Source organism: Polypterus senegalus, chromosome 13 (assembly GCF_016835505.1).
Source record: "Polypterus senegalus isolate Bchr_013 chromosome 13, ASM1683550v1, whole genome shotgun sequence".
Classification (NCBI taxonomy): Eukaryota; Metazoa; Chordata; class Cladistia; order Polypteriformes; family Polypteridae; genus Polypterus; species Polypterus senegalus.
In genome coordinates, this window is record NC_053166.1 from 39861658 (window position 1) to 39933746 (window position 72089).

Sequence of the window (72089 nt, forward strand, 5' to 3'; positions counted from 1 at the left end):
CATACATACAGAATAAATAGTGTAAATATTTTTGTAACATGAAACATTTCTTTGATTGTCTTAAAAATAATAAAAAAATGAAAAGAACAACAAACTGTGGACAAGCAAAGTGTGGCTAAATACAATAAAATGTGAAACATGCGCATGATAAGTCACATTAAATGATGCCTTTCTTCATACCCTTTTTATATTTTTACAAATAAATTTTAATAATTCATTTTGGAATTGAAGAATCAGTGTCCAAGTAGCTAATTAAACTGATACAGTGAGTGTGCATTACCCCATTTAGTGCATGCAGGTACACCCCATCATGCCGGACACTCCATACATTTCAATTCCAGTATTCCAGCAGTCCACGCACTATCGTGCCTTTAATGCCTTTAATTTGTCTGTGTCATTTGTAAAAAAAATTATTTAACTTTGAAAGACTTTTATGTTTTCCACCATAGTGGTCAAGTTTGTTGATTTCTTTTTTTTTTTCCTCTGGTAAACATGGATAGTAATGTGACAATATGATCAAAGGAGGAGGAATGCAAATAATCTACGCAAAAATGTGAGAAAACACATAACCCACTAAGGAAATCTAAATTTGTTGTGACATCTCTTAAACATCATTAAACATGCTTTTTCACACTTTTTGCTTCAAAACAAGAACTGCTTATCATTTACATATCATAGTGGTTTCTTCTGTTAGTTGCATTTAAAAGTTTGCAGCAACATGCATCTTAACAGGTATTAGAAACAAACACATTTTAATACTGATTTATCATTGGAAAACATTACTTGTGTCCACAAATAAGGGGTATTTAGATAATAATTACAAGTTAACTATCAGAGTTACTGCAGAATAACGCTGAATGTTACAGACTAATTACTAAATAAAAACATCAGTAAGTTAATTTTTGTGTTTATATTCAATAACTGATTGAGTATGTGTCTCGTCTTTTTCTTCATAAACAGCTTAAGTATCCCATAACACTGTAATAATTACACAAATGTATAAAGTATTGAGTAATTACCATATACCATATATAAGTGTTACAAATATGTTAGCATTTTGTATTCTGCAATTTGTAACTTTATTGCTTTAATGGTTAGTTTTTTTAATGCCTTCCAATAATAGAGGCAACAGGCAGCATTACATGCATACTCTTTTATATATAAGTCTGCTGGAGCCAATCTCAGCGAGCACAGGGCGAAAGGCAGGAACAAATCCCCAGGCAGGGCGCTAGCCCACCGCGAAAAATATCTGTCATTTATTAATATATTATTTTGCCAGAACAGCCTCAAGGTTATGCAGTACTAAAAGTTTTAGTAGTAATATTATCAAGTGTGGGCGGCATGGTGGCGCTGCTGCCTCGTAGTAAGGAGACCAAGGTTCGCTTCCCGGGTTCTCTCTGCGTGGAGTTTGCATGTTCTCCCCGTGTCTGCGTGAGTTTCCTCCCTCAGTCCAAAGACATGCAGGTTAGGTGCATTGGCGATACTAAATTGTCCCTGGTGTGTGTGTGTGTGTGTGTGTGTGTGTGCCCTGCGGTGGGCTGGCGCCCTGCCCGGGGTTTGTTTCCTGCCTTGCGCCCTGGGATTGGCTCCAGCAGACCCCCGTGACCCTCTAGTTAGGATATAGCGGGTTGGATAATGGATGGATGGATTATCAAGTGTTCAAGGTACAGTGAAATTTTTACTTGCATGTCTGAACAACATACAATATATGTTCCACTTTTCATTCATAATAATAATTTGGTGTTTTAATAATGTTGGTGGAAAATAGTTTCTCAGTCATTATGCCAAAATCTCTCATAAATGCTCAGATGGATTTAGATCTGATGAAGTACATGGTGTATAGTTTACATTATTCTTATGGTCTTCAAACCACCCATTCATTGCACATGCTCTGTGTGTGTCTGCAGTGTCCATAAAGAGTTCAATGTTATAGGATTGAAATGCTTCACTACAGAAAGAACATGATGGATTATAATTGCTTCTTTGCATAATAATTTGCTATTTACCTTACCAACTGAAGCAATCAGTGAACCTAAGCAAAGAAAACTCATTCCACACAATCACAGAGCCACCAGAACCCATTACTGTGGGAAACAAGTCCTCACTTCATTTGATGCGCCCCACACATTTATTCATCCACTTGTTGAGAACAAAGTGAAAGATGACTCATCTGACCAGATTACTTTTCCACTGCTCAGTAGACCACCACTTTTATTCTTTGCACCACCTTACCCACAAATCTTCATATTTAGGTGTAGTAAGTAGCTTATGCACTGCAACTCAACCACAGCAACCCCCTCCCACTTGACACATATTTCTTGATGGAATTTCATTTCCCTGTTTTTTCCTTGCATCTTAGACATCATGCTTAAGATGTTTGCTATTTTGCCTGCTGTTGCCCCAGTATGGTGCGATAATTCCCTTCCCCTTCCATATTAACATTAATTTACCATATATTTCTTGTAAAACAGTAGCAAGTTCAGTAGACTTCATCACTGATATACTCACCTTAAAGTACTTTAATCACCGCCTGTTCTGAGATCTTTTCTTAGAATGTTGGTAGCCAGTAGAATAATCAACTGGGTCTACTAACAATTTTTGTATATGACTTTAAATATGTGTATTAATGTAATAAAGTGCTTTTCATTATCTATCTATCTATCTATCTATCTATCTATCTATCTATCTATCTATCTATCTATCTATCTATCTATTATTTTTGACCTACCCTTTAAAAAAGCATGGAATTGGAAAGACAATTGATTTTTAAAATAACATTTTTTTAAATAATTTTTGTATAAGGAATCGCCTGCAGAAAAATCTGAGTTCATAAATAAACAGGATGTTAGCGACCAATATAACAAGGCTTTGTTTCATCATGTTGTGGCAGATAAATCCTTTATTAAATGTGTGTATTCCTGACACATCAACTTATACCTATCATAATTCTGTTTTTGTTTCCTACAAGTTGCAGCAATGCTAGACTGAAGTGGCATAAATAGCAACTAAATGATTTCATCAAACATGTTCTTCATATTTTTATTGAGTAAAACTGCGTGTAACGTATACTGATGTTTTAATATTAGGTCAACTGTGAGCCTGGCAGAGTTGAGTTAAAATGATGACAGTGACATTGTGCCACCTGGTGTTCTCTGTGAAATCTGCAGCACATCACATTATAAAACTGTTGAAGATGACTTATTTACTCTATGATAAAACATGAACTTAACTGGTGCTTTCAAAAAACAACCTGAATGTGTATTTTTTTTTTATTTACATAATGTATAAGTACACAGACCTGCAACAATAACAAATATAGCTGAGAAATATACAAAAATGATTTTTTAAATGCCTGTTTTAAAACAAAGTATCAAGCTGTAATTGACAGTTCTAAATTGGCGTGGTGTGCATATGTCGTGCCCTCTGCAGAGTTGCTTTGTGCCTTGTAGCCAATACTCCCATCCTGTGACCCTGAATTGGTTAAACTGGGTTTGAAAAAATTTGAAAAAAAAAAATGTTTTGTTTTGTCACATGCACTAAGATATGTCAAAGGAAGTTGAGGGGTTTGGCTTTATTTCAGCTGTGTGTTTTACCACATTCTTCCAATTCTTCCAACACAACAAAATATAATAAATAAAACAAATTAAATAGCAGTAAAAGTAAAGAAAAATGTAGGCAAGCCCACAAGAACATTACAATGGTTGCTTCAGTAATGAAAGTTTCAGACATTGAGAAAGTAATTTTAAAAGAAGCAACAAAAACACAAACATTATTCTAATGCTAAACATATGACATATCTTGAGATCTGCCACATAACATTGGCTAAAATAAATTGATACATATTGTACATTTTTATAAAAAAAAAGCAGTGCTCATAATTATATATTTAGGATTCCTTCCCCACCAGGCTAAACAAACATAGAAAATGGATGAGTGTATATTACAGAGTCATTTATAGGATTCAAATGGAGACATCTGACCATTTTAACTGATTTTTAACAACTTGGTGGCTTCCTGAAGAGGTTCCTGGTCATCTTCATAACAAAACCAATGGAACTGCGGTGCAGCTGGGGACTTTGAGTTACATACCTGCAGTTGAGGCAGAGTATATGTGGGCGTCTGCAAGACCACCATCTGATGCTATCTTAACAGCTTATTTGCTTCAGCGGAAGAGCAGCCCAGCACACATCACATCTTACCGACAAAAATGTCATTTGCCAGCTGCATGTGTCAACACATATGTTATCATGACCTCTTACTTTGGAAACAGAGTGTCAAATTTTCCAACAAGTCCACATTTTCAAATGTTCTGTAGCCAAGCGAGACTTCAGTGGGCTGTTGAGACGGTCAAATAAAAAGCTTGGCCCTTTAACTCGCGGGTTGGTTTATATCAATTTGCTCTAAATATAAAGGTGTATGATTTCTATGATTATTTATTGCTATCACTGTTAGCTATATAGTTATAAAAAAAAGAAAAAAATGAGGGCAATTATTACCCAAAATTCTAACGTTTATAGCAAAATGTGAAATGTGCTTACCAGAGAAAAACAAAGGTGAGCAATTTAAAAATCAAAGGGTATTTCATTAAATGGAAGCGTGTGCAAGACTAGAATGGCCACCCTAGCTATGATATTAAAGTAGACTTGTTTAATCATCGAGAAAAGGCTGGGCAAGACCAAACTGCTCTTACCACACAGAAAAAACGGCATGGCCAAGTACAGTATGTAGTTTACTCAGGTTTGTGTTTCTTGTGTTAAATTTGTCTTGTGTAAATGTACCAGTGGGTTAAACTATAAAATGGTTTAATAAAATGCCACTGGCAGGACCAGCTCTACTATTTAGGCAATCGATAGTAGATGGTCACCCATGAAGACAAAATTCAGAGGGGTGGAATTTTTTAAACAATACAGATTCTGACTTACCAATACTCAGGCCTTAATACAACTGCCTGGTTCCTACAACCATTGGTTACACAATAGATTATATTAATGATAATCTGCAGAGTTACATAGCATACAACACACAGACACAGCAAAATAAAATTAAATGATCAAAACAGTAACAGGATTCAGCTCTTGAATGCATTGATAAAGACTGATTTAGTTCAAATTATAACCATCTCCAAAATGAGCTTACATTAAAACTTGTGTTACAACTTGAAAACATTGTTTTTCATTGTTCTATGTCATTCGCTCTTGCCAAGCTAAAAAATCTCTCCATAATTCATTTCTCACTAAAAAAACTTTACGTGGTTGTGCATTGATTGGATGGTTAAACTGCACTGACTATCCATTTAAGAGCAAGAATACAGTAAATTAGAACCATGAAGAAACATTGAAAGATAAGAATGTAAAGTGTAAGAATGTAAAGTATGTGTTTTTGGAGCTACTTTAATAAGAATTTAACTAGATTGTCAACATCATTGTAAATTATCTGAAAGGCTGGTCATTTAAACAGAGAGCTACACAGTATATTTATAGTTTAGGTAATGTTTTGATTAGTTGATAAATAGAGAAATTTCATATGCAAAAAATACATTTTAAAAAGCATGCTAATACAACAAGATTTCTACATGTTTTTTTTGAAATGGCAGCCCTTAGGCGTGACAGTCTTGTACATGTAAAATTGCTATAAGAAGTCAAACATCCCCTTCAACATGCTCAATTTGTAAATTCACTATTGTGTATCTAACCCCTCAGTATTTGACTCTACCAGTCTTAGATCCTATCTTGTGACTCTTGTGGCACAGCTTTGTTTACATCTTTGCCTAGGGCAGCAAAAATATTAGAACCGGCCATTGCCAGTAGCACATTACAGTAAAAATGTATACCTAGTTACAAAACAATATTAGAATTTAAGAAAGTCAAGTTATCCATATTTGCCAGATTATGTACAAGTTTTTTATCTGAGGCTTTGTCACCTCTAGTAGAAAATTACTATGAACATGGATAGGGAGTCAATACTACAGGGGAAAAAAACTATAGACTGACCAATCAATCCCCATTCTGTTAGATAAGTACCTGTGAGCACCTGTAGAGCACAGTCCTCAAGTGTCAGCTCTCCAGGAGGAAAACCCAAATAGTCTGGTTGTACATGATGAAGTATAAAGTAAGTGTTAGTTTATTATACAAGTGCAAAATCTGAAAAAAATAAACCAAGGCAAAAGGATTTTTGCAATCTGTTTATTGGAGTCAGCATGTGACCACACATAAGGGAGGACACGTGTTGGATTTAGTGATTTCAAAAGGATTAAAAGTTAACATGAGGAAGGTTCATGGATGTCGGTAGTTTGGATAATTTTTGCCCATTATTTAAAGTAGAAATACTGATAACTACAACTAATGAGAAGCATATTATTAAAAATGTTGCGTTAATACATCTACAGCTTCAAGGTTTGCTAATATTCTAAACAATCAGTTGGGTTGTAGTGCTTACCATAATAGTGCTAATAATGTAAATATTAAGGTGGAAAATTTGAATGCTAAAGTAAGATCTACAGTTGACATTGTCGCCCCTGAAAAGACCGTTAAAAAACCCTACTGCACTATTATACCATGGAAAATTCAAAGAGTGTCTGATTTAAAGAGGACACACCAGAGAGTTGAGCAGACATTGAGAAAAAACTAAACTGATAGTTTACTATGAAATATTGAATGCAAAAATAACTGAATATAACAACGCAATCCTATCTCTCTAAAATTATAAATGATAACACAGGTAATCCAAGAGTTTTATTTTCAACTACTGATTGTGTTTTAAACCCAGCTCATTCCTTGGAATGCCTCCTTAAAGCTACTAGTGAAACTTGTGAAACGTTTGTCATTTTTTTTAAAGACAGAATAAATATTAGATGATGATATTAGAAATAGCATAGCACAACCCCACAAAAGTTAATCTAAATGAATCCCAGCATACCCTTATAAGTGAGTTAAATTCTTTCAATGGAAAAGATCGAACCAAACTACATTAAGTGATTTCTCAGTTGAAATCTTCCACCTGTGTTCTTAACCCAGTACCAACTTCTTTTTCAAAGAAGTCTTCAGATGTCCTTATTAATAGTGTACTTCACATAGTGAACTCATCATTAGATATGGGGATCTTCCCTGACTGTCTAAAGACTGCAATTGTTAAATCTCTGTCTTTGAGAATTTTAGACCAATTTCTAACTTGCCTTTCTTAAGTAGCATTCTAGAAAAGTCAGCTAATATGAAGTTTGATGGTTACTTCAATAAAAATTCTATTTTTGACAAGTTTCAGTCAGGTTTTAGAATAAATCACAGTACAAAAACTGCATTGGTTAAAGTAGTAAATGACTTGTGGGTTAATGCAGACAGGGGCTCTGTATCTGTTTTTGTTGTCCTAGATTTGGGTGCAGCATCTGACACCAAAGACCACAGTTTTGTTATAAATTGCCTTAGACAATGGGTGGGCCATTCTGGTAGCATCTTAAATTGGTTTCAGTATTACTTAACAGGTAGAAAATTCATTGTGATTGTGGTGATTGTAAGTACTTCGGAGATACATAATACTATATAAGGTGTACCATTAGGATTTATTCTGCATTCGCTGCTCTTTTCTATCTACATGCTTCCATTAGGTTGGATTATCTGAAAGTGCAAAATAAGCTACCAAAACAATAGAGGACAACACACAGCTTCATTTATTGATAGCGCCTAATCTCCATGACACTCTTGGCTTTTGGAAATATCAGCAATATTTCCGATTGGAAGGGTATACACTTTCTCAAACAAAATAAGCTTAAAACAGAAACCTTAATGATTTGCAAAAATTGATAGAGCAAGGATATTAAAAATAAACTTGATCTGTTAGGTTTGAAAATTAAGACAGAATTAAAAAATTTAGGAATTTGTCATCCCCGTGACCCTGTATTCGGATATAGCGGGTTGGATAATGGATGGAGGATTAATCATCGACTTTGACCTAACTTTTAAATCAATTATTAACCAGATTACTAGGAATGCATTCTTTCACTTAAGGAATGTCGCAAAAGTTACACCTTTAATAACTTTACAAAGACCCAGAAAAATTACTTCAAGCTTTTGTTTAAGTTGAGTAGATAACTGTAATGCACTCCTAACAGGGCTGCCTAAGAAAAGCATCAATGAACTACAATTAGTACAGATTGCAGAAGCCAGAATCTTAACTTGATAGAGAAAATTTGACTAGCATTGTTACATTGGTGACCAGGGTCATTCGGAATGGATTTTAAAATACTAGTAATGGTTTATAAAGTCTTAAACAATCTTGCTCTGTACTATATTTTGGAATGCCTATCCCCTAAACTTTATTTGAAGGTCTGCTTATAATTCCAAGCGCCAACCTGGAAAGAAGTGTTGAGGCAGACTTTTGCTATTATGCACCTAAAATCTGGAATACATTACATATAGAAATTTGCCAGGCTAATACTGTGGAGCATTTTAAAAAAACTGTTTAAAAATCATTATTTTAATTTGGCTTTTTCATAGCTACATTTTAGTTGCATTCATGATAGTCTGATTCCTAATATATGGGCATAGAATTATCATATTCTTCAGAGATCTGCAATTTATACTAATTCCCATTATTCTCTGCTTTTTTTTCCATTTCTTCTGTGGTGGCAATCTGTGATGGGTGTCTCAGCTGTTCACGAGATCAGCTTCATCAAATCCTATAATGTGAAATATGAAAACTAAGAGATTTGATTTAGGAACATTTATGTCAGGTAGAATGACCAATGGGGGCTAGGTGGACCTTTAGCCTAGGAACCCCTGCAGATTTTTTTTTTTTTAATCTCCAGTCCAACTGGAGTTGTTTTTTCTGTCCTCCCAGCCATCTGAACTTACCTTGTTTTGTTGTTATTTTTTTCTTTAATTTTTTTGCTTACATTTAAAAATCTTCTGTTCTTTTTGTCATTTTGTAATGTATGAAAATGTGCTATATAAATAAATGTTGTTGTAAGAGTTAGGGATTAAATGCAAAAAGTCACTGGCATAGGTATCCAAAAGTCAGTCAGTCATTTTCCAACCCACAATATCCTAACACAGGGTCACGAGGGTCTGCTGGAGCCAATCCCAGCCAACACAGGGTGTAAGGCAGGAACAAATCCTGGCAGGGTGCCAACCCACTGCAGGGCACACACACACACACACACACACACCAAGCACACACTAGGGACAATTTAGGATCGCCAATGCACCTATCCTGCATGTCTTTGGACTGTGGGAGGAAACTGGAGCACCCGGAGGAAACCCACGCAGACATGGAGAGAACATGCAACTTCCACGCAGGGAGGACTCGGGAAGCAAACCCTATCCAAAAGTACCAGACAAAAAGGAAACAAAAGGAAAGCTCTTAAATCTCAAAAATGGAGAGCACCACCATTAAGGCCAGGGACAGATCTGCCATCAGGGTCCCATGATAGTAAGGGGCCTTTTGAACAGGCCCTCCTCAACCCTCCACCCCCCACATGATGAAACAATGGGGTATGAAATGATCAAGGGGGATCTTTCCCATACTCAATGAAACAAATGAACATCCACGAGTTGAAATGACCAAGAGGGACCCTGTTCCACACCCACTTGATGAAGCGAACAGGTCTTGCACTGAAATCAAAACGGAGAAGTGCTGAGCAGCAGTAAATGACACAGTGTCCGCCTGCTACATGGTTAAAAGCACAAGGAACTTTTTGCTTAGGAGCTAAGTCATCCAGCGGCATGTGGGAGTTTTAATCCGGCCTTCCCTGAGGCCTTCACAAGAGCATGTTGTACATGCTACAGCAAAGACCTCGAGCTAGGCTCACACAATTTTTACATTGCTCCTCCTGTCATGTGACTATGGTATGAACAAACAAACACTGATAGGAGTGGCCTGGAGCAAAACACCAACAAAAAGAAAGGCTTCAGATGGTCCTCCAACCAATTCCTAATACCTTTATCTTAGCTGGACATGAATCTCAAAGATCAAGTCTCTTTTTAAACATATTCCACCTTTCCATTCCAACTCTGTGTCTTGTCAGTAAATTCCATAGGTTTATTTAACAGGTTGCAATGGACTAGTGCCTGTCCTGAGCTGTTTCCTGCCTTGCACCCAATACTGCTGCAATACTCTGAAATGGATTAAGTTGGTTGGAGAATGTATGTTACATTATGTTTAATTTCAATTGACAATTCTCTGCCTTGAATTTGACCTTCCTGTACTTCATCCCATTACTTTTTGTCTGGCCTCCATTTTCAGAAGCAAACAACTTTTAGTAATTTTGCTTTGTTTCTAGAGAAGCATGATGGTGTAATGGTTGGCATCACCACCACACAGTGCGTGAGCCCTAGAATCAGTACCGGGCTGGATGGTGGAAGCAGACTTTCTCTGTGATTTTGTAACATTTCTATGAATGTACTGCCCAGTCAGATGGTGGCTTTACATTATACCAGTATAGCATCCATTTTTTGTTTTTTGTCTTGCACAGATTGCTGCAGATGTAGATCCTGCCTCCAAACAATCATTTACGGGAAGAGGAAGAGGATAACATAACATTCACTAACCTACTCAAACCAATTGTTATATTAGGTAAAACTCAGGAGTCACCCTGAAATAGGTGCTAGTTCAAGACAGGGCAGAAAATCAGATACATTGAACCTTATTTCATGCAAAGAAATTCATCTTATCTAGTCTTTTGGAGAATTTCAACATCTTCATTAGGTCACCAAAGATTCTTTTCTCTAGCCTCTTCTGGGCATTTACCCATTTTAGTTGGGTATCATCTGAATCACACTTATTTAATAATTTCAGTAACTTAAGTATTTCTCTGTAGAATTTATTCTGTCACTTTGAAGAAGGTGACACCTTCTCTGATTTGTACTCCAATGTTCTGGTGATATAACATGGTGTTTAGTCCATCACTAATGTCACTAGTATTAAATAACATAGCACAACATTATGAAATGTTCTTAATCAATTTAGACACACCTGCAATGGGCTGGTGCCCTGCCAGGGGTTTGTTTCCTGCCTTGCACCCTGTGTTGGCTGGGATTGGCTCCAGAAGACCCCCGTGACCCTGTAGTTAGGATATAGCAGGTTGGATAATGGATGGATGAAATTAAGACACACATGGAGTCAGAGCCTATCCTAGCAACAACAAGTACAAGAGAGGAACCAACTTTTGACACAGTGCCAGTCTATCACAGGGCCAACTCATGCACATACCCGATCTACACAGGCACAGGAAGAATGTTCAAACTCCACACAGACAATGATCAGCAGTGAGATTCAAGTCCAGGATGGTGGCTCTGGCAGCACTAACCACATCCCCATTCTGCACCCTGGCCAGTTCCACTTAGTCATTTATTACTTTTCTTTGTAATTGAAAACTGTGCAGTTTGTAACACTGCTTGGTACTTAAGTTTGATTACTAGAATACATATTGAATATTTTTATAGACATCTTTTTGTTTCTTCAGAAAATCAGTACTGTATATATCTGCAACATTTCAAAGGTACTACATACGGCATTTGTTAATCCGTTTTTCTTAGTTAGAAGCTCCATAATCTATATTAACACCATCACAGGTGCAAGAACCCTTGATTTCTGCCTATCAAACTCACTCACACTCACATATTTAAACTATCAGCTTTGTCTTTGCAACAAAGTTGAAGTAACCAATTCAAACTGAACATATACAGAGCATGGAAAATCAAGATAGTTACTACAAATTGAACCCAGGCTACAAAAGCTATAAATGAGCAGCATATATCACAGTGCATCATTATACACTGTCAGCATATAAATTATAATAGTTTACCTAGTATGCACACTGATCAAGGAACAGAAGGTAGTTTTGGATTAACTAATTGCAGAATACTACAAGACATGTCTCCGAATGATCACCTAGTCCTTTTCAACAACAAGCCTAACTACATTGAGACTGCCATTTTGTCTTTCAGCCAGTTAGAAAGCCATCTTCTAATATTCCCCACAATCCCTGCTGCTTCCACTTTAACAAGTAAACTTCGGAGATTTTGTGCCAAATATTTGGAAACTAAACCAAATGATATTCAACCCTGTATTTTTCTCTCACCCCAATCATGACAGAAATCAATCACAACTTACACAACTATAAAGAAACTTAATATTTCATTTAAATTATATTTTATTCATTCTTTTAAACCATTTTTTATTCATTTTCTTCTTGGAATGTATTTATTTTACAAACGGCTTGGTGTTGCAGTGGTTAGCATTACTGCCTTTCAACTTAAGAAACATACAATAGGTTTGATTCCTAGCCAGACTGCTGTTTATGCAGGGTTTTAATTTTCTTCCCATATTTATGTGGCCTCCCAACAGCCCATCCAAAAGACATGTCTAAGTGTATGTGGGTTTGTGAATGAGTATGCCCTGTGATATACCAGTGCTGACTCAAGGGTTCATTGGATGGCAGGCATTAACTCCCCAACAGAATAAATTCAGAAAAAGAATATTTAGAGAAAATACATGTTTTGCTTTATTTCCTCTTCAGCTCTCACGAGTACTGTAACTATATTTAAGATAATGAATTTATCTGTATTATCTACCTGCAGTTTTCAGGTCAGGGTTAATTACCATTTAGTTATTTATTAGAACTGCAGGAGGCCAAAGCATATTCTGGCACTACACAGAGAAAAAACCTGGATGGGATACCACTTAGATAGAATGGGCCAATTTAGAATCACCAGTTAGCCGAAGATATACACTTTTGGAAGCCACAGAGAAAAACGCCATGGACATAGTGACAAATGTGCAGACTTTAAATAGAATGTGACCAGGCTAAGACAGAAGCCCTTGACTCATATCTCTGCCTGCATTGCCCCCTTGAACCACCTGTACAAACTGAGATATTATTTTTAATTTAATTATAAGTCATATTATTATTGTTGACATAATCAGCTTTGATTTTGATAAAGACTACAGGACTAAACCATAACTATGTTACCATAGCAATAACTTTGGACTGTACACCATTAGGTTTTGGGGTGCCTTCCCATCAATGAATCACTATGTCACCCAGAGGAAATTATTAAACTTGGAATTATTAAGAAAGGTTCCTTTTAGATATACAGACATAATGGGGTAAGTGTCAATAACCCAAACCATTTTTACATATACTGTATTTCATGTGAAAGTTACTTTACCCATATTAACCATATTACCACTAAACATCACTATACATTCTTTATAAATGCACCATTTTCCTTATGGGGCTATCATAGTCTCTGTTTTTCACAAAGCATAGCAATAATTCCAAGCGTTGTCACACTCTAAGTTTAAATTTTATATTGTATACAAAAAAAAAAAAAAAAATGCAGGACTTCTAATATGTTCTGAGACTCTACATTACTCATGCTTCTTTGTTTACAAAATAATGAAAAAAAGATATCATAGTCTTTTACTGATGACTTCATTAGAACAATAAAAATAAAACTTGCTACGTAGACAGTTCTTTTGCAAATATGTTGGCATCTATGGCATAGTATATCAGTTGTAAGCGCCACCACCCTGTTAATCCAGTGGCTTTGGTTTGCTAATTTTCCTCCCATACCCCTAAAGATTTGTATTTCATTGCTGATCCCTAATTGGGCGCAGACGCATGTGTGGGGCTGCAATGGACTGGTGGTCAGTTCAGGGTTGGGTTCTACTTTACCCCCTGTGCTCTTGAGGTATGTTTGACAATCCCCGTAAACTCTGAGTAGGATGAAATGGGTTTGAGAATGTATTTATTTTACAATTTTGACATATGAAACTGTTTCAATAGTAATATAAATGGCTGCCAATGGGTCGTAAAGATTCCCCGTGCCAAACCCGTATACAGGACATCTAACATGTACCCATTCCCTGGGCAGGACTGCCTTTCTTGGAATCTGCACGTTCTGTCTGTGTGTTAAAGATGCTCATTTTAGGTTAATTGGCACTCTACAAGTATTTTGTATGGGTGTGTGCTGAAATGGTTATATGGGTTAACGAAATGGGTGAATGTATTGTCTTTACTCGGAAAAAAAAACAAACAACAAAAACAAAAAAACAAGGAGCTCTTTGTTTAAAACTACAGCTCTCGCGCCCACCCACAGGTTTTGGTTTGATCTTCACCACTCTCAGACCACCCTGACTGAGTTAATTGAGAAGCGTGCTGGATCTAAAAGAAGAAATTAAACATTACTTGCATGTGCCATCTCGACTTATAAATGCAATTTGTGGGCTGGATGTAGAATTTCTAGTAAAGTTAATTAAACGTTCTGAGCAACGCTGTGATCTTGTCCTCCACAAAAGGTACTATAGTAAAGGAACTTGTTGTTCATTGTCGGAACATTACTGCGAAACGGAAAACATAAAAATGAAAGTTAAAAATTACAATCTTCGTTTTAAGAGATTACCATAGTCACGCCTCTTATCTAAACTCACCTATCACCGTCTGATCATGTCGTGCGTATGTCCGCCCCGCCCCCTCTTGCCGACCTCTGCTTGACTGACAGTAGCACCGGTAGGATCACTCAACTGAGTTCAAGGTAAGAGAAAAATACTGTGAAAGTTAAACATTTTAAAATCGAAATAAACGGGGATAAGATTGGATGCGATCGTGCGGTTGAAATGCTGAACATTAGTTAGGCGTCTGAAATGGTTGAAACGCATCGTAAAGTGAAGGTGTGTGCAGAAGCAGCGTGCGCTCTGCATCCTTGCTCGTTTGTGCCTGTCAGCATGCAGTAGGCCGCGACAAAGTCCCGTAACATCAGTGATGGTGCGACCTTTCTAGTGTTGTGAAAATGCGTTGTGTTTTCATATAGCGCATTTCCACAAATCAATTGCAAGACAATCAGACTGACAAACAGGTAGGCAGAGACTTTGTAGGATGAGGAGGGATGTCGAGCGTTAGGCGCGCAGCCGGCACTTACACAGCATACCGCACCATTTTATCGTGGTCAGCATGCGTACGCCTACCGTTTACTTCTCTAAAACAAGTCTTACGAACCTAAATCATTTAATGCCTTGTGTAACTACTCTCCAAAATTGTATACTGTAATGGGGGTTTTTATAACTAGCCACCAGACTTATTTACCGTGTAATGCGTTTGTACTCGGGGGAAAACGATCGAACTTGTAAGCCAGCGCAGGCCTTGTAGGTCATTCCTATTTAAAACATAAGTTGTGACCTTGCGAAAAGAAAAGTGAGGACCGTTATTCGAAGAAGCCCCGCATCCTCTCGGAGACCATGGCGCCTAGTGGCAGATTGTGACCTCTAATCGTCATTTAGAGGTTAGGTACCACAAGCATCATTCCTGGGCTTTCCTGTCCCCTCCTGTCCCCTGGAGCAAATTACAGCCGCGTCAGCAAGTGCAGATTTGGAAGCTGCCGTGTCGAGGATCAACAGTGTTCAGTTGTGCTGTAACAATTAATGGTGGTCATTTGGGCAAGTGAAGGCCCACCCGATCCATACTACACTACACAGGATGAAATATTAATAGCAACTGAGCAGACGTAGGAGAGGAAAGCACATGGCTTTAAGTGCACCTTTGCATAATGATTTTTTCTTCATCTTTTTGACCACTTTATTTACAGCTAAGATGGAAGCTAACTAGGGTGCAAGCAAAAGAACCGTTCAGATTAATCACAGGGAACATACTATCAATTTGACTCAAGGCATTACAAAGAATAATGCATCTGGCATTTTTGATTTAGCCCATATTAAAGAATATAACAAAGAAAATAATAGCTGTCTAAACCTAAAACTGAACCTGTTTACTCCATGGCGAAAGGTGCTTATTTATCAACTAATTAGATTGCATCTATATCTGGACTTTTGTTGCCTTCTTCAATTATCATTAGCCTGTATTTTTTCTGGTTCACAGTCGGGGAGGGTTTAGACAAATTGTATGGACATTTTAAGAAGATGACCAGCTCTAACTGTTTTCTTTGTTGTGTCTGAAGCATTTAGTTTTTTTTTTTTCCAGTTTTTTAAATTTTGTTTCTTTAGGAGTGTTCATTAGAACTGTAAGCTGAATAACTCATACTTTGTGTAGATCCACGGGACAGTAGTTAGGAGGACATGGAATGTTCTGCCAATACATTGCCTGTGAATGCACATCGCACTGCATTTGACGGACAGGGCTACTTAAGTGTCACAAGTCACTTACTGATTTACCATGTCTAACAAGCTTCTTCAAGGGCAGCTTTAACACAATGGCACTAGTTTATAATGTATATTTGTTTACATTTTTTGACTTAATTGTATTTATAGTAATATGAGAATTGTATTGTTTGCAGGGTTATTGATTAAATACGGTCATATATTATTTTAAAGGTACTGTTTGCAATCTAGGTTTGGACTGTGATGGCATGGTAGTATTAATAATGCCTTACAGCGCCAAGCATTTGTGTTTGTTTCCTTACCCGGTTCCCTCTCCATGCAAATTCTCTTCATTCCCATTCCCATGTGTCTGCATGTTTTTTTTAACTGATAACTTCAACAAACCAATAAATATGCATGTGGTGGGCTCTGTGATGGATTTCTGTCCCATTTCCAGTTGATTCCGCTTTCTACCTGATGCTGCTGAAGTTCAGTAACTCCTATATGATGTTGTATTATATTAAGTACATTAAGAAAACTGATGAGTTATACATTTATCCTTTCAGTTAGCAGCACAATAAATGTACATAATATTCTAGGGAGATGTCTTTTTAATGACATTAGTCAAATATGGCATATTAATGTAAGAGTAGATTAACAAATCTATATTTTAATAATGTTACTATTGTTCTTCTGTACTTATGGAAGACGTCTGGAAATTTTCTCTTTTCACAGACAATGGAAGTTCCACCAGCATATGTAGATCTTGGCAAGTCAGCCAGAGATGTGTTCACTAAAGGATATGGTAAAATATAACATTTGATTAATTTTGTTACTTGGTTCATCTCTGCCATTTGTTTTCCTTGATTCTGTTTGGGATACAGTGCTTTTTAACAAATGTTAGCTTGCTTGATATGTAGGTAATTATTGTAGGCTTTTATAAATATTAAAATATTTGATAGCATTTCAAAGACTAAAATCTTCCTAATTTGCTTCTAACCTAATATTTGGTAGATTTTCACTACACCCTGATATTTCTGTATTTTTTTTAGATGTAGTCATTTACAGTATCGTATGAGTGACTAGTTTTTCACTAACACTTTTGGGATACCTTAGTAAAGTAATCACTTTCATACTGTTAAAATCTGATTGTATATTTTGTGTCTGATCTATTTTAATCTTTCTCACAGTTTCTAGTGTCTGTTTTTGTTATTTTGTAACTAAATTTTAACTGTGTTGGAAAAACTATGCAGTATGTATTTTTTAAAAGCATGTAATCTGTTTTTACAACTTAGGGTTTCCAAAGCTGTATTGAACATAAATGTTTGAGAATGTATATTTTTTACAATTTTTACATATGAAACAGTGTCAGTAGTAATATAAATGGCTTTCAATGGGTCGTAAAGATTCCCCTTTTAAAAGAAACCCATATACATCTAACATGCACCCATTCACAGTGCAGGACTGCCTGCTTGCAGTCTACACGTTCTTTGTGTTAAAGATGCTTATTTTAGGTTAATTAGTACTCTAAAAGTATTATGTATGGGTGTGTGCTGAAATGGTTATATGGGTAAACGAAATGGGTGAATGTATTGTCTTTACTGAAAAAAAAAAGGATTATTAGGCTTCATCTATTGTAAATGCTGAAGAACCTGCTTTCAGTAAAAAAAAAGGCACGCCTAGTACTGTAGAGAGTAGGTTATTATCCACTACTATCCACTAGAGTAAAATTTTGATTTGTACAGGAGGAAATCACCGAAGCCACATCGATTTTATTGCTGTACAGATTATCTACTTGGGTGTTAATCATAAACACTAAGGAACTATTTGTGTGGTCTTCAGTTTATGCACGAATTATTTTTACAATAATTTTAGTTAACCTGTTTGCTAACTGTTGTCCATTAAGTTACTGCAGTTTCATTTGTTCCTTTCTTTAGGATTTGGACTGATAAAGCTTGATCTCAAGACAAAGTCTGAAAATGGATTGGTAGGTTTTTATAAAATTGTTTTTTTTTATCTTTTTGGATTAATATTGTGAAACAGAAAAGTTACATGCTTCTTTATGTATATTTCAGAAAGGTGCATTTTGTAAATTCAGATTTCTTTTGAGAGTGAAGTAAGTTTTTAATTGAGCTCTCTTCAAGTTTAAATAATTATAAGTTATGTTATTTTAGGAATTTACCAGTTCTGGATCTGCAAATATTGAAACCAGTAAAGTCACTGGAAGTTTGGAAACAAAATATAAATGGGTAGAACATGGCTTAACATTCACTGAAAAATGGAACACAGACAATACTTTGGGGACAGAGATAACCATTGAAGATCAGGTAAGGACACTTTAAAAAACTTTTCAGTAAGTTAATAAACACTTCAGCGTTGTCCTGTTATAGTCAATGTGTTATTTAATATAGCACCATTAACAGCATGCTCCATCGCAAGACGGTTTACAGAGCAAAGAACGTTACAATATAATGCAAATCTAACGTTTTCATTCTTTTTAGCTTGCCAAAGGGCTAAAGCTTACATTTGACTCTTCATTTTCGCCTAACACTGGGTGAGTATAAATTAACGTTCAAAAACAGAAACGGTATAGGTACATTCAGTATAATATATCTTTGTGCTTTTTGTTGATGGGCAAGATTAAATGTGGTTATGACTTACATGTCAGATCTGTGTATAAAGATTAAAGAGTGAAGAATAGTTTTGTCTTATTGGGTGCAATTAAAATTTTTAGGTCTTGGAATGAATCATAGTAATTACTATAGGAAGAGATTTTACTTTCCAATTTCACAATTGTGGTGACATCTCTGGTTTTTCTGTGAAGCTGAACTGACCTTATTTGAATAATAATGGTAAAAAACAGTACATAGAAAATCCAGGTTTATGTATTTCAAAAATCAACCGAAAACATAATCTGATCTGATGTAGAAAAATATTAAAGACATTTTTTCTGTGGTGTAACTTCAGTAGACTGTAGTCTAAAGTTTTTATTTCACTATGATTTTTGTTATGTGTTTTTGCAGAAAAAAGAGTGGTAAGATTAAAACAGGTTATAAAAGGGAACATATCAATATGGGATGTGACGTGGACTTTGACATTGCTGGGCCCTCTGTCCGTGGAGCAGTTGTCTTTGGATATGAAGGTTGGCTTGCTGGATACCAAATGACATTTGAAGCTGGTAAATCCAGGGTGACACAGAGCAATTTTGCTGTTGGATACAAGACTGATGAATTCCAGCTTCACACAAATGTGTAAGTATATTGTTAGAAGTATTAATGAGAAAATTTCCTTTCACACAGCCATATCATCAATATTATATTTGATGAAAAAATATGCAACACATTGTAGTTAATTTTAATCAATAAAGATTAAGTATACTTTTATACAAGTAAAGAAGACTAAAACACTAAAATTCTGTGGTTTTGTAATTAGATATGGAATTATATTATAAATCTAAACTAGAAAGATTCAAACACCTTTGAATTAAGGCCAAACAACTTCTAAAAACATGAAGGACTCATTCATTTATAATAAACATTAAAACACAATTCTGTATTATCAGTGGGTAGTTAAAAAATACACCTTCAGTAATATGTAATAACAAAAACTCACATAATGCACTAATACACCAATATTTAAAGATGATGTATTGGCAAGTCTGTCCTGGAGGGCCTTGGTGGTCATATTACCGTGTTATACATTATTATAGAGTTAGTTTTAGTAGATTAGTTTCTCATCTTAATGCAGTTTTTGTTCAGCAGTTTCTGCATTAAAGATCTGTGATAGCTTCCACCTTCCTAGTTTACAGCTTAACTAAAATACATTATAGGCAATACTGAGTCACATTTGTGACTGCTCACTCATTTCTGCCTGTGATTTACAGTTTTGCTTTGTAGTTCTTGTCTTATTTCTTTCCAGCATGTCTTTTGGCATGTACTCATAAAAGTTAGGATTAAAAAAAAAAAAAATGCAATTTGCCTACAGTTTTTGAGAATTGGTCAAAAACGGACATTATATTTATATTTACAGTTTCAGATCAGTGTGACCTATGTGAAGATTATCACAGAAGCACTTATTTAGACCATTGAGAAATATTTTTGCAGGTGTACCAAATGCGGAACAGAAGATGGCCTATTAAGACATCTAAAATGGCACTTGTTTATCTGGAAGCTTTCACATTGGTAGTTTTATTGATCATCAATTAGGAATGTAGAAATCTCATCCCCTTTATAATTTATTCTTAAGAAGTGCTGCTCACGTTTTAAATCTGACATATCAAAGCACTTAAAACCTTATTCAGTTCTCTTAGCAGAACTATAGTATCAATGATATAGTATCAATGAAAAATAAGCAAATACTGTTTAAAACTGGTCTTGTAGAAATACACTCTATCCTTTTCCCTTTTGAGAACACGAGCATTTTCCTTCCCATAGTGCAGACTTTAGTCATTTAACTAGTGACTGTATCCAAGATACTGCTCTTCAACAAAGTCCATGTTAATACGAGTACATCATTTTGTCTAGCTGTGATTAGACACAGTACATAATGGCAGTGACATACTTTACACTTTTTTATAATTCATCCTTCTTGCTTTTGTTACCTCCTCAAAATGTCCTATGGGGATTTTTTTTCCTCTTTTGGCCATGTAGGTACTAATGTAACAAAAAGCACAAATGAAACACTTTGAACCTGCACATTTACAAGAAAAAAAGACTGTTGTAGGACTTTTAAGTTACACCACTACAACCTGAAAATCATGAAATTAGTATTTTATTAATTATAGATATTATTTAAATTGTCGTTACTATCTTAATGGGAAATATATATATATATATATATATATTTTTATATATTTTTACTTTATTTACCTACAGCTTATTTTCCATTAGTATTAGATTAATTTATTGGGCACACCTTTGAAGTGCTGTATTTATAGCAAACAATTATTTTGCCAAAGAGCATTCATATTAGGTTATACTAATTGTTTTAGTCTTTGGATGCAGAATTTACTCTTACGTTTAAGACCAGGTTTGTTTTCTTTAAGGAATGATGGGACAGAATTTGGAGGCTCAATTTACCAGAAAGTAAACGAGAAGCTGGAAACTGCAGTTAACTTAGCATGGACAGCTGGAAATAGTAATACCCGTTTTGGAATAGCAGCAAAATACCAGATTGACGCAGATGCCTCATTTTCAGTAGGTATTTTTGTAAATTAAAGAGTGAAGCTATTTCATTTTGCGTAAATCAAAATCTACATGGTACAAAATGATTGTTATTTTAATGTAAGTTGAACTGATATCTGTTTAAATTTCAAGTTAACATCTAGAGTGTAACATCTATTCTTGATTTTCATAGTGTGGTTTATAACCATCAATTAAAAAGAAAAACAGTTAAAAAAATTAAGCAAGTACAGTTCAACGAGATAATGTACTTTTAAATATTGCCTTTAAAAGCAATAAAATAAATGGAATGTATATTAAAATTAAACCAAAACATCTTAATTCAGTATACATTGTCTTTTTGATACACGATTATGTGGGTGAATAGATACTTCAATTAATTTTTTTTGTGGTGATATATAATCAATGCACAGAGAAATATTTTTTTTGCATTTTATTGTTACTTGTACTGTAAACAGCATTACTTCTTCAGTATATTCTGTTGTAAAATATGTAAATACTGCATATGTTTAGATATTCCTTCTCTGCTATTTTTCATTTGCTTATTTTTATACAAGACTAAAATTTTACCACCATAATGTAGTGTGTGAGCTGGGTAACATGGCTAAAAAATAAATTGTTAGATGGAAGAACTTAACAGAGAACACTTTTATTTGCTACTCTTGGGTACATTACTGTGTGTACAACATTTAAAAACTTTCATTATCACAAAGCACTTTAAAGCAATATGTACTTGTGAAACTATTTACTACTTTAGAACTATAATTTGCATACCTTTTAACATATCTGGTGTTATTTTAATTTTACTTTTTACTTGTTCCAAAGTCTTAGTATATATTAAGTACACTGTGAAATTTTTGTGATTAAAGGCCAAGGTGAACAATTCAAGCCTCATTGGACTAGGATATACTCAGACTTTAAAGCCAGGTAAGTGCTTGACTGCATTTGGACAGAATTAAATCCTTTGTTGGTTGTTATATATTTTGAAAACAATTTTAGTTGAAGCAGAGCATTTTAGTGCTTTTTGAACCCATGGAATGCAGAATGCCATCCTTTTAAAATAACTAATATTTGAATATTAGCCACATTTGTTATTAAATTATATTATTGTGAAATAGCCTTTGATTAAGTGATGGACAGATACGTGTATTTTATATTAAATAGGATGTAAACAAAAGTAGGTAAATTCTTCTACTGAAATGTTTTCGCCTCTCACCTTTATTAGTTTGAATGTTTACTGGGTTAGTCGGTTACACTTCAAATCTTTTTTCTTCACTCCCTGTGGTACTGGTTAACCTTTGGGGTGAGACTCATTTCTTTCATACCATCAGACACCACCTCCATCTTAGTGTATCACATCAACCAATTTACCTAGTTTCTGGTTCTTTTCCCTTACAATCTCTGAAACACTGATTACCGGCTCCAAAAACTTCATCACTCAATATGACACATACTGTAATCATGTAATGGATCATCCTTTCCTTTGTATACTGGAATGAACACACTTCTTTTTCAGTCTTCAGGAATCTTCTTTTCACACACAGTCATTCTGTTAACCATTCAATTATAGTACCTTCTGCTGCCTTCATTTCCAGCACTACTCCAGCTGCTTTGCCTATCTTCATGATTTTTAGTGTAGTTTTTTCCTACATTTGATTACATCTTGCCTGAAGAAGGAGCTTGAGTTGCCTCGAAAGCTTGCATATTGTAATCTTTCTAGTTAGCCAATAAAAGGTGTCATTTTGCTTAAATTTTCATCACATCCATAATGGCTAACATGGTACAACACCCTTGCAGACAGCTTTAACCTAGAATTGTGTTGCATACAATGCATATTATTGTATTTATTAATTTGTGTGCAATTTTATATATAATATAAACTTGAAATATAATGAACACATTCAGATTTGTTTGTTTACATTGCAAGTGCAGAAGAGTGGGTATCACCCAAGATTTATAAAACACTTTCGTATTAACCTTGTGTTTCTTCAAGGGGGGCATTGTGTGAGTTTGAAAATGTTGCCTTTGCCATCATGGGCCCTATAATTTAAAGTCAGAATGAAAAATATTTTTAATTTAAGCTCCTTAAGTTTCTCTTTTTTTTTTACATTTCCTGCTGATGTATGTGTTGTATTTTGTCACTGCACAGAACAATTTTGAACTTTTGCATTAAATGTATTTTATTTAAGAAAACAAAATCCATACAGTGACATACAGTACAATCACATATACATTCATGTTTGCAACGCAGCAGTTACAACCATTGGGTTCAAAACCAGAAAGAAAAAAATGATTGAGAAAATACATTAAAATAAAAAGAAAAAACAAATCCTTGTTCCCCTACTCACATCAGAGAACTTATGGTAAATGAAAGGCCCAATGTGATACTTTAGATATATTAAAACAACAGCAAACATAAAGCAAACACCTGACAAATATTTATTTAACAGTAACATCAGTAAGAGCAAGAGGTTTGGTTTTACTTTATAAACACATCACTTGTCCCATTATGTTATGAAAAGTGGATTAGGATTTTTCCAATTAAATATGATTAGTCTTTGTGTGAGTAATGCAGTGTAAGATACCACCATAAATTTGTATTTATTTATTTTTTTACAATTTAAATATAACACTTCTATTTCCTCATTTAATTATGAGAGGAGAATTAGGATTGCTCCAGTTAAGCAAGATGTGTCTCTGTGTACAATGTAGTTTTTCCCCATTGATAATGTAATCCTATTTTGTTTTATGTCATATATTGTGTTTAAGTGGAGTGATATAAGACCTGAAGCAGGTAAGAAAGATGTGCAAAACTGTTAATACAATAGAGCCTGAGAGTAGAGCACTCCTAAAACAAATGACATAGTGAGCCAGGCACCTTTTGACATCCATTGGTGTGCAGAATGCCACACTTCCACTGAAGTGTTTTCTCCTCTCATCTTTATTGTTATAAGCACTAGTTTAATGAATATTTACTAAACCATGTGACATAGTGAACCAGACACCATTTGACAGGATTCAACATTCAGATCTCGTCTTAGATATGGTTCTAACACATAATTTTTACCTGAGCTGTTGAGTTTGGTTCTTAATCTGAAATAGAAGGACCATTGTCCTGTTGTACCCATTGATCTTCTGTGGTTGAATTCCTTATTAAAACAATGTCATTATTTTATACTTATTTAAATTTCAATCTACAAAATAATTTCAGTATCTTCTCCCACAAATATAGAATGTCTTTTCAGGGATATGTCTAAGAACAAAGGGCATTGTAAATTCAAGTTAATATAATCATTTTTTTAATGAAAGCTCAAGTGTACATTTTTTTTTTTTCTTTTCTATTCTTGTTTGTTTTATATATTGTAATTCTATATTTTTCAATCATTGCAACTAAATTTTGAAATGGTTATTCAATTAAAATGTATGTGATGGTTAACATGTTGTTGTTATATCTAATAATTTTAGTGCTTTGGTCCACAATGCATGTACTTTGTAAAGGTATAATTGTACATGGATAATATGCAACTTTTATTATAAAAGTTACAAAGTGTTATACTTTTTAGATAGTATATACTGTCCAAATTATTTTTTTAATAAATCCATAAAACTGTTTTTTTTTCCTTTTTTTAGGGATTAAATTAACTTTATCAGCTCTTCTGGATGGTAAAAACGTGAATGCTGGAGGTCATAAACTGGGTCTAGGATTGGAGTTTGAAGCATAGGATTACAACCTGCAAAATCTCAATCTTCCAGTTTTTTTTCTTTTTCGATTAGCTACCTTCACAACCCGAAATGACCTTGTGTTTAATTTATATGTGTACAAAGTGGGATACAAGTTGTATTGTACTGTTATTGTTACTGATGAGCCTCACTATTTTGAAGGACAACTGAACCTGAAATCATCCACTTAATCATGAAATACAATAAATTATTGAAAAGATGATAGACACATTGAATTTATGCCAAACATACAAGAAAAATGGTTTATTTTAAATGGACTTTTTCATTATTCTACATTCTAAGATCATACTGTGTTCTTTCTGTGCCCAAATTATGTTACTGAGATTCAAATCTTATTTGGATATATTATGAAAATGTGTTTTCAAAAAGTGTAATGGCTGTATTTTATCCACTGCGTGGAACAGATGCACATTATTATATTCAGTGTTTATTTTTTGTATGTGCTCAAAAAGTACAGCTGTGTTAGTTCCCTTTCTTCCATGAAGGTATTGTACTACTTTCCACAGTATTGTCAATCCCACCTTGGCAAAACTCTACAGAAGGAATAGGAAACTTAAATTATACACTAAAATAGGTTTAGTTGTCCTTAATATTATGCAACTGTAGTTCTAAAAAGCACTAAATTGTATGCTGTATACATTTAATGCATTACTAGTAATTGTGTGCAATATTTTTGTGTGAATATTGTCAGGTATGAGTTTCTTAAAGCCATCACTGTCATTTAAAGAGAATCATTACTACTTTTCCCTGGGTATTGAAGGAAAATGTTGTCTGAACAATGCAGAGGGAACCTCCTTTGTAAATGGAATCCTTTGATAATCAACCTATTAAAAATTATTAAACAAATTTTAGTCTTCCATTTTTGATGTTTAAATTAGATATAACCCATTGTATTTCACAATACTGCAAAAACCTGAAAAATAAATTAACATTTTGTTTGCCATTTGTTTGTTAGTAAAGTTTTTGCAATAGTGGATTTTTGCGATTTAAATAGGTTTGTAAGTATCTGGTAGGTATAGTTTTAAACATCATTTCATGTATTGGTGACACTTGTGTCATTTTTATATACTGTCACAGTGTGATGAAACCTACATGGTTAGGCCTGACTAGTACACCCTAGATGTGTTTTATTACTTATGACATTTTAAACAAACTACCAGATTTTTATTTTTTTTTACAGTTCTGATTGTTTTGATAATGATTTATATGTTCAAACTTAATTTTATCCTCTCTTCATATTCTGCTACTGACACTCTGTTTCTGACAATCTGCGTAATATTTTTTTCAAGTTACTAGTTTAGAAATGGGAAAGTGTGCATCATATTCACCAACTCAAACTTTATTTTATCCTGCTGGCACACTGGGACTAAAAATCCTAATGTTTTTAGTTAAGTAGTTTAAAATTTAGACTGTAAATTGTATATCATTAATAAATTAATCTTGGTAATGGCTTATAGGTTCAAACTTGATTTTATTCTCTTCTCATATTCTACTATTGACACATTGTTACTGGCATTCTTCCCAATTGTCTTTTTGGTTATAATTTGGTTAAAATGTATACAATTAAACTGCAAGATTTAGCATTAACAATTAATTTTATATTTAACTAGCTGCTACCCAATTTTTACTTTATATTTTCCTCCAACAGTGTGCTGTACATTTTGGAACCTGTGTAATATTTTGGGAGTTACCTTCATCAAGTAAACTTTGGGAAACATTTGTATGTGATGCAGCTTCCTTGCTATAAAAATCCAGCCTTTGCAAGTTTAATGGTGAAAACATTTCATTAAACTGGTATTAGAGACAAACATGCACTTAAGTGATACTTATTGTGAGGAATTTCACAACTGAGATTTGTAATGTAATAGGGATATCAGAGTTCTGGTGCCATCTCAAATTTCATATCAGTGTAAACTCAGATAAAGCATTGTGAGATGCCAAATTGTATTTTATGCAAATACTGCCACTGCATTATGGGTTGATTCACATTTATGAAGTTTGAGATCATTTTGTGGTTATTTTGAGATGTGAAGCCCAAACTGCAAGTTTGGATCAACAAAGGATAGTTCAGGTTTTCTCTGTGCAAGTAGCAGATGGATGAGAATTTGCTTCGAACTGGTTAGTAATTGACACACCATAAATTAGCATTGTGTCTGATTATAATAGGGTACTAATATGTAGTATAATGCAATTTAACTGTTAAGCTATGAGGGGAACATGTATTTTGATTTGTTACACAATTTGTACAATTGAAGTTTCTTTATATGCTAGAATATTTGTGTGTAATTTTTTTCATATTATTAGAAAGATTTTATACCCTTGAAATTCTAACTGGTAGTGTTGCTTTTACAATCACACATTTGTGAGCGCTGGATATTTTTAGTTAATTTGAAACTTTCTTGTAGGGGAGTATTTTTATAATTATTTATAATAAATATTTTTTTTACTCGAACACGTTTTAGGCATCAATATGTAGCGTTGTCGTGAATAGTGCGATTTTTAGACCTGAAGCAGTAATCACAGGCATGCATTTTTTACATTCGAAGTACGGAATGTCCTCTTGCGCTCTCCGCAGATACACAGACTACCGGAAAATTGACGTCATCCGTTAGCCACGCCCCTTCTCCCAGGCTTCCTGCGAATTTGTGCTCGCGCTCTTCCTCATCCCTCTTCGAAAGATGGCCGTTAGAAGCAACATGGGCTTCAGCGCGAGTTTTGTCTGCTATGTTAGCCTTATACTCGTTTCATTGAGCGCTGTGATCAGTGACGGTAATGGTAAGTGTGTTTCTTTTTTACATTACTTGTAGAAGGCTAGTATCAACAGTCACGTTTAGTAGGGAAAAACTTGCATTCGAGTTTTCTTTCCCTGGCTAGATTTCGACGCCAAGGCGACACTGAGCTAGTAAATTCGAGCGATTGTCTTCGTCGTGTCTTGAAGCGGATGGCAGTTGTGCCTATTGCACGTTGATTTCTCCCCAATCTCAGTATGTCATGATACAGTCTCTTGAGAATAAGGACTCCTGTTAGTAAGTGAGGGTAGATAGATAGGTAGGTAGGTGGTGACGTTACACGTGATTGGTCACACTTTTTTAAAAACAGTGTTTACTTTGTTAATTTTATTAACTGTTACTGTTCATTAATTGGTTTACATTAATTAAACACGATGGTTTACCCATTTTTAAACGGTGTTTAGTTAGCTTATCTTTGTCTGTTCCATATTCTTAGTTGTCTGACGTTTTTCGTGTCTGACAGCCCGAAGAGCCTGATGCACGATTCTGTATTGTAATAGTTTCTGGAATTTAGGTGCCGAGTTTTAGGTAGGGTTGTATTTTTCACATGACTAACTCAAAATTTTAAGATTAACATTTTATCGGTTTCCTTTTTTTATTTTTAAACCTATTGTATGCCAATCAAGTTCACTCCAACTTATCACTGTTATAACGAGACCACGGGAATATTATATAGGAGGGAGCCTGGTTTATTTAACGTGATGCTGATTCCCCGCTGTACTTTTTTATATAATTTTTTTTAATTGAATACTATATTACTAACGGTCTCGCTTACTTTGACCTCATGTGTTTAAAGTAGGAAGAAGTACTACTTCTCTTATATCAAAATACTTTTTTTGCAGATAGACCAATCTATTGTGTATTTTGCTTTGCGTGCTTAAGTATTTCCTAATTATCTTATGTAGCAATGGATCAAAAAACAAAGAGTGTCAAATGTGTTTATGTCCAGTCAATATCACTCTCTTTGACAATTGTCATTTACTTTGATGTGGTGGTTCATTTGTTGATGTAAAAGCAGAATCATATTGTGTTTTGTGAATTCCACCAGGTAGAAACGGCAATAATTGCAATCACAAAAGTCTGTGGTTGATTTTTTGGTAGGTAAAGTGTGTTACTGGTGTCTTTAGAGCAGAGGTGTTTTTTTTGTTTGTTTTTGTATTGAGTTCTGATCTTGTTTGCCTTAGTTTCACTTTTGAACCCATAATAGAATAAATTGCCTACTGTATTTCAAAAATTGTATGACATGATTCTAAGGATATGGCACAGTTGCCTCTGTACATGAAACTTTTTGGTGGCTCACAACAATAACCTGTTTAGCTTCTTAATGTGGTGTGGATGTGCAGGTAGCATTCAGCTATACATACCACATTCAGCCTTCATTATTTCTCAATCACATTGAGTTGGATATGTTCTTTATTTCGTCTACTGCTATTGTACGCAATACTTATTTAATGGAATAATATATTTGAGCAATTTATGTGTTTCTGTTTGCATTATAAAGCTTCTTGATGTTTCACAATGATTAGCAGTTTTCTTTTTGCCTGTTTCATTGGTGTTGACTGTCGGGCAGAGTCATTGAACCTACTTACATATGTAAATAAATTTACAATATGTGCTGAAGTGTGAGTTCCTTAGCAGTAGGTAACTTTCAATTATTTTTGTGATGCCATCTGTGATTTCCAATCTTCTCCAAGTGAATTATCATAAATAAAACTTTTTTTTTATTTTAAGTTATTGATTTGACTATTGACGCAATTGCTCTTGTTAATCATTGAGTCATTTACTTATAATAATAAGCCCTCCTTGGATGCCTGCCCATTGTAGTGCACAGCCTCCCTCATATCCAGGGCTTGTGTAAACATATCCTAGGTCTCGGTGGCGGTGTCCATATGCCGTCCTTCTCCTCCCAGAATATGATGTATAACTTTTTTTGTGGGATTGAAGGGTGAACCAGAGGAAGTCCTTAGGAAGTACAAGTTGTTCATGCAGACTCCATACTGAAGACATGCAGAATTACAGAACACATAATGTTTCTGTTTTGAAATGGCCAAGTTGGAGTTCAGACTCAACACAGTTAAGATACTGTCATGTGACCTGAAGAGAACTGTTTATGAAGCAATCCCAGAAATATCAATGACCAAAACAGTTTAGTAAGACTCAATGGCCTACATTCCTTTGAACTGTTGTCCAAGTCTGATCAGCGGCTACAATAAACATTTGGTTGTGGTTACTGTTGCTTAAGGAGGTTCTACCAGTACAAGGGTTCATACTGTGAATGTTTAAACCAAGTTCTCAGTGTTGGCACAAACTCCCAACTGTGTGTGTGTTTTGTGTTATTTTAGTCTAAGCAGACAGTGTTAGTCTATCATTGTGATTTGATTGAGTATTAGATGACATTGTTATCAGTAATTAATGCAGAAGTGCAGTGAGTTTCAAAAGATTCAGACTTTTTATTTCTTGCAACTATGAACTGAAGACTGAAGTCTGGCCCAAGTGTTGTGAAGATGGCACCAATGCACAATGTCAGGATCATAAAGCACTGCCACAAATCTGTTTAATAATTATGCTAAGAGTTAAACATTATGGTAGGGGATAATAGCCCAAAGGCAAATCTGGGCATACCGAACCCCCATTTAACAATTAACTATAATGAAATTCAAAGGTAGTCTACAATTATCAACTCCTATCCTCCCATCCGTTAAATCTAAAGTTGCATCAGATGGAAAAATGCGCAAAAAAAAAAAACTTTAATCATTGCCCAAGTTCCGATTGAACTATTTCTATTTGTTCATCCTTTTTGTGGCAACACATCAGATTGAAATGACCAGAACACCACACGCCTAGTAATGGCTTTCAGACTCGGTTTTGTTTATTAGGCTACATTGATGACTAGTAAAGTCTTCAGTCTTTCAACAGTTTATATTGAAGTTTTTTTTTAATTTTTTTTATTTAATACCTATAATGTTTGAGAGATTGTGTATTATTAGTGGATGCTCTCTTTTACAGTATAGCATCTTTTCACAATAATGTGGTTGGAGTTCAGTGTGTGAACACTGCAGATTCATTAATGGTTAATATTAATTTTGATCGAGAATAAATGTTTACTCCCTCCCTCTCTCTCTTTCTCTCCTCCACCTTCCCCCCTTTCTGGACATTTTTTCTCTCTCTTTTTTTTTTTTTAAAGAATCTATAGATCATCTTGTTGAAAAATGGCATGATTTCGTACAATTAATTTAGAGTCAGATGCCCTCTGATCACTGCCACGGCCCTATTTTTGTACCTTGTAAAGGCTTCTTGCTGAGTTTGGTAGTGGTGCCACATCTTTCTGTCAGGCTACTTATTTTTAACATTACAGTATTACAATTAATGAATAACTGCTGGGTCATTGTAGATTTACTGTTGTATTAAAATTGGTACAGGTTTATTTTTTTTTCTCTTTTTCTACCTTTATGTGGTGTAAGCAAAAAATACTTTGATCACAAAAAATAAAATTAATTCTGTAATTGTCTCACATTATACATGTTAAGCCATTACTTAAGTTGAAATCCAGTTCTGAAAGTATATGAACAATATGACAGTTTGTGTATGTGTCAGATCCTAGTTCTGTTTAATTAAACAAACATTTCCTGATCTTAAATTACAACATAGCATTCTCAGACCAGCTTATTCCAGTTCAGGGTCACAAGGGAGCATGTCCCAGTAGCACTGGTGCATGGTTATAGCAGGCCCCACACTTTCTCATTCTGACTTGCACAAAGCTACTTTCAAATTGCAATTTAAACTAAGATGCATGTCTTTTGGAACAGGGGGCAAAAACCCACACAGGTACAGGGAGAATGTGTAAACTCCACATAGGCTATATATTATAGTTAGGAAAAAAATCTTTAAATCAAATTACAAATCATTCCATTAATTATATTTTAAGCTTTCATAAACTATGTGCCAGATGGAATTTCTTTGTTTTGGTAGTGACAATTTTTAAATGTATTTTACAGAAATTGTGTTTAATGAGTATAAAATTCAGAAATAAACAGCCTGTTTTGTTTTTTTTTTTACCTTTAATCAGTCTATCTTTATTTTATATTGCAACATTAACAGCATATAGCATCGCAAGGCAATACTGTTTCCTAATTTTTAACTTAGTTATTGCAAGTTGACCAAAGCTCGAGTTATATTTGAAGAAAAATATATAATAAATATGGCCTGCATGGTTCATTCAGTTTTCATAAGCCTTTCGCTTGTGAATTCAGTAAAATCAACTTGGGAACAATAAGACCTTTGAGTTTTATTGGAATGCTGCATAACAGGTCTTTTTAAACCCTACAAGAAAATGTTTGTGGCCTACCCACCCTGCAGTTTGCCAGAATGTAGGTAGTGTCTGAATTGCATTCAGCCAGCATCAACCAGTCTGGGTGTGTTTGTCAGTGGTATGCACTGGCTGGGGGAGGTGGTGTCCTTTTTGAGTTTCTTTCCTCTATTAAATGTGAAGGACTTTCTTACTCCTCATGTAGGATTACTGTGTGAAGTGCTAAGTGCTGAACATCATGACTTTGCAGAAGTACTTCTCTGGTCACTCATGTATCTTCTGATTATGTTATCGCATTGAATGATCATCTTGTTTTATATTTTTGAAATGAAAAATGAAAACTGCCTCTGTATTAAATCTGACAACGCCCTGTAATGGACTGGTGCCTAATGCTATCTGTGACTCATTTTTTGGATTAAACTGTTTTGAAAATAAATGGATGTTCAAGAGTCTAAAGTGCAATTAAGTTCTGTTGTTTGATACTGTAAATTATTACTGTCAATAATGATGACCCTATGTATATATTTTAAGACACATAAGTGATAGATACTTTGAAGCTTATGTTTCTATTATATTGCAGGTCTTTATACATTAAAATGTTTAGTTACTTTAACAATTCATTCATAGTAGTTTATAAACAGTTCAGAACTGTTTGTTTGTGTGAGTCAGTCTGTGGCACTGATCACTCACATCATTATATTTACCTTATGTGTATGGATTACAGTTTGAAAGAGTAGTATGTCTGGTGGCTTCCAATAGCAGCAGCATTATTACCTTACTTGCTGCCCCAGAAGCACTCCTTAAACATGAGTTTCAGCTAATGAAAATAATTTGAAGCTGCACTGAATTGCTTTTTCCTTGAGCAGGTAAAAAAACATCATTTTTAATTTAAAAAAGGAATATGCAGTTGGCCTTTCCTGTGGACTGTTAACTGGCTTACTGTCCCTGCATTAGTAGTGTAATTAAGCAATAGTGATCAAAATGTTAAGTTTAAAAATGAGCAGGGTTATATACATGTGTTAAACACTAAAACAACTTGTAGGCTTCACCGATATTCCCTGGACGACCAAAGCTCAGAAAATCAGTTTCATTGTATAATTTACAAACACTTCCCAGCAATTACTGAAATTTTCAGCCCTTAGTCATAGTGCTTTTAGAAAGAGAAAAAAAAAGACTCTGGCTAATAATAATATTAGGTAGGAATAATAAGAACATTTTTAAGATGGAGATTGTTTCTGAAATCAAACACAACATCTGCAGTTTGGAGTCATTTCTGTTTCAAAAGAAAAGATAAAGAATGCTTGAAACTTTAGAGGCTATTTGCTGGCATTACAGTCAAATACAGACAATTTGTTAGCACATTTAAAACACAATTGCTCAATTCTTTGTTATATTGATGCCCTCCATTTCATTGATCACATCAGTGGCCTTAGGTTTCTTAAAATGTCTTATTGTACCTTTTGTTATGGTTCTTTTTTTTAAGAAGTTACAAATTGTAGCCCTTTTAAATATTTGTTAGTAATAGGGTACTGTTCTCAGTGGTGTTTAAATAAAAAAAAAAACATTTTTGATATACAGGTCCTTCTCAAAAAATTAGCATATTGTGATAAAGTTCATTATTTTCTGTAATGTACTGATAAACATTAGACTTTCATATATTTTAGATTCATTACACACAACTGAAGTAGTTCAAGCCTTTTATTGTTTTAATATTGATGATTTTGGCATACAGCTCATGAAAACCCAAAATTCCTATCTCAAAAAATTAGCATATTTCATCCGACCAATAAAAGAAAAGTGTTTTTAATACAAAAAAAGTCAACCTTCAAATTATGTTCAGTTATGCACTCAATACTTGGTCGGGAATCCTTTTGCAGAAATGACTGCTTCGATGCGGCGTGGCATGGGGGCAATCAGCCTGTGGCACTGCTGAGGTGTTATGGAGGCCCAGGATGCTTCGATAGTGGCCTTAAGCTCATCCAGAGTGTTGGGTCTTGTGTCTCTCAACTTTCTCTTCACAATATCCCACATATTCTCTATGGGGTTCAGGTCAGGAGAGTTGGCAGGCCAATTGAGCACAGTAATACCATGGTCAGTAAACCATTTACCTGTGGTTTTGGCACTGTGAGCAGGTGCCAGGTCGTGCTGAAAAATGAAATCTTCATCTCCATAAAGCTTTTCAGCAGATGGAAGCATGAAGTGCTCCAAAATCTCCTGATAGCTAGCTGCATTGACCCTGCCCTTGATAAAACACAGTGGACCAACACCAGCAGCTGACATGGCACCCCAGACCATCACTGACTGTGGGTACTTGACACTGGACTTCAGGCATTTTGGCATTTCCCTCTCCCCAGTCTTCCTCCAGACTCTGGCAACTTGATTTCCGAATGACATGCAAAATGTGCTTTCATCCGAAAAAAGTACTTTGGACCACTGAGCAACAGTCCAGTGCTGCTTCTCTGTAGCCCAGGTCAGGCGCTTCTGCCGCTGTTTCTGGTTCAAAAGTGGCTTGACCTGGGGAATGCGGCACATGTACCCATTTCCTGCACACGCCTGTACACGGTGGCTTTGGATGTTTCTACTCCAGACTCAGTCCACTGCTTCCACAGGTCCCCCAAGGTCTGGAATCGGTCCTTCTCCACAATCTTCCTCAGGGTCAGGTCACCTCTTCTCGTTGTACAGCGTTTTCTGCCACACTTTTTCCTTCCCACAGACTTCCCACTGAGGTACCTTGATACAACACTCTGGGAACAGCCTATTCGTTCAGAAATTTCTTTCTGTGTCTTACCCTCTTGCTTGAGGGTGTCAATGATGGCCTTCTGGACAGCAGTCAGGTCGGCAGTCTTACCCATGATTGCGGTTTTGAGTAATGAACCAGGCTGGGATTTTTTAAAAGCCTCAGGAATATTTTGCAGGTGTTTAGAGTTAATTAGTTGATTCAGATGATTAGGTTAATAGCTCGTTTAGAGAACCTTTTCATGATATGCTAATTTTTTGAGATAGGAATTTTGGGTTTTCATGAGCTATATGCCAAAATCATCAATATTAAAACAATAAAAGGCTTGAACTACTTCAGCTGTGTGTAATGAATCTAAAATATATGAAAGTCTAATGTTTATCAGTACATTACAGAAAATAATGAACTTTATCACAATATGCTAATTTTTTGAGAAGGACCTGTATAACAAAATATTATACTTCTGCATATTCTATAGGCTTCTATTGAAGTAAAAATGGCTCTACTTGTAAATAAAAACATATTTAAACCATTTGTTTAAATGAAAAAAATTGACACTACCTCACTAGCCACACCTGCAGCATCTGTGCTTTTGAGTGATTACTCTGTCAGAAACATTTTTCAAGTCACTTACTGTATTATCTGATAGGCATGACAGCTGTGGAAGAAATGTTTTGTTTAAAAGATTTTAAAAATTGTAAATTGAACCTTACTTCACATTTTACAGCCTTTAGGAAAAAGGATATATATAAAATGTATCCACACATAGATGTGTGTGTTTATTACACCTTATTAGCCAGAGTGTTTTGTTCATAGTTTAAAAAAAGTACATTAAAAAGATTATTCATAAGTCTGAGTATGTTTTGAGATTCCTTTCCTAATTTATTGGCAGTAGTCTGTTATTTATTACTACCCAGTAATGTATCCCTGCATTTGCACTTGAAACTGTCTTAGCCAACATCCTCCATAGCCATCAAAGTTTTTCAAAATAAACAGAGACTCCAACAGTAACAAAATCTATCCTTTTAAAAAGTATTTTCATAAAATACACAGTCTTGATTATTCTAATCAAATGTGAAGACAGGAGCATTTGTTTAAATTTTTATTGTTTCTCTGAAGTTTCTTGGCATTTTTGCCTTCCAATTTTTAGTTCAGAATTGAAGGTATAAGGATATTTAATTACAAACATTGCACATTAGACATAATGAAATAATATTTATATAGTAGTTTATTATGTTATCTCACAATTGGTAGATTCATATTACATATAAAGCAGTGAATTAGGGCGTGTGTGTATATTTTTGTGTGTGTATATATACATACATACAGTGGGTACGGAAAGTATTCAGACCCCCTTCAATTTTTCACTCTTTGTTATATTGCAGCCATTTGCTAAAATCATTTAAATTAATTTTTTCCCTCATTAATGTACACACAGCACCCCATATTGACAGACAAAAAAAATAATTTTTGAAATTGTTGCAGATTTATTAAAAAAGAAAAACTGACATCACATGGTCCTAGTATTCAGACCCTTTGCTCAGTATTTAGTAGTAGCACCCTTTTGAGTTTTCTTGGGAAAGATGCAACAAGTTTTTCACACCTGGATTTGGGGATACTCTGCCATTCCTCTTTGCAGATCCTCTCCAGTTCTGTCAGGTTGGATGGCAAACGTTGGTGGACAGCCATTTTTAGGTCTCTCCAGAGATGCTCAATTGGGTTTAAGTCAGGGCTCTGGCTGGGCCATTCAAGAACAGTCACAGAGTTGTTGTGAAGCTACTCCTTCGTTATTGTAGCTGTGTGCTTGGGGTCATTGTCTTGTTGGAAGGTAAACCTTCGGCCCAGTCTGAGGTCCTTAGCACTCTGGAGAAGGTTTTTGTCCAGAATTCCCTGTACTTGGCTGTATTCATCTTTCCCTCGATTGCAACCAGTTGTCCCGTCCCTGCAGCTGAAAAACACCCCCACGGCATGATCCTGCCACCGCCATGCTTCACTGTGGGGACTGTATTGGACAAGTGATGAGCAGTACCTGGTTGTCTCTACACACTGAGGAGAGGCAAGAGTAATGACAGCCCGCATGGAGTTTGCTAAAAGACACCTGAAGGACTCTGAGATGGTGAGAAATAAGATTCTCTGGTCTGATGAGACCAAGATGGAACTTTTTGGCCTTAATTCTAAGTGGTATGTGTGGAGACAGCCAGGCATCCGGAAAGTATTCACAGCGCATTACAGCCTTATTTCAAAATGGATTAAATTCATTTTTTTCCTCAGAATTCTACACACAACACCCCATAATGACATCGTGAAAAAAGTTTACCTGAGGTTTTTGCAAATTTATTAAAAATAAAAAAAACTGAGAAATCACATGTACATAAGTATTCACAGCCTATGCCACGAAGCTCAAAAGTGAGCTCAGGTGCATCCTGTTTCCCCTGATCATCCTTGATTTTTCTGCAGCTTAATTGGAGTCCACCTGTGGTAAATTCAGTTGGTTGGACATGATTTGGAAAGGCATACACCTGTCTATATAAGGTCCCACAGATGACAGTTCATGTCAGAGCACAAACCAAGCATGAAGTCAAAGGAATTGTCTGTAGACCTCTGAGACAGGATTGTACAGTGAGTACAGGGCCCACTAGAGGACTTTAAGCCCACAGGCCACCCTCATGAAGTCTGTTTCTGATTGTTTGGTCAGAGACATTCACACTCATTTTGTAGGGCTCTGGCAGTGCTCATCCTGTCCCTCCTTGCCCAAAAGAGCAGATACCAGTCCTGCTGATGGGTTAAGGACGTTCTACGTCCCTGTCCAGTATTGATGTGCCATCCTGGAGAAGTTGGACTACCTGTACAACTTCTGTAGGGTCCAGGTATCGCCTCATGCAAAACTAGTGAACAAACAGTCAGAAAGGGTGAGGAGGGAAAAATGTCAGTGGCCTTCACTTGTTAAACCATTCCTGTTTTGGGGGTCGTCTCACTGTTGCCCCTCTAGTGCACCTGTTAATTTCATTAACACCAAAGCAGCTGAAACTGATTGCCCGGGAAACCACTTTTTTCTTAGTTGACTTCATGTCTTCATTATTGATGTAGCACATTTCACAAGGGTAGCCCTTCAGATTGGGGATCAGATGATAGCCACAAGGTGTGGAGATCAGAGTAGTTGTGGCAGCAGTTATGGTCCACAGTTTCTCAGAGTGGCCTTTGCATCTTCTGAATCAGTCATGAAGCAGAATGGCAGACCGCTTCAGTTGCTGCTTTTCATTTATTCATTTGCTTTGACATTTTACTAGTCAACATATAAAGCTGTGTGGGCCAGTTAGGGCTTGTAATCAAAATAGACTATACCCCTCAACAACAAAGATGTGTGATCCTGATTTTGCCTGCGTTTGCTTGGACCTTGAAATTTTTTGCGTTTAGAGATTAGTAATGCTTCTGTTGTATTAGTTGTTATTTTGTGGTGTATCCCAGTTTCAATCCCAGTTATAAAATGTTTCTCAAATTTCTTTTAGTCTGAAGCATTAGCTTCAGATGCATTGATGCTTCGTTTTCAACAGTTAATCATATGCTCCATATAAGCACATACTTTGCTAATGTTTAATTGTTAAAAGGAATGAATTTACATGACTCAAATCTAATGTCTGTAGTGTCTGTTATTTTATGCACAACTACTTTGTGACTTTTTTTCATTATAATTCACTAAACAGTGGCATTTTTTTCTTCAGTCAGTATATGAAGGCTGAGTCCAGAATATTGGGTCATGTTTAGAGCCTTTCTGTCATGACTGAATATTGTAACCCTTCTTCTAACTAGCATATAACCCTTATGCTGAAATTCCCTCTAATTCAGTAAAATCTCCCCAAGCCAATAGAATTTTTTCAGTCTACCTCCATCTGTTGCTAGACTTGTGGACAATCCACCCTTCTGTCACCTAAAATGTTAGCTTTCTATCTCTAAATTGTTGTCTGTAGCTTAATTTTTATGACTTAATTTGTTTCTCCGTATACTTGGTCTGCTCTCCTGGAAATAGTTTTCAGGAAGGGGACTTTATATTCTGGCTGAACATAATTAATTAGTTCTCAAAAAACCCTTACCGTCTACAAAGCACAGGGGTAATATTAACCTTCCTTATTTCTGCAATTATTTTGAATATTTTTCTTTTGCTTGGATTGAATTTTTGGACAGAGATAGTGAGCACTATCTATTAAGTTTGCTTGTGTTCTGTTGTGGGTTCAAGAAGTTTTCAAGGATAATTCAGTCTTTTTTTCAAATTTTGTCATGTCACAGCATCATGCTAACAACATTTAGTCAGTCAATCAGTCATTCTCCAACCCGCTATATCCTACCACAGGGTCACAGGGGTCTACTAGAGCCAATCCCAGCCAGCGCAAGGCAGGAACAAACCCCGGGCAAGGTGCCAGCCCACCACAGGGCACACACACACACCAAGCACACTCTAAGGACAATGTAGGATCGCCAATGCACCTAACTTGCACGTCTTTGGACCATGGGAGGAAACCGGAGCACCTGGAGGAAATCCACACAGTCACAGGGAGAACATGCAAACTCCACACAGGGAGGACCCGGGAAGCAAACCCAGGTTTACTTACTGCGAGGCAGCAGCACTACCACTGCGCCACCGTGCCGCCATAACGACATTTATTTTTTATCCAAATCAAGAATTACTCAATACTACAGAATCACAAAGTGAAAACAGGCTTTTACAAAATTTTGCAAATTTCTGAAAAATAAAAAGCTGAAACATCACATTGACACAGGTATTCAGCCACTTTATTCTTTACTTATTTGAAGCAGTTTTGGCCGCGATACAAGCCTTTCATCTTCTTGGGTCAGACGTGACAAGCTTCGTACGCGTGGAGGTTTCTTTTCTGCAGATCCTCTCAAGCTGTTATCAGGGTGGGTAGAGACCACTGGTGGTCAGGTATTTTCAGGTATTACCTGTATTTCAGGTATTTTCAGGTCTCTCCAGAGATGTTCAATTGTGTTGATATATATATATATAAGTCTGAGTTCTGGCTGTGTCGTGCCGGGACGTCCACAGGGTTGTCCCTAAGCCTCTCCTGTGTTGTCTTTGCTTTATGCTTAGGGTCATTACCCTGTTGAAAGGTAAACCTCTAGGCCAATCTGAGGTCCGGATAGCTTTGGAGCATGTTTACGTTAAGGATATTTCTGTACTTTACTCTATTCAGCTTTCTCTCCACTCTGTCAACCATCCCAGTCCCTTACACAGAAAACAACCCCACATCATGATACTAATACCATTATGTTTCCCCTTTGGAATGTTATTGCACAGTTCATGAGTGATGCCTTTTTCTATGCAGACTAGATGCTAATCTTGGTTTAATCAGTTAAGAAAAGTCCTTTAAGTGCCTTTTTACAAACTTCAAGTGGGCTTCTATGTGTCTTTTACTGATGATAGGCCTCTCTTATAAAGCTCAGAGCAGTATAGTGTTGCGGTGATGGTTGTCCTGCTAGAAGTTTGTACCATTTCCACACAGGTTTTCAGAGTCGCCATTGAGTTCTTGGTTACCTGTCTTACCAAAGTCCTTCTCCCATGATTTCTTAGTTTGGTTATGATGTTTGCTGATGACATTGTGATCTGTAGTGATAGTAGGGAGAAGGTTGAAGAGACCCTGGTGAGGTGGAGATATGCTCTAGAGAGGAGAGGAATGAAGGTCAGTAGGAGTAAGACAGAATACATGTGTGTAAATAAGATGGAGGTCCCTGGAATGGTGAGGATGCAGGGAGTAGAGTTGGCGAAGGTGGAGGAGTTTAAATACTTGGGATCAACAGTACAGAGTAATGGGGATTGTGGTAGAGAGGTGAAAATGGGAGTGCAGGCAAGGTGAAATGGGTGGAGAAGAGTGTCGGGAGTAATTTGTGACAGACGGGTATCAGCAAGAGTGAAAGGGAAGGTCTACAGGACGGTAGTAAGACCAGCTATGTTATATGGGTTGGAGACGGCGGCACTGACCAGAAAGCAGGAGACAGAGCTGTAGGTTTGCAGAGTTAAAGATGCTAAGATTTGCATTGGGTGTGACGAGAATGGATAGGATTAGGAATGAGGACATTAGAGGGTCAGCTCAAGTTGGACGGTTGGGAGACAAAAAGTCAGAGAGGAGAGATTGCGTTGGTTTGGACATGTGCAGAGGAGAGATTCTGGGTATATTGGGAGAAGGATGCTAAGGATAGAGCTGTCAGGGAAGAGGAAAAGAGGAAGGCCTAAGCGAAGGTTTATGGATGTGGTGAGAGAGGACATGCAGGTGATGGATGTAACAGAGCAAGATGCAGAGGACAGAAAAATATGGAAGATGATCCGCTGTGGCAACCCCTAATGGGAGCAGCCGAAAGAAGAAGTTGTCTGGCAGCTCTTGGAAGAGTAGTCATTGTTGCAGAATTCGTCCATTTGAGAATTACAGAGGCCACTGTGCTCTTGGAAACCTTTAGTGCTGTGGGAATTTTTTGTAGCCTACCCAAATGTGTGTACCCCGATACAACCCTTAAAAAGTTCTGCAGGGTATTTCTTCAGCCTTGTGGCTTTGTTTTTGCTTTGTGGAACTTGATATAGACATGTGCTTTTCCCAGTCCTGGGTGGACTCCAAACAAGGTGTAGAATGAGATACACCAGAGTAAAATTTCATGCATTATAGCAAATGTCTGAATACATGTACTTTTTTATTTTTTTAATAAATTAGCAAAACATTTGAAATCCTGTTTTCACTTTTTCATTTTGAGTGTTGCATCCTGTGCAAAAGAAATTAATTAAAATGATTGTAGCACAAAGCTGCAACAGCAAAATGTGGAAAAGTGCAAAAGGCTTGGACACTTCAGATAGTTCTCAAAAATATTATTGATTATTTTACATCTTCTGTATTAGTGTTTTAGGACAAAGTGGACATGGCCCATTTTACTAGACTTCGTAGTGGCACACAAGGCCTGTTAAGATAGCAGATTTAACATAATCCAGCTTCACCTCCAGTCTGAGAATATGGTTTAACTGCAGTTTGGATATTCTTGCCAGCTCTGTACTTCATCTGGTAGCAAAAGGTATAAATCAGTTTTATTGACATCTCTGTACAATGGTATATATACCTTTAGCACATCCCATTAAACGGGCCTTTTATATAATACAATATCATTAACTGTGATCAATGACAGACAATTCTGTTAGGTGAAATAGTGGAACATAAGAACAAGGCAACAGGATATTCCTGTTTGGAAGAACTCCATGCTTCCACAATGTGCTGAATACATTGCAAATAATGCATTATTGTTAAGAAATAGTCTGTCTTACAAAATGCCGCTTCATAAAAATTTCTTGAATGCTAAATCTGGGATTTTCTGAAGTAACTTATGAAAGTGTCAAGGTAACAGTTTAATTTGATCAAAAATACTGTGTCTTTGCTCATTGTTTTTGACACATTGTACAAAAAAAGAAAACTGCAAGAAAATGTGAAATCATAAACCAGCCCTTTCTTAAATGGAAAATATGACATATAACACCAGAACTCAATTTCCTTGCTATTACAGTAACCATATTTATTAATGTGCACATAACGGGAATGAGTATTCATTAAATTGACCTCAGCATTACTGCAGTCCTTCTAGCATTTAGCAGATCTCTTGAGTTAGTGAGATGTTTGTTTTGTACGTGAATAAAAATTTATTAGGCCATTGTGTTTTCTCTTTTAGATAAGAATGAATCTTCCAGTAAGAATATTACAGTCACATCATCATTAGTAAATACAACTTTGACAGACGTCCAAGAAACAAATTCTTCAATATTAACTGAGAAGAGTGGTTCCACAACAGTGATGCCTTCCACATTACCTTCTACTACAGCTGCAGTCACAACTGATACTACTACTGTCACCACCGTCAAAACCACATCTCTGAAAATCACTTCCACCACTGCATCACAAGATATTATTGATGCCGATTTCGTACACGAAAACTTAATACCTACAGATACAGTTGAAGCAGAGCAGACCCCTTCCACAACTTTAATAGACAGTGATGGGTATGAATACTTAGAGCAACAGGATTTTGATGGAGAAAATATTGTTATACCTGAAACTGACGTTAACAGTGACTTCATTGAAGCTATGGATGGAGAAGATTTAGTAACTGCCAACAAGGATGACAGAATTGAAGACATCCCAGATCATTTTAAAAGCAGCTCTTTCAATAGCTCGGAAGATGAAGATACACACTTCTTTTTTCATCTTGTCATCATTGGATTTTTGGTTGCTATTATATATATTACCTATCATAATAAGAGAAAGGTGAGTGTATTTCCCCTTGTTTTGTGCTGGACACACTATAGCTGTATGGTTTCCTACCCAACTGTGCAAACTTTTCATTTTGTTACCTGACAGAAGATATGTTTTAGAAATTGTACGTTTTTTTTTTACCATTTTAAACAGAAAAAGAAGACCTAGTCTAATGGGATCTGGAGAAAATTATAAGCTGTACAGTATGGTTTAGAATTCAATGTAGATTTTTATCTATATTATTATTTATTTTTTATTTTATTTTTCTATGTGAAAACCTAGTGCATAAAATGCAAATTATGTCAAAGGTGTAAAATACATATATACTATTTTAACTTTTAGTGAAGATATATTTCCATATATATGATAGTGGTATATAAAGTAAATGTTAAAACGGGTAAAGGATTTCTACATTGCAATGCACGTTCATTCACCAATATACTAAGAATGAAATAGTGGTAATGGCTTTCCAAAATAGTTTGAATGTGTTTTACATTTTGTTTATTAATAAAAATATTGACCATGCTAAGGCAGCCCCTTCTACAAAATCAGAAATGGTGAAGTGTTGATCACATGAGCCTGATCCATATAGGTACATTGATAAATAGTCTAACAAAAGGTGTAACATGATTACCTTTTTGCGTTCACGATGATATGCGATTAATTGTGCAGCCCTATAAAACATATTAATTTTGACTACAGGTGAAAGCACGTCACTATGCTAATTGTGAAAATAACAAATTACTGCATTCGATTTAGTACTTTGGTTCTCCCAGAGATTGAGCTTTGTCAGTTACACAACAAATATGTGTTATGATCAAGCACAGACACATTCACTATCTGCCAGTGCACTGACAAATCAGAGGTAGCCACATCTTAGGGCTACCACATGTCTGTATACAGCAGCCTATCAAACGCCAAATGGGATAACTGACACTGACAGATAGCATAGTGTTTTATTTTTCAAAAGGCAAGGCTGTGATTGAACTATGTACAACAAAGATTTTAAAAAATTGACACTACTGAGGCTAAAAGAGGCCATTCACTCCTGCAGTTATTCTTGTGAAGTTACATTGTCTTTGCTTCATTCCTTAAGTTGGACAAAAGTCAAAATGGATCTGAAGCAAGGTGGTGCTTTATGCAACCACAGCTGATCTGTGATTGAGTAGTGCTACACAAGCCTTCCTGAACGTAACGGTTCATCATACTACTGATGAGGAGAATACACAAAATCAAATGCTTGCCATGCTGCTTCTTTAAATGAGTGAACCTTTCATTGCAATACTTTCTTCAGAAATGGGGATACCAATTATAAGTGTTATGTACTTAAATTCTGTTTTAAGAAGTTTTAGTATATCAGTGGTTTACTGTATTAAAAACAGTGACATGAATTTTCTAAAAGTGTGCTATATCTGTATTGTAAAAAATAAAGAAACAAGTACTAAATTTTCCATCCATCCATCCATCCATTGTCTAACCCGCTGAATCCGAATAGGGTCACGGGGGTCTGCTGGAGCCAATCCCAGCCAACACAGGGCACAAGGCAGGAACCAATCCTGGGCAGGGAGCCAACCCACCGCAGAGTACTAAATTTTAAATTTTTCAATTAATCTAGCAATTAAGTTTCATGTTAATACATTTTTAAGTATATCCCCGCTTAAAGGAGGTTCAGCTGTACTGTGTAACCAGAATATACTATAAGCAATAATAATAATTATTAATTTTGTCATAATCCTGCACCCCCTTTTTGTTTTATACATACATTTGTTTGTTGATATAATCTTAGTGAATAATATACTTTTATCATCTTGTAAATTTCTGTATGCTGAAGAAGGTAATACATGATGCAGAATGGGAAAAAGAAAGAGTAGTTGTTGCATCTAGAATTTTTTTAAGATGTGGAGGCCCTTTGGGGGGATGCAATTTGCAGAAGTGACAAAGCATGACGTAAACATAAAGTGGTTTAGTGTTTAAGAGGAAAAACAAACTGCTCTTTCTGCTTTCAAAATCCGTGGTTTGTACTAATGCCAAGCATGAGTTTGTATGTCTCCAGTGGCCATTATAGCACATTTTTGTAGCACACCACCTGTCCTGTACACCTCACTATGGCCTTTCGAATTCCTTAGCCAATTTAACTATAATCCTGCTGGATATTTTACAAGTTGTTTCGTGGTTAATCAAGTCCATTTTTGATAGCAGGAGAGGCAGAAGAGAGGTGTCCACCCGCTGAGAAGATGTTGCAGTCAGAATTTTCTGTGCAGTGTTAAAATGTGACATAACTGGAGTGGATCACAGTTTAATAGTTTTACAAAATATTTAACATTTTATATGTTGTATATTTTGTTAACATACTGCAGATTCTTGTTTGTAGAATGCTGCTCACTGGGAGTTCAAAAAGTATGCTAATATGAAAATGCAGCACTGGTATTAAAGCACAAACTTTTTGCTTTCCCTGTGCTTCTTGATACATTTTCCATTCTATACAGCATGCCCATGGGAAGATGGAACATGGGAACCCACTCTTTTAACTGGTAATTAAAACAGTTTCCATGAGATAATATAGGTACAAAGTTAACTTGTTTCACTGAGCAGAAAACAGCTACCCACAAGCCTTTAGCAATTATAAAAAAGATTGTCAAAAATGTTTGTGTGTATATTTATTCTCCAGCAGGTGCGCCTGCCACTGCCTTTGATGGAATAAAAATGCAGGTGCAGTCACTAGTTAAATTTTTAATGGGGAAAATGCTGGCCCCCAACCTAAAATTACGCTTGACTAAACCTACAATGGAGAGCAACTTTGCATACCTGGGCCAAGAATCAGAAACTCTTCCTTGAGGCACTTTCCTGATAAAGTGAAGATGCAGCCTCTAAAGCTGGCATCTCATCACATGAAGTTAAACTTGATGACTGCAGTTTCTTATCTTGTCCCTTGGGATGTCAAATTACACAACTAGGAATTGCAGAGGACGACAAACTACATGACTCCCTGATGACTTTCCAGTACATTATATTCAAAGTTTTGCATGCACACCCATTTTACTGGCAGCCAATAATGTGTTTCCTGACCACGTCTGTGTTGCATGAATGCTTCTCAGGTACGGCGAGTTCAGCTGTAATACTGACTCTTTTATTTTCCGATTTTCTGTTCTCTTGAGTTACATAAAATACTAGATATCAAGCAGACGAGCCTCCCTCCTGTCTGGGAGCTCCAAAACAGTGCTCAACCTATTGCCTTACAGCTGCATTGTGGTATAAGACAAATTCCAACCTATTAGATTTTGTTGGGGAGAGTTGCAGACTGATCAGAGTGAGCGATGTCAGATTTCACGACTGTCCACGACTTAAGATAATGTAAACAAAGTCCAGGGCTGAAAACCAGTGATACATTTTGACGGGGCCTTAAATAATATTTACCAAGGAGACAAATTTCAGAATGAAACATGACTTTTTATATTATACCTTAACTCCATAACTTCAATTGGTGCATCACCTTGCAATTAGCAGAAAAATAACAAACTTGGTGGGAGCTACTACAAGTACTAAGAAGACCTGTGCCAAAAAGAATAAAAAAAAAAAACTTTTTTGTGTCTCCTTGTTTGGGCCACTCACTGTAAGATATGTTTTTCAAGTATTGTGTGATAGGGTCTTACAGTTTACCATCACAAAGGCCCGACCACCATAAAGAATTATTATTATTATAGTTCACAAACTCTTTTTAATTCTGGTTTTTCTGTCTCTGTTAGGTTGATTTGTAACTGACACTTTACCCATGTCTGTTGTTGATTATGTTAACTGCTGAAAGAGAAACTTCATTTTATTTGTTATTATTTGTGTTCCAATAACTCCCATGAAATTTGTGTAGCTAAATTCACAATAAAGGATTTTCCTTTCAGTGGTTTTTCACTGAATGTCTTGACGTTCTTATATAACAAATCAATTGGAAACAGTGGAAATTGTGGTGCAACCTACACAGGTTTTTCACACTTTAGCATTGAGGTAAATGTGTATCTGTACACAGAACTATTTTTAAATTACTCATTAAATTAGTTTTTTTCATTAATTTTACTCCATTATTAGCCTATACTATACTCTACTGATGTTTGCCTTTTCTTGTATTTCTACTAGTTAGAATCTTAATATATAGAGCCTATAATACAGTAGATCCTTTAGCGTCCATTTTAGATTAAATGAAGAAGTTCTTTTTGTGAAATGTTATAGTTAATGGAGCTTTCTGAGCAGTCCATTAAATGGAAAGTTTTTTCTCTTGTGCTTCAATGGTACACTTAGCAATGAGTCTTAACACTCTGCAAATTATACACAGTATTTAAAATAAAATGTGTTACGTACCCTTACTCAGGCTGAAACCATTTTGTTTAAATGTGACAAAACACATCTTTAGACAAAAGAAATATGGTGAAAATGTGAACAGTTCTCAGCTGAAACAGAAAGTTAATCCTGTTTCTGTCCGTATTGTAAAAGATTTTGAGGAATGTTGGTGTCTTAACACTTTGAGGGCTGAATATTTTTTCCAAAAAACATAGTTTCTGAAAAGCAATGGTTTCACACAAAAATCAACATAAAACATCTGTTACTGCATGCTGTGGCTGCCAGTTTGCCAAGAATGTGCGGCAGGCTTGCTGCCTGGCTGTCTTCGCGCGGCATTCGCTTTCATCTCTTACCATTATGTCAGTGCCATTTTTGCCCTTGTTTGCGCCTTACTACTCACACGAGCGCAGGAAATCTCTGTCAAGCCAATGGAGCTAACTTTCCTTCTAGCAACGAGAGTCCAACTAAAACATAACAGTTTTGTTGCAGTTTACAGTTCACTACCATCATCAATTCCTCCTTTTGACAAAAGTCGACATCAGCCCTAAAACAGTTTAACTACAGTTGTCTGTCGGTTCACATCATTTGTCATACGCCCCAGAGTTTCTCTCTGTAAGCATTTTTCTCGACAGCTGTAATTGGCAGTGTGTTTCTGGAAATTATGACACATATATATTTCAGGTACTTCGATGTGGGACGGATTGATTCAGTTTGTAGTATAATATTTTGCTGCTTAATCCATTTTGCAATTGTGGCAGCCTGTACAGTAGCCTATCTCTACAGCATCAGGCACAAGTTAGGAATCCGCAATGACTGGCACAAAGGGCCGACTCGCACACCTGTACTGCCATGGAGCTGATAACACTTTGACTGTTAGGATGAGGGATGCAGGGTGCGCTGAGGTATGCAGACATGTGGAGAGAATGTGAAAACTGAGTATGGAAATTATAAAGTAGTTTCTCTACCTTATTGCTGACCCATCTTAGCTGTAATGAGAGTTTTTCTGAAAAATATTGAATAAGATGTAATAAAACATGAGGATTCTGTACCTTTTGAATTTAGTGAATTGGTTTTGAGAATGTTAATGAAAATTCATTAGAGTATATTAACTCATAATTATTAAAGTTTTGCTTTCTGATCACACACTGGATGGAAGTGTTTAGTTGGAAGTTATTGATGCAAAAGGGTGTCACACCACTTACGGAAAGAAAAGTTTCACATACCTTTTTGTTTTCTTTTTTTATTTTTTCTACACACACGTAACACTTGGTTATTTTTTTTTTCAATAAATAAATGAACAAGCATAATGTTTTTATATAATTTGTTTAATTGAGTTCTCTTTATCTAGTTTTAGAACTTGCTTAAAAAATATAAGGTTTTAGTTCATATTTATGCAGAAATAAATTTGTAAAGGTTTCAAAAACCCAGCACCATTTTATTTGGCATTTCTTCTATTTTATTCCAGAATCTTATGAGTTTATAATTACTTTTCTAATTATTTTAACCCTTTTTGTTTAGTTTTTGGATGTTATATCGACATTTGTCATTTAGTAATTGGTTATTTTTGTTGTTGTCTTAGATTTTACTTTTGGCTCAAAGCAGACGATGGAGAGAAGGTCTCTGTTCCAGAACAGTGGAGTATCATAGACTTGACCAAAATGTTCATGAAGCAATGCCATCACTCAAAATGACCAATGATTATATTTTTTGAATCTGAAATCATTAGGACTCTTTTTTAACATTTAATTCAAGTCTCCTTACTAGTAAGTAATACTGTATAAACTGTGATGTTAAAATATTGTTTTTTCATTTATTTGAAGCAGGGCTCTTCCTCTCCCTCTTTCACTTTTTGTTGAGGTTTTTGTCCTTATATTTTGGGTTGATTTAATGGAGGTATACCTTGTGCATTAAAATAAATGCCTAAAAAATATATCCATAAATATTGAAGAAATGAACCATGGAGTCTCCGGTGGCTTAGCTAGTGCCTCATATTGTCATACAAGGGGAACCTTGGGAAATAAGCTGCTAATCTGCAATATATTATTGTTTCTATTTTTTAAACAATGTTACATTTTAGTTCTGACCCTTGCAGTCCTCAGTGTAGAATATAATTGGTTATTTTAAGAATATATCCTTGAAGATAATCATTTGTAGTAAAAATATTGGATAATCATTGTATTGTACACCAGATATTAGACAAACAAACTTAAGGGAATTGTGTGCTATATATATATATATATATATATATATATATATATATATATATATATATATATATATATATCTATATATATATATAAATAAAAGTGTGTGTATATAAATTGTGTAGTTTTATAAAACAGCATAAAAACCAAGATGGTTTATGGCCATATCAGAAAATGTTTGAAGTGAACAATCTTTATTTTTTTGTAAGCCTTACTAAATTGTTAAAAAAAAAAAAGATACATTAAAGATATGCATTGACATTTTCTGCACTTTTTAAAAATATCTTTGTTGCTTTTATTTAAATATTGAAGCTGTTCAATCAAAATGTAAATAATGCAAATGTAAACCCTGTCACAGAGCAACGGAGATGAGGATCTCTGGATTTTGTAAATACTCTTGAATTGATATATAATGTGAGATGATACACTTTCCAATCGTGTTTTTCAAAAATAGCACAAATGGACTTGAGGGTATTCATTTGTTGTTGTATAATCATGGTTTCTCTTCAATAAATGTTATTAGATGAAAGTGTGACTTGTTCAGTTATGTGTATACCTAGAGCAGTTTTTCTCTGAATATGTGAAGTAGCTTTAAATTTAACTCCTTTAACTTTATTTTCCATTTTTTTACAAACAGTTTCTATGAATTGATGACTCTGCTATTAATCAAGCCTATAATAGACCAGGTAGAGACAGAAACCAACCATACAAAAGGGAAGATAAACTTTTAAGAGGTGTTCTTAGAATAACCATACATACATTTATTTTAGTTGAATAATATATCACACTTGGAATTTATATGCAAAATGTAAGAGTCTGTCTAAATTGATGTACATATTGCATGTTCTGTTTTGAATTATTTATAAATAATACTGTTTATGAATACAGTCAGCCTGTCAATACCGTGTTCAACACTGCAATATTGAAATTGTAACTTTGGCACTTCTTATGGTTGAATGTTTATTCTTATATTCTTCCATTACAACCATTGCCTCTTTTGGTGCTGGTTAGGGTGATTGGTATCCCGGAACTGAGTGGATATTTCTAGAGTTTGTGTTATTAATATATAGTGTGCCAGTAATGCAGTTGGTACCTGCTTTGCTTCTGAAGCCCCAGCATCCATGTATGGAAATAAACTGATTTGGAAAAGGAATAAATGTTTGTAAATATGTACCACACTCCATGCACCACTCGGCTTTTGTTATCAACCTCGATTCTATGGAGTGTGAGCCACAAGGAGAAGCAATTGCAAAAGAGGAGCCATGATAAATAGGTAAGAAATAGATTATTTTATTATCATCCACAAATCAAATAGCTACAAAACACTGGTTAGAAATTGTATCTAATAATAGGGAACAGATGAAAAAGTTAAAACTAAACATTCAACTCGACTAAAGGCTTTGTATGACACTCATAAGGGAAATTTTATTTCCCACTTTCTATTACTCTCCCTCCTGTAATGGGAGATGACCATCAGTACCCAGAATAACACTAAGGAGACATGACTATGTGAAACGGCACATACAGCACATTAGCACATTAGCCACAGGAACAATCACGAATGTGGGCAGTTCCTCACCTGTGCACTCGGTGAGAAACGCCCACACCGCAGAACACCCCGCGGCTTGCTACAACCACTACGCCCCCTTACGAAACCATGAGCCTGGTGATCATTTATTTAAATGGCCTTTGCTAAGCGAGCTGTGGACCCATAACACCACATTCCACCCCCCATAAAACTCCAGTTGCATGGGAAGGCTCCACGCCACTGCCAACCCAATGCAACTGGAGCTCAGGTCCACAGCTCTGCCACTCTACACTGCACTAAAATGATAAAGCACTAAAACAATTTCCACACTTAAACCAACCCAAGCCCCATTCATTAAAAACAGGACATTAAAAGAATAAGAACCCTTTATAAGACAAATAAAACTCAGCAATAAATAAATGTTGCTTCCTCACTCCCTGTAACCTCCGTCCTCTCCTTTCCTTTCTCTCGTTCTTCCGATCTCTCTTTCTTTCCATCTCCTCCTAACCGACTCGCGCTTTTTTAATATTGCGAGGGGCCATAGCAGCTGCAGCACATTAGCCACGGGAACAACCACGGATGTGGTGCACTAGGTTAGAAACGCCCACACCGCACGGCTTGCTACAACCACTACGCTAAAAAATGATCATTTATTTAAATGGCCTTTATTAAGCGAGCTGTGGACCCACAACACCACACTGATACAGTGCATTGCCGCACCCACCACATGACAAACCAACTCAGTATCCAGATTAGGACCGGGGTCCAGCCATGAAACGGGTGATTCCTCAGCACCACACTAGTTCAGATGGAGTGGAACAGTGTGAGGTTTTTTTTTTTATGGCGGAGTGCCAATTCTGCTAGCACCCCCCAAGTTTTTCCTTGCAGGTTGGATGGCCTACATGGAGGGATGATACAGATTAACGTCATACCCAGGATGGAGCAATTGCAGGTTAAGGGCCTTGCTCAAAGGCCCAACAGAGCAGAGTCCCTTTTGGCATGTTACGGGATTTGAACCGGCAACCTTCTGATTGCCAGTGTAGATCCCTAGCCTCAGAGCCACCACTCTGCCCCCGTAGAGAGAATGTGTGAAATCTTGCCTTCATTTTACAAGAAACTGGTATTGAACATCTTTGTCACTGGTGGAGTAGATTTTCCAAATGCCCACTTGAAAGTTACAAAACATCCCCTCTTCAGTCTCATTTTGACTTTCATCCATTCACTCCTGTCTAATTCTAATCCCTGTGGGAAACCTTTCAGTCACACCCAGGTCATGTGCAGTAAACCAAAATTGAAAGTGTTAGTAACACTTGTTTTTGCCATGGGGAAAAGGCAGCTTTGCAATAGCCACGATTTAAGCATGAGACAACCAGTCATTTCTCATATATGCATTAAACTTTGAACGCCTTTACAACGTGAGAGGTAGTATGAAGATTTTATACATTTCCATGCCACTCCGAATCACTAGTCTTCTTACTGGTGTGGCTGACTACACACACAAGTAGAACTGAAGGAGAAAATACTGAAATGCTAATTTGGAAGCAAAGATCTTAAGGCAAAAGTAGTGAAGACAGAGATGAGGGAGCAGGATGTTTGGATGAGCTGAGCGCATGGTGTTTGAATTGTTGGGAGAAGCTCAATCCACTGCATGGCTTATCAGAAATGGTTGCATAACAGATGTAGCAATGCGAAGGGATGTCTGCCATTGATGAGTGTGAGCTTTGCTTAAAGGAGGTGTGCAAGAAGGGAGTGGGTTGTGTGACTGTAGGTGTTGGTAGTTGGGTGGTTTTGGAAACAGAGAAGTGCTTTTAGTTAGGTACAATGTTGAGTATACAGATGGCAGGAGTCCTCCCCAGGGTGAAATTGAGGGAGTGTTTTGCCTTCTAAAGGGACCCCTACTACTAGGGGTAGTACCGTACAGTGCATCACTTTTTCCACATTTTATGTTAGTCTTATCTCAAAATGGATTAAATTCATTTTTTCCCTCAGAATTCTACACACAACACCCCATAATGACAACGTGAAAAAAGTTTGAGGTTTTTGCAAATTTATTAAAAATAAAAAAACCGAGAAATCACATGTACATAAGTATTCACAGCCTTTGCTCAATACTTTGTTGATGCACCTTTGGCAGCAATTACAGCCTCAAGTCTTTTTGAATATGATGCCACAGGCTTGGCACACCTATCCTTGGCTAGTTTTGCCCATTCCTCTTTGCAGCACCTCTCAAGCTCCATCAGGTTGGATGGGAAGCGTCGGTGCACAACCATTTTAAGATCTCTCCAGAGATGTTCAATCGGATTCAAGTCTGGGCTCTGGCTGGGCCACTCAAGGACATTCACAGAGTTGTCCTGAAGCCACTCCTTTGATATCTTGGCTGTGTGCTTAGGGTCGTTGTCCTGCTGAAAGATGAACCGTCGCCCCAGTCTGAGGTCAAGAGCTCTGGAGCAGGTTTTCATCCAGGATGTCTCTGTACATTGCTGCAGTCATCTTTCCCTTTATCCTGACTAGTCTCCCAGTTCCTGCCACTGAAAAACATCCACACAGCATGATGCTGCCACCACCATGCTTCACTGTAGGGATGGTATTGGCCTGGTGATGAGCGGTGCCTGGTTTCCTCCAAATGTGACACCTGGCATTCAAACAAAAGAGTTCAATCTTTGTCTCATCAGACCAGAGAATTTTGTTTCTCATGGTCTGAGAGTCCTTCAGGTCCCTTTTGGCAAACTCCAGGCGGGGTGCCATGTGCCTTTTACTAAGGAGTGGCTTCCGTCTGGCCACTCTACCATACAGGCCTGATTGGTAGATTGCTGCAGAGATGGATGTCTTTCTGGAAGGTTCTTCTCTCTCCACAGAGGACCTCTGGAGCTCTGACAGAGTGACTATCGGGTTCTTGGTCACCTCCCTGACTAAGACCCTTCTCCCACGATCGCTCAGTTTAGATGGCCGGCCAGCTCTGGGAAGAGTCCTGGTGGTTTCGAACTTCTTCCACTTACAGATGATGGAGGCCACTGTACTCATTGGGACCTTCAAAGCTGCAGAAATTTATCTGTAATCTTCCCCAGATTTGTGCCTCGAGACAATCCTGTCTCGGAGGTCAACAGACAATTCCTTTGACTTCATGCTTGGTTTGTGCTCTGACATGAACTGTCAACTGTGGGACCTTATATAGACAGGTGTGTGCCTTTCCAAATCATGTCCAATCAAGTGAATTTACCACAGGTGGACTCCAATTAAGCTGCAGAAACATCTCAAGGATGATCAGGGGAAACAGGATGCACCTGAGCTCAATTTTGAGCTTCATGGCAAAGGCTGTGAATACTTATTTATGTACATGCGCTTCCTCAATTTTTTTATTTTTAATAAATTTGCAAAAATCTCAAGTAAACTTTTTTGACATTGTCGTCATGGGGTGTTGAGTGTAGAATTCTGAGGAAAAAAATGAATTTAATCCATTTTGGAATAAGGCTGTAACATAACAAAATGTGGAAAAAGTGACGCGCTGTGAATACTTTCCGGATGCACTGTATATGAGAGTGTGACATGGTGGATGAAGGTGGAATATGAAGGAAATGTGTGGAGTGTCATGGAGTGAGAGGAAAATGAACGGTGAGTTAAGACTTGGAGTGGAGGCCAAAGGTGTTCAGAAGAAACAAAGAGAGTTTGGGCATGTGAAGTGAAAGGCGGAGTATGCACCAAGATGGAGGACAAAAAGAGGCTGGCTGTAGAAAATGTGGTTGGGAAGGGCAACGGATGATATCACAAGAATAGGTCTCGCTCCAAAGATCACGGAGAGTAAAAGGAAAAAATTAATCTGTGCAGTTTATTAATATTCACAACTGCTGTGCATAATGGTGTGATGCTTTCAGTAATGTATATTGTATTGTTAATTGTATACACTTTGTTATGTGCATAGATTTGAAAATCAAGAGAAATTCCTAGCTACTACGTTTCCTGGCAATGAAGTTGAAGTTCTGTTCAAAAGGTTTGGAGGACAACTGGCTAACCCAGGTAAAACCACTGGTGATGATTGCCTCAGGTGTCAAACAACTCCTTACTGATTTTATTTTATTTGTCTGCATTTGGATTCGGATCTGATATGCTGATTTGCAACAAATAACTAGAAAATATGTATGGAAAATTAAGTAGACCCTTACAACATCCAGTTTAAAGTGCCCGTGAAAAGTATTCACTCCCTTGGAAGCATTCACATGCTATTTATTGTTAAACGCCATTTAATTACTGTGGATTTAATTTGGCTTTTTTTTTTTTTTACAGTGTTTAACAGTTCCAAGTGTCTTTCATTTCAAAGTAAATACAAAGTGGTCTAAGTTAATTATAAATATAAAACAAAATATTTGATCATGTAAATATTCACCCCTTCAAGTCAATATTTAGTAGATGAACCCTTGGTGGCCTTCAGTCTGTGTGCACCGGTCTCTGTCATCTGTTGCACATCTGCACATTGCCATTTTCCCTGTTCTTCCTTGTAAAACTGCTCAAGCTCTGTCAGGTTGCATGGGGTTAGTGAGTCAGTTAGGTCAGGTTGGGGGAGCATAACCTGGAACCGCGCGTTGCTGCGCCCACCACTCGAGCTCAAGATCCTGGTTGGCAACCCCCCCATGTAGACATGCGGTCCAGTGCCACCCTCTGGAAATGATCCTCTATCTGCCACAGCCAGGTGTTATGTGGGCGTCTCATTGGCGTTGTTCAACTACTTGGGTCCTCCACAATGAGAATCCTGTGGTCCGAATCACCCTCTGGGAATTGCGCCACATGGCCTCAGTGCCATAACTGACGCTTCCTCACAATACAGCTAATGTGCCTCTTTCAGGACTCCGTGAGTAACTGCTCATTTGACACAAAGTCAAACCAACGGTACCCATGGATTCTCTGAAGAGACACAGAACCGAAGGAGTCCAGTCTTCGTCTCGACTTCGACTCGGCCACGCCAAGTCATTACTGTTGTTGTTTTGACGCCATTGCTTTCTGTCATTGTGTTGCTAGAAAACAGATCTCCCACTGTGCAGGTTTTGCTGTGCACTACATCAAGCTTTCCTCCAGGATTTCCTTCTATTTTGCTGAATCAATTTACCCGTAACAAGCCTTCCAGAGCCTGCTGCAGGGAAACCTGTCCACCACATGAGGCTGCCCCTACCAGACTTCACCGTGTTTGTGATAATGTGCTGTGTTCAAACATGGCATTTGGCCTGATGGCCATTAAGCTCAATCTTGGTCTCATCAGACCATAAAATCTTCTTCCAGCTGACCTCAGAGTCTGCTGTGTGCATTGTGGCAGACACAAGCTCAGATGTCGTGGTGTTTTTTTTAGCAGTGGCTTTCTCTTTTCAAACCCTCCCATGAAGCACCTGGGCAGCAGTTATTGTCTGCACAGTCTCTCCAATCTGAGCTGCTGTATCTTCTAATTCCTTCATAGTTCTCGTAGATCTCTTGATAGTCTCCCTCATTCATCATCTTCTTTTACCATCCCTCAGGTTTTGCAGACTGCGTGCTCTAGGCAGATTTTCAGCTGTGCCATAGGCCTTTTGTTCCTTAATGATTGGTTTAGCTGGACTACGAATAGGATATTCATTGACTTGGATATTTTCTTGTCTCCATCCCTTGACTTTTCAGTCACCTGAAAGATGTAAGATACTTTTATTATCACTGTACAATACAATGAAATATAATTTGAAGCAAGCCTATAGATGCCTATGATAAAGTATATAAGAGTAGACAATAAACTAAGCATTAAACTGTGAGAAGCACAGTTATTAACATTTCCAAATATACACAGAGTAAAAGTAAAGTTAAATATGTAATAATTAATAGATAAAAAATGAAGTCACAAAAATATGAAATCACAGTGAAAGTTACAGTCGGTGTAATGGTCATGAGTTCATGTATAAGTAATAATAATTAGTTTTACTTATACACTCAAGGACACTTTACAATTCAATAAACACATTAACAAAACAATAGAAATCACATACAAGAAAATAAATAATACTCATTGAAATGAATAATAGATTTTTCCTCGCGAAGGCTAAGAGGAAGAGCAAATTTTAGGGGCTATCACACTGAAACCTCTGCCACCCATAGTTACTAACCTGTATCTAGGTATAGTGAGTACGTTAGCGTCCGATGATCTTAAAGCACAAGCAGGAGTGAAAGGAAGCAGCAGCTCAGACAGATAATGAGGGGCTAAACCTTGAAGGGCTTTAATGGTGAGAAGAATAATTTTATATTTGATTCTTGAAGAAACTAGGTGAGACAAGGTGTGGTTGATGCAGATATTCAGTTCAATCTGTGGTTTCTGTTACAGGAGGGGGCAGTAATCGCTGTGCATTTATCAGGCTGATTACTTTACCATAAAAACAGCTACTGCAGACATATAGAGCTCTGAAGTGCCTACCAGAGGGCAAAGGAGTAAAAATGCTATGGCCAGGGTTGGTTGTTCTCTACAAATGTTCTTTGCTTTTCTGCTGCAGCGTATAGTAAGATATCTTCCAGTGATGATAGCGGAGTGCCATTAATTCTCTTGATGATTCATACGTACGCTGGAGGGTCTTCCTGTTCTTAGAGGTGCTGCCGGAGTACCACGCCGTAATCCAGGAATGTGATGGCAGACTCTGTGGTGCACCTCTAGAAGTTAACCATGGCAGTTATGCTTTCTTCTGACTCCTCAAAAAGTGAAGCTTCTGAAGACCTTTCTTGGTCATTGCTGTCGTGTTTGTTGTCAATGACAGATCCTGGCTGATGTGGACTCCCAAGAACCTGAAACTCTGGGCTGTCTCTGACCTCTCGCCATTAATGCTTATGGTTTGGTGACCACTGTGTTCAGTCTCCTAAAAATCCAGAATCAATTCCTTTGTTCTCTTGGAATTGAGTGTAAGGTTATTGTTCTGGCTCCAACTCTCTAGGTTCCTGCCCTCTTCTCTGTAGGTTGTTTCATTATTGGAGATCAGGCCTGTCACTGTGGTGTTGTCTGCCAATGTTAAATGATGTTAGTATCATGGGTAGGTTTTCAGTCATTTGTAAAGAGAGAGTAAAAGAGAGGGCTCAGTACACAGCCCTGCGGTACCCCAGTGTTCAGTGTTACTGATGAACAGAGGTGCTTACCCATGAGCACAGTTTGTGATCTGGTAGTGAGAAAATCTTAAAATCCAGTTACACATGTATGAGTTGAGACCCAAGCCAGTTGTTGTTGGGGGTTGCTGGTATTGAAGGCATATCTGTAGTTCTTAGAGCTCTGTTAAAATGTTTTGTGGATCTGAGCAGATCATGACATCTTCATCTTTCTTTTTTTCAGATATTGTATGATGGACACAGTTTGCTGGTCTTGTTTTGGCTCCTTTTGTATCTCATTATTTTTTGGCTGCTAATTAAGAAAAAAGAAACAATCAAGGGGTCAGAGTCTTCAAGACCACGTCAATTAAAATTAATTCAAAAGAAGTTAATCGGCAGCAAAAACAGGTCTGCAGTTAAGAAAAGGGTTAAAATGAAAACCTACACATAGCCCAACATACCATAATCACCATTTAACTTAACCAGCACATGTTTGGGGCTGTGGGAGGAAATCCCACTCAGACACAGGGAGAATGTGCAAGCAGTACAAAGACATTACTTAGCAATAATATTAATAATTTCTTACATTTGTGTTCCAGTAGTAACAGCCAGCTAAACATTTCAAGTTGTCTTTTGAAGATGCCCTTTTTCAATAAATACATTGGAACTGCTTAGCGTCTCTTCTACATGATGGCTGCTGCCGTACAGACAAAACGTTTAGTTTATGGTGATGATTTTTTAGTGCAGTTGCATATTTTATTATGCAGTAGTGGTATTACTCCATCTTTTTTCCTGTGGTTTTGATGCTTGCACCTTCTAATCATTCTTGTATATAATTATAAATTGCTTTTTAAGGTGACTTGGATAAGAACTCTGCTAAATAAATTAATAATAGTAATAATATTATACAATTTCAATTGGTCAATGAAGTCAGCTGACAAAATGTTGGTCTTCTTATTACAAAGCAGCAGGCAAAAACCTGCAAGTTCTTTTTGTGCCTCCATTAAAAGAAATAAAACCACATAGCCCCCATTTACACAGTAAACTTCACTTCATGCAAAGGACTAAAAATTCAAAACATTGCCACTTGAGGGCAGTGTAAACCTTCCAAAGAGTTACAAAGCCCTATCTAAAAAATTCAGATCTCCCGGAATCAACCACAAGATGGCACCAAAGCAACACCTTCCATGCTGATACAATCCAACATTCTGCTTTATTTATTGACTTGTAGTTATATGATGTTTATTTAGTTTTATATTTCTTCATATCCATTTTTTCATATCTGCCCAATTTCATGCTTTTCAGCAATATCTACAAAGAAGCAATATGGTGTTACCATAAAAGAATTGTGAAAGACAGGGTAAGGGCCAGGCTTCCCACAATGCCACAGTCGTAAGAAAGGGGCAGCATTGGAGTGGTGTAGGCCCCTATATACTGTAGGTAGTGAGCACTGTGAAGGTAATATAACTATGTGCAATACAAGACATTCTCATATTTTGACATTCACTTCATATATTTTAAGAATCCAAATTGGTGGACATTATTTCATTATTTTCAGAAGCAAATTTTCCAAAGGTGTTCATGGAACTTTCCAAAAAAGCATAGACCAGGTAAACAAGGGGCAACCCCACTAGACCTGAGTGCTCCCCTTATGCTGTACACACATTATAATATACAGTGGTGTGAAAAACTATTTGCCCCCTTCCTGATTTCTTATTCTTTTGCATGTTTGTCACACAAAATGTTTCTGATCATCAAACACATTTAACCATTCGTCAAATATAACACAAGTAAACACAAAATGCAGTTTTTAAATGATGGTTTTTATTATTTAGGGAGGAAAAAAAATCCAAACCTACATGGCCCTGTGTGAAAAAGTAATTGCCCCCCGAACCTAATAACTGGTTGGGCCACCCTTAGCAGCAATAACTACAATCAAGCATTTGCGATAACTTGAAATGAGTAATTGAGATCTATCAGTCTGGTAAAGGTTATAAAGCCATTTCTAAAGCTTTAGGACTCCAGCGAACCACAGTGAGAGCCATTATCCACAAATGGCAAAACATGGAACAGTGGTGAACCTTCCCAGGAGTGGCGGCCAACCAAAATTACCCAAGAGCGCAGAGACTCATCCGAGAGGTCACAAAGACCCCAGGACAACGTCTAAAGAACTGCAGGCCTGACTTGCCTCAATTAAGGTCAGTGTTCACGACTCCACCATAAGAAAGAGACTGGGCAAAAATGGCCTGCACGGCAGATTTCCAAGACGCAAACCACTGTTAAGCAAAAAGAACATTAGGGCTCGTCTCAGTTTTGCTAAGAAACATCTCAATCATTGCCAAGACTTTTGGGAAAATACCTTGTGGACTGATGAGACAAAAGTTGAACTTTTTGGAAGGCAAATGTCCGTTACATCTGGTGTAAAAGGAACACAGCATTTCAGAAAAAGAACATCATACCAACAGTAAAATATGGTGGTGGTAGTGTGATGGTCTGGGGTTGTTTTGCTGCTTCAGGACCTGGAAGGCTTGCTGTGATAGATGGAACCATGAATTCTACTGTCTACCAAAAAATCCTGAAGGAGAATGTCCGGCCATCTGTTCGTCAACTCAAACTGAAGCGATCTTGGGTGCTGCAACAGGACAATGACCCAAAACACACCAGCAAATCCACCTCTGAATGGCTGAAGAAAAACAAAATGAAGACTTTGGAGTGTGCCTAGTCAAAGTCCTGACCTGAATCCAATTGAGATGCTATGGCATGACCTTAAGGCCTTGTTCACACGGGCGTTAAAATCAAGCGTTTTTTTTGCGTTAGTAGCGTCCGGTGGCGCAGATCAAGCGCCGAGTGTTTTCTACACATAGGAGTCAATGAGAATGTTCACATTTGCTTTGGTGACGTGCGTTTGTCCGGCAGCACGTTTATACGGCATCACAAAAACGTTGCATGCAGCTTTTTCTTGGCGTTCAAAACCCAACGAACGCAAGGAAACCGCTTCTAGTTCGTTTTCTGCGCGTTTATTTTACGCTTCGGAGGACCGGATATTTTTATGTTTTCATATACAACATATATATTTTCATATTGCTTATTTTATTTTATTGTCTCATGTAATTTGTAAACCATGAACCTATTAATTTATGTTCTAATATAATATTTGATAACGATTATGTAGGGGGGGCAATCCATGGCGGGGGGGCATTTCAGTGCATAACACCGGTGTAAGCGCACACTCGACTACTGTTTCCTTATTACCTCAAAGTGACAAGTAGTCTCTCTTCGGGGCTAACACCAAGTCGCATATTGGTTGATCGGCGTGCAATGTGGCATTGCACCAGCTGCAGCAGACAATCAAAAGTGCAAATCGACAACCGACAGTAATTAAAAAACTTGCGCGGAAATTATCGCATTTCTTCATAAAGCACAAAAAAACTTCCTTTAACCCGACGTTGTGCAGTCAGAGGATGAACCCAGTAGTGGCGGCGATTTTTTCTCTCACTACGTCGCGTATTACGAGTATTTTTAAAACAAGAAGATTAATATCTAACATAGCAAAATGGTCCATATTGAAAGGAGGCACCTCAAATAAAACGACAAGAGCTTTCATATCCAGTTCCCGACACTGCCTCCACAGGTTAACACACAAACTACAATTTGGGCTGCAGGCTGGCGTTAGACAGAGACAAACGAACGCCGTTGTAGAAGTCAATCGATCACCACCACAAAATGCAACATAAACGTCTAGGACGTTCAGAGCAAGTTCGTTTATCCAAAAACTTAACGCCCGTGTGAACAAGGCCTAAAAAGGCGGTTCATGCTAGAAAACCCTCAAATAAAGCTGAATTACAACAATTCTGCAAAGATGAGTGGGCCAAAATTCCTCCAGAGCGCTATAAAAGACTCATTGCAAGTTATCGCAAAAGCTTGATTGCAGTTATTGCTGCTAAGGGTGGCCCAACCAGTTATTAGGTTCAGGGGCAATTACTTTTCACACAGGGCCATGTAGGTTTGGATTTTTTTTTCTCCCTAAATAATAAAAAAAACATCATTTAAAAACTGCATTTTGTGTTTACTTGTGTTATATTTGACTAATGGTTAAACGTGTTTGATGATCAGAAACATTTTGTGTGACAAACATGCAAAAGAATAAGAAATCACGAAGGGGGCAAATAGTTTTTCACACCACTGTAATTGGCTCCACTATTGGCTAAATCAAACTCTTCTGATAAACACAAAAGTGTCCCTATTTCAGGGTCTTAAATGGCTACCATCCTAGACTATCTTGTAACGCGAAGTATGCTGTGATTAATATTAACCTCCCAATTTACTCCTAAGTCATTGCGTAAATATTAAAGATGTTGAACATTTAGGACTCCAAATCCTGTATGGGGGACACCAAGTTTTTTTATATACATTGCATGTTGGCGTCACAAGTGAATTACCAAAAGCCATTGAGAGAAAAGAGAAATAACCACATAAATAAAGATGGTGGTGAAGAAGGGAGCTTCATTCTCCCAAACATGATGGACCTTTCTTTCCTCATTTTGATTTTTCACTGCAAAATAATGCACAAATGTACACCTCTTCACCACCTAATAACTAATGTTTGGTGAGCGAACTGGCACAAAATGGCCACCATCACATCATCCAGGTGGATGCTGCGTGTTGGTGATGGTTTAAGTCACAGGTATCGAACTCCGGACCTGGAGGGCTGCAGTGGCTGCAGATTGTCATTCTAACCCTTTCCCTAATCAGTGATCAGTTTTTACTGCTAATTAACTTATTTTCCCTTCATTTTAATATCCCTGTTTTTAAGGATTCAGTGCTCTGAATTGATTCTTTTCTTCATTAAATGGCAGCCAAACAGAAATGAGATGTGAAATGAGCCAACCGATGATCAGCTAAACTGGGGCTTCAAACGCCTGCCAATTTCACTCCAACCAGTTCCTTAATGAGAAGCTAATTCTTGTTGTTAAAAAAGCCCATAATTTAATTCCATGGCTTGTTGCTGCTCTCATTCTGCCACAGCAGACATTTCCAAAACTGTTGATTTTCTTTTTTTTTTCTAAGAACACCGTCAAGATGTTTTAGTGACCTGAGAGATCAACCTTACTGAGGCCATCACCTTTCTTTATGTTCAGATAACGTGGGTTAGCTGGTGATGTGGCAGCTTGTTTTGTGTTTCATTATTGTTTGGCTCCTCATTAAGGAAAGAGAAAGAACTAAGGGGTCTGAGTCAAAGTAATTAAAACAATGGCAAAAGAAGTTAATTAGCAGTAAAAACTGGTCACTAATGAAGAAGATGGTTAGAATGAAAACCTGCAGCCACTGTGGCCCTCCAGGACTGGAGTTCGACACCCCTGGTTTAAGTGGATCCCACCTCTCTATGTAAATCACTTTGAGTGTCTTAAAAAGTGCTATATAAATGAAATGTCTAATTCTTTTTAAAACACGTTGAACTTGACTCTCATCTGCCATGTTTGTTTTGAAGTCATGATCTTCGGACAGAAATTCTACAAGATCCCAGTTGAAGGAGAGTGGACCCTCTGAATCGTGAGTGTACATCTCGTAATGTGTGGTGTTCTTTGTGTGGCCTCCAGTAATTGGAGAGAGACGAAGGCAGTGGTTCTCAGCCTTTTTGGCCTTGGGACCCAGTTGTATCTATTGTTGTTCAGTGCTGACTCATTATTAGCAGTAATCTTAATGTAAATTAGCCAACATTTTCCTCTGAAATGGCACACATTAACAAATAGCAGTAAATAAATATGCAAAATTGAAATACAGTGTAGAAATATGCACGGTACTCATCCAAAAATAACTTAACGCATGAGTGTTTAATACTGAATACAACTTAACATCCATTAGTCTTTTTAATGAGTGACTTGGGCTGGTCTGATTTTCACAAGTTTGTTGAAATCGGGGGTAAGTGAAGAGGGTGCAGAGAGGAATACGTCTTAGCTTGCTGGCGGCTGACCCGTCTAGAATTTCGATGCACATATCTGTTGCACAAGGCAAGACGAGCTGCTCTGTAGTGCTGTGCACTTTCTCATATTCAGCAATTCCATAGCAATGAGACGATACCCAGAATGCCAGCTGGCCTGTCGTACAAACATGCTAGTATGTTTTTTGTGAAGCCTGCTGATTTTCATTTTTTCATTTTAAAAAGTTGAACAATTTACTTCTGTAAGTGACATGCTTTGTTGCCAATTGTCATTATAGTTTTGGAGGCTTCATGCTTTAATTTGTAGTACCACACTGCAGATTATGCACAACGGCATTTCTTAAAGTGATAGTAATTCTATTCCTCAGAAAAGCTGGGCTGTATCAATCAATCAATCAATCAACATTTATTTATATAGCACATATTCATACAAAAAAATGTAGCTCAAAGTGCTTTACAAAATGAAGAATAGAAAAATAGAAGACACAATAAAAAATAAACATAAGTCAACATTAATTAACATAGAATAAGAGTAAGGTCCGATGGCCAGGGTGGACAGAAAAACAAAAAAAAACTCCAAAAGCTGGAGAAAAAAAAAAAATCTGTAGGGGTTCCAGACCACGAGACCGCCCAGTCCCCTCTGGGCAATCTACCTAACATAAGTCAAACAGTCCTCTTTGTATTTAGGGTTTTCATGGAAGGACCTGATGATGATGGTCACGTAGACTTCTGGCTTTCAGTCCATCAATGTTGGTGCATCATGAAGCTTTGAGTAGGTGGAGGTGGCGCAGGCCGCCACCACAAAGAAACCGGAAAAAGAAACAGAAGAGAGAGTTGGGGTCAGTACGGATTTTAGAGCCACTATGAATAATTATTATTAATTGAACATACAGAGTATCAGTATTAATTTAAAGTGAAGTTATGAGAAGGCCATGTTAAAGTAATGTGTTTTCAGCAGTGTTTTAAAGTGCTCTACTGTATTTGCCTGGCGAATTCCTATTGGCAGGCTATTCCAGATTTTAGGTGCATAACAGCAGAAGGCCGCCTCACCACTTCTTTTAAGTTTAGCTTTTGGAATTGTAAGGAGACACTCATTTGAAGATCTAAGGTTACGATTTGGAATATAACGTGTCAGGCATTCTGATATATAAGATGGAGCGAGATTATTTAAGGCTTTATAAACCATAAGCAGAATTTTAAAGTCAATCCTTAATGACACAGGCAACCAGTGTAGTGACATCAAAACTGGAGAAATGTGTTCGGATTTTCTTTTCCCAGTTAGGATTCTAGCAGCTGCATTCTGCACTCGTTGCAAATGATTTATGTCTTTTTTGGGTAGTCCTGAGAGGAGTGCGTTACAGTAATCTATTCGACTGAAAACAAAAGCGTGAATTAATTTCTCAGCATCTTTCAATGATATAAGAGGTCTAACTTTTGCTATGTTTCTTAAGTGAAAAAATGCTGTCCTAGTGGTCTGATGAATATGCGATTTAAAATTCAGATTACAGTCAACGGTTACCCCTAAGTGTTTTACCTCCGTCTTGACTTTTAATCCTAGTGCATCAAGTTTATTTCTGATAACCTCATTGAATCCATTATTGCCAATTACTAAGATTTCAGTTTTCTCTTTATTTAGTTTGAGAAAATTACTATTCATCCATTCAGAAATACCAGTAAGACATTGTGTTAGTGAATCAAGAGAATCAGGGTCATCAGGTGCTATAGATAAGTACAGCTGTGTGTCATCAGCATAGCTGTGGTAGCTCACGTTGTAACCTGAGATAATCTGACCTAACGGAAGCATGTAGATTGAGACATGTATGTTCTTTAAACATTCCTGCTTGGTTCAAGTTTTTGTGAGGCTGGTATGGAATTGGAAGAATTCAAAGTCAGTGATGCTATGGGGCATTTGAGGAGCTTGTCCATGTTGGTTGGCTTTCTTAACGAAGTGTGTGCTGTATGACAGGTTGTCATCTGCTCGTGACAGGATTTAGGTCAGCCATTTCAGTTCCTCAGTATGCAGGAGCAAAATGTCCCTTTGACTGGGTGATGATCTGAAATCTACATTCATTAGATTACAGATATTTCTAAATGAATTCTTTTGTTTCTTTTCACTTAAGCTGATGACCCATCAAGGGCATCTAGCAACCCACTTTTTGGTCACAACCCATGAGTTGTGAAACACTGGACTAGATTACAAAAAAATTGGTATAATCTGTAGTCTGATGTTTCATGTTTTTGGTTCAATTTTTCTTCAGTGCCAGACATTAGGACTGAATCTACAACATTATTAAAGAGTGGAGTTAGTTAGTGAAAGTGAGGAGAAATGAAAAGACACTGTCGTCACATCCCAGGGATTCCCTTTCCTTTTGTGGAGGCCAGACGGACGACTGTGACGCTGTACAAGTAACACAAAGTGCACACTGCCAGGGCACCCAACTAATATAACTACTGCACATGCTTGATGTCGCAAAGACGCTTCACTTCTCCAGGGTTACCATTTCAATCTGGTCACAGTCTGTGTAGAGCTTGCATTTGGGTGGATTTTTTCCACAGGGTATAATATGATACAACTTATTTTTGTATAAGTGCAGACACAGGGCAATTCTCCGTTAAAATACAAATACAGATGATACTAATTACTAAATCCAGAAAAAAAAAACATATAAATGCAAATTTGTTAAAACTCACAAAGAACAAGGTAGAAACTGATTAAACATAAATGGAAACCAACCATATCTGTCCATTCATTAACTGATGAACTATGGCCAGTAGATAACAGTTGAGGCTAAAATTGAAAAAGAGAAAGTCAAAAATAAAGTCACAGTCCTAGAGACCTTGGCCAACTGGCCACCCTGGGTTTTCCAAAGTGGAGTTTATGCGGGCTGTCCAATCTGATGAGAGAATCTTTTCATCCAACATTTTCAAATCTCCTGTATCAGGGATGACTTTTTCATATGCAGGATAGCACCCCAGCAATAGAGCGGTGGCTCCAAGTGTCACATCCAGATACCATGAAGAGAAACGAAATAGAGGAGGGTTAGTAATGATTTAAAAATGTTTAATTCCTTACTTATATTTCTGTACAGATGACTAACACACAGAAATGCAGTATGCACAGCTAATCAGCAGCTCTAGTCAGGGTATGCCAGAATAAAGTAGTGAGTCTTCTGCCTGGATTTAAAGGCTGGGACTGAAGGAACATCTCTTATACAAGCAGGCAGATCATTCCATACCTTCAGGGCCATGAAACTAGAAGCTTGGCCTCTCACTGCTTATTTTATTAATCCTTGGAATCTTAAATAGGCCGGCATCTGGCAATCTCTACGTGGTTTGTAAGTAATGATAAGTTCAGATAAGTATGAAGGCCATTTAAGGCTTTATAAGTTAAAATGAAAACAGCCTTAAGCTTATCTTGAGCCAGTGTAAGGACTTGAGAACTGGAGTTATGTGTTCATATTTTCTGGTTTATGTAATAATTTGTGCAGCAACATTTTAAATTAAGTAAAAGCTACATGAAGAACAATTAGAACAGCCTGTGAACAGTGCTTAGCAGTATAAATGTGTGTTTGTAAAAGTGTGCACTTTCCGGACGAGGTACATTTACACTACGCTCAATAGAAACCCCTTGATTACAGACAGGCGATCTCCATTCAACTCATTCTGCGACTTCCAAAACCAATTAGGGACACCGATGTGTCATACTGAAGGAGGTGAATATGGATGTGATCAATTAGTTTGTGTCTTATAATTCTAATTAATTTAGACCACTTTGCAGAGATCTGTTTTTACCTTGACATTAAAGAGTATCTTTGTGTCGATCAAAGTCAAATTAAATTCAGTTTGATTCAATGTTTAATAATTGTAAAATGTGAAATTTTCAGAGGGGTGAATATATTTTGTAGGTACTTTATGTATAAATACAAAAATTTAAGCTCAATTGCTCTAGAATTGGATGACTTTTCCATTTGATTTTTTTCTCTTTGGTTTCATTGCTGTGGACTGAATGCCTTTTAGTCACATTATTCAGTTTCAGCACCATTGCTTAGATATCCGTGTAGCTTCTGCTTCATTTTTTATGACTGGTTACGGTTTCATCTTTCTTATACAGTTCTAATCTAATTGCTCAAGTCCGGGTGCAATTTCAGTTTAAAGGTGGTTTTAATCTTATTTTTCAGGGCTGGGTGTACATTTAGTTCTGTAACTCCTGTTTTGAAGTGAGTATTCAGCTTTTTTAGATCTTTATAAGACATTATTTCCTCTGATGAAAGCTGACGGAAACTCCAGTGAGAAAATATTAAATCTGACTTCCTTTATTAGGCATCACTGCTCTGCTTTCTACTGAGGTCTGGATGTTGCTATTAATTTCTTTGAAGGCTTATTACAACAGTAGGTAAAGAAGCTGAAATCTCAATTGTTCTACTTTTTAAATATTGTTTCCTACTTTGTTTACATTTTCCCTCCTTGCTTTTTTGACCAGACAAGTGAAAAAGTCCCTTGGCAAGTGCAATGCTTTTATCTTATCCACTTATGTTTATGGGTGGCATAATGATTGCTGTGTGAATGAAAATTTTGGAACTGAATTGTGGCATTCTGATGATGGGGGTGCACCCACAGGAGGGATTGCATGGACTGAAATACTGAACTGATATTTCCAGAACTGCTTAAGCAGATTAAGGTTTAGTTGCTCAACCTGTAACACATGGCAGGAGCATCATTAAACAGTTCAGGCGAGGGAGATCATGTTTTACTAACTTGCTAAAATTCTATGAGGAAGCAACAAAAGGATGTAATCAGAGTGGAGCATATGATATATCTTGACTTTCAGAAAGCATTTGATAAGCTGCCACATGAGAGGTCGGTCATCAGACTTAAAGAACAGGGAGTTCAGGGTGTTGTGTGTAGATGAAATAAAGAAGTAAAAATGTAAGATTTTAACACAAAATGGGAGGTCTGAAAATTAGAAGTGCACCTTATGAGAAGGACCTGTGGTGGACTTGACATTATCAACTTCCAGACAGTGTTCAGACGCCATTAAGAAGTCTAACAGAATGTCAGGTTATACAGCGCCCTGATGTGGAGTACAAGTTCAAGGAAGTTATGCTGAAGCTCTATAATGTACTGGTGAGGCCTCATCTGTAGCACTCTTTGCAGTTTTGGTCTCCAGGCTACAAAAAAAGAAGACAAAGCAGTGCTGGAAAAAGTTCCCGAGAAGAGTGACTAGGCTGATCCAGTGCTACCGGGGACGAGCTATCAGGAAAGATTAAAAGAGCTGGAACTTTTCAATTTAAGCAAAAGAAGATTAAGGGGTGACAGGCTTGAAGTGTTTAAAATTATGAAAGGAATTAGTACAATGGATTGAGACTATTATTTTAAAAAGAGTGAGCAAGAACACTGGGACACACAGCTGTAAACATATTAAAGTTAAATTTCACACAAACGTTGGGATGTCTTTCTTCACACATAGAACTTTAGACAATAAGTTGCCAAGTAGGATTTTAGAAACCTTTAAAACTAAACTTATGTTATTTTGAAAAATTAAGTGGATAGGACTGGCAGGCTTAGTTGGGTTGAATGACCTGTTTACGCCTGGGTTATTGTAATGTTCTAATATTTAACAATTGATTGTATTTCTTTTTGACAAGAGATGTGGTCATTGCAATGGTGCATTAGTATATTAATAATTTACTGTGAGGTCTTCAAGTTGGATTTGCAACAACAATAACATGAAAACATGACATTGCTTACAGGATGGGTATATTATTACCTAAGATATAAACCAGGCAATAACCTATAGAGAGTCTTCTTCGTCTTCATCTGAGAATGACATAAGCCACTGTGGGTCTGCCTCAGGAGGGACTCTGTAACTAAGAAATATGCTGCCTCGACTGAGAATGGAGATCACCTTAAAACTGCTGCTGGTTGTGTACTTTATGTACTCGTAGTACTTCAGCCAGTGCTTCTACTTATGATTTTACACTTGGATTACATTGAATATATTCACTGCTGTACTGCTTCAGTGAGTAAGAACTCATCATTAATTCTATGTCAGCAGAGGAGAGAGGGGATGTACTCAATGCATAGTTCATAGTGTAGTCTTAGGTGAAACAGCACTATATGAGCAAGGGTATACCTTAGTGGCTGAAGCCCTAACTGCTTTTTGAGTATACTATGGCTGATAGTCCTCGAGGCTGCTAAGCAAAAACTCATAAAGGTTTAATATATAGCCTGTAATCTTGGGTGTAACAGCACTTTAGGTGCGGATGTTACTTAGTAAATGAAGCTTTCACTGCCTAGTGTGCACAATTTGGCTGATAGTCTTGTACAGGTAAAAGTGCTATATACTTCTACAGTTTGGAGTATATGTTCCCATATAGTAAGAACCTAAGGTTTAGGGTCAGTGTGAAAAGAAAAGCATTTTCTATAATATTACATTTGGCGTAGTTGGCAGGATTTGCACTGTGAGTGGGTGGAAAGAAGTGATGGTGTTGCACAAAAGGTTTGTGCCGAGTGAGAAAATGCTTAACTGACATCATCTGGAAGTGCTCCACTATCACCCTACAAGCACGGGAGAAGGTGTTCTCCTATTAGCTTAGGCTATAAATGAGCTGCGTCAAATGTCCTTGGTAATTGAGACTTTATGGGTTCATGGCTGGCCACTGGAAGTTAGCATCATGCAAATATCTGAACTAGGATGAATTGTGGTGTGATTACAAGACAAAGCAGTGTTTCAACTCCTGAATACTGAGTTTGAATCCCGGTCTTGTCATTGTCTGTGCAGCTCTTGCATGCTCTCAGTGCAAGCTGGTTTGTCTGTGCTCCAGCTTTCCTCCCACAACCCAAACATGTACAGGTTTGGATGACTAACTATTCTAAATTGTGGCATAGGTGTGTCCCACAATGGGTTGACTCCCCGTTCTGGTTTGTTTCCTGCTTTCCTGTATGAAAGTTGATTGAAATGTTTTACCATGAGCTTGTCTCTGCTGAGAAATTAATTCAGGGTGATGCCTTCTTCTCAGCTAGGCAGGAGGAGCTGGACTCAAACTCAGGGTCTTTGGATTACAGAGTAGCCCACTGTAGCTGAAAGAAAACTCCTTTTAGTGCAGTGGCAGATCAGGCTCTATGAATGAGGCAGCATTAGGCTTTCTCTCTTTCAGCCTTGCTCTCCTTGACCCATATCCACAGTAGTCTTCTTGTTTCACTGTTAAGGCCATATCACATTAAATGGCTTTTCCACCAATTTTCAGTCATAGCCTTCATTTACATCATCTTAATAAGCCTGAGGCAGTTGGTGGGGTACTACCGTGAAGGACAGTCACATAATGTGGCACGATTTGTTGTATTTCATAACAAGGGTGTGCTCTGTATGCACGAAAACTGACAAACAATGAATAAAATGCATATAATGCGGCAACAGTGCATAAGGAATACAGGTGTTTTGGACCTCAGAAACAGAAGAGAAGTCTGTCTGTCTGTTGTCTTATGTTTTACTTACCAGAACATAATGAAAAAAGAAAGAAAGGGCCCAAGTTGTGCCTCACATAACCAACGACTACAAGTCGAGTACATTGACATTGGTATTACATAGAGATGTACTGTGAGCTTTTGATATGGCCTTCTGCAAAGTATTTTGTGCAACTGTCACTGGTTTCTGGGATTAATACTAAGCCTTGAGAAGGAAATAAGATGAGGAGTTGTTGGGAGACAATGTGCTTTATAGGTTTAAATAGAGTCTTTAAAATCATGTGTATAGGATACTATTAAATTCACACTTGCGTATGCTAATCAACATGTGACACGTCTCCACACTCCAGCACCATGATTAGTGAGTATAATTGCATGACAGTTCTCTCAGTTAAACAGGTTTGATAACAAATGAATGGATGATCAGCAGTTTATGG

General features: G+C 36.9%; 2 protein-coding genes across 2 annotated transcripts; both read left to right on the forward strand.

Moving 5' to 3' along the window:
• Positions 1–14430: 14430 nt before the first annotated feature.
• Positions 14431–26455, forward strand: vdac1 (voltage-dependent anion channel 1). The gene is made up of 9 exons (XM_039776084.1): positions 14431–14528; positions 16819–16888; positions 18021–18070; positions 18258–18410; positions 18585–18637; positions 19107–19334; positions 21128–21278; positions 22133–22190; positions 24894–26455. Exons 2-9 carry the CDS (start codon positions 16822–16824, stop codon positions 24983–24985), a joined length of 852 nt encoding a protein of 283 aa, XP_039632018.1. The 5' UTR covers positions 14431–14528; positions 16819–16821; the 3' UTR covers positions 24986–26455.
• Positions 26456–27649: 1194 nt separating this feature from the next.
• c13h5orf15 (chromosome 13 C5orf15 homolog) lies at positions 27650–49499 on the forward strand. Its single transcript, XM_039776085.1, has 3 exons — positions 27650–27779; positions 42544–43136; positions 49030–49499. Exons 1-3 carry the CDS (start codon positions 27683–27685, stop codon positions 49159–49161), a joined length of 822 nt encoding a protein of 273 aa, XP_039632019.1. The 5' UTR covers positions 27650–27682; the 3' UTR covers positions 49162–49499.
• The last annotated feature ends 22590 nt before the right edge of the window (positions 49500–72089 follow it).

Coding starts and splice junctions, on each gene's coding strand:
- c13h5orf15 (XM_039776085.1), top strand. CDS start 27,683: ATGGCCGTTAGAAGCAACATGGGCTTCAGCGCGAGTTTTGTCTGCTAT. Junction 27,780..42,543: donor TGTGATCAGTGACGGTAATG/GTAAGTGTGTTT, acceptor TTTCTCTTTTAG/ATAAGAATGAATCTTCCAGT. Junction 43,137..49,029: donor CCTATCATAATAAGAGAAAG/GTGAGTGTATTT, acceptor TTGTTGTCTTAG/ATTTTACTTTTGGCTCAAAG.
- vdac1 (XM_039776084.1), top strand. CDS start 16,822: ATGGAAGTTCCACCAGCATATGTAGATCTTGGCAAGTCAGCCAGAGAT. Junction 16,889..18,020: donor TGTGTTCACTAAAGGATATG/GTAAAATATAAC, acceptor TCCTTTCTTTAG/GATTTGGACTGATAAAGCTT. Junction 18,071..18,257: donor CAAAGTCTGAAAATGGATTG/GTAGGTTTTTAT, acceptor ATGTTATTTTAG/GAATTTACCAGTTCTGGATC.